Genomic DNA, 72,089 nt, shown 5'->3' with positions numbered 1-72,089 from the left:
ATATCAAACTATTTACCGAAATAGCAACAAGAAAACACTAATAGACACGGATAAACTTCTATTAGTGTCTATCGGTGATAGACTTCTATCAATTTTTATGACTGGTAGATGCCGATATCCATCTCTATTAAAAAAAAAAATTATTTGAAAGTAGTTTAGAAAGTGCCGGTGAGAAATACCTGAGTGACGAGAGCATATAATGGGAGTGTAATATAGCTGCACAAAATCTGGACTCCAACCCTGTCAAAATTGCCATTTTTTGTTTTGGCAAAAACACATGTATATAATGTCAATTAGCCTAGGGAAAAAATAAGCATTCCAATAATAATAATAATAATAATAATAGTTTTTTTTTGTTTAGAAAAAAAAAAAAAAAAGATAAGGCTAAGATTTTAATAAGTTTGTATCAAAATGAAAAGTTTAATTACACAAAGAAAATGGGTGCATAAATAGATTTTTTTACAAGGTTTAAATAGTTATCAAAACAAAGAATAGTTACCAAGATTTTTTTTAAGAAAATGTTGAATTTTAATTTTAAAAATATCTAAAAAAAATGTTTAGAAATTTTAAATTATTTTGAAAAGAAATGCTAATATAAAGTTATTATGATTTTTTTTATTTAAAAAATAACTATTGAAGTTGCTCTATTTCATTAATCTTTATATATATACTAAATAGTATTTATAAATTACTTACCCAAGGGCAACTCTGACAATAATAAGATCAAAATTGTCGTGAAAGCATGATCTCAACCCAAATTCATACTGTAGCACAACAAAACTATGAATACAATTAGAATATATATATATATATACACACATTAAAAAAAATCTATTTTCTGAAAAATAAACTCTAATATTTGGAATTAAAAAAAGAAAAAAACAACAGTGGAGTTTGTTCTTCTTACCCATATCCAAAAGAAATATGTAATCTCAAATGCATTCTGTCAATTAAAAATTGATCAGTCACTTTTTTTTTTTTTACCGAATATGAAAATAATATAATAGCATACCAAAAAGAAAAACAATATATATCTTTTCATAATTTAAGTGAATTACATATTATATCATAAAGGAAATAGTATACCAAGTTTATAATAGCATTAACATGATGAAAAATAAGAAATAAGCTACAGTATTTTAGCTTAACAAAACTACAAAATGTTATGCGTATAAATTCTCTGGTCTTAATTATTAATGACGACATCTGAATGTGTTAGTAATCATGAATTGTATGACTCGAATCCTCATACTCCCAATTGTTATACTAAAAGAAATACGTTAGCCCTACTATATACAACTTCAAAACGTGTCATATAAACAACTAAACAAAAGACGATGTACCAACATCAAATTTCTATTGAAAATTTTTATTAAGAAAAGTAATGGTAATGACTAAAATACCTTTTTTATAAAAAAATGTGACAAGAACAAAAGAAAATAGAAGTATGACTTTTAAATCTAGGTTTAAATCATATTTTGATCATTCGACATTTAAGGTTGTTTAGATTCTTAAAATGATAAACCGACTTCATGTATGTATAATATCAACATATTAGTGATTGGACGAGGGTTATATCTATTTACTACTAAGTTAGCCCATAATGATGGAGTATAAATAATGGAGGGATGAGAAGGGGAAAAATATATTAATATAATATACCTGGAAGAGGACATAATGGATGAGATAAAGAACCAAAACCGGCCAACTGAACCAGAAGTGTCTATCAGAGACTTGGACGAGGGGAATCCCTTGAACCACTGCATGCCTTTCCTTGATTTCAAGAGCCATTTGCGTTATAATTCCTTGCAGCTTTGTTCCAACGGCTAAGATCACCTTTCAAAAACAAATTTTATATCATTAGAATATGAACCAAAAAATAAAAAACGAGAGTGATGTTAAACCAATAAAAAGATGATGAATATTATGATCAGTTGTTACCACTAGTGGGAATATGGACAACCAAAACATAACCTGCCACCCTGAAAAATAAATGATGTCAATATCAATATCAATATATATCATTTGAAAAACATAATATATTTTTAAATGTTTGATAAAAATAAAAATAAACCATGTTCCACAAGGAAAAGAACTTAAAGGTATACTAACCACTAACATTGAGAAGCAGAAAAAGCACCATTGATGCCCATAGTAGAGGACTGCATGCCAATACACAAAATGATACAAATACAAAGGCATTATTGTTAGACTTAGCTTTTGAATTTCTAACTCTACACAAATTCAAACTCTTAAATTCCTATTTAGGTCCTGTTTGATAATCATTTTATCTTTTTATTTTTGTTTTTTAAAATTAAACCTATGAACACTACTTTCACATCCAAATTTCTTCTTTTGTTATCTATTTTTTATCAATGGTTTAAACAACCAAGTCAAATTTTGAGAACTAAAAAAAGTAGCTTTCAAAAAGTTGTCTTTATTTTTGGAATTTAGCTAAGAATTCAATAATTGTACTTAAGAAAGATGCAAATCATTGTAAGAAATGTGGATGAAATAAGCTTAATTTTCAAAAACAAAAACTAAAAATCGAATGGTTATCAAATGGCGCCTTAATTTTTTGTTTTTTGTTTTTTAAAATTAAACCTACGAAAAACACACATTCCACCTCTAAATTTCTTGCTTTCTTATCCATATTTTCAAAAACCAAGCTAAACTTTAAAAATTAAGAAAAGTAATTTTTAAAAACTTTTCTTTGTGTTTTAAAATTTGGTTATTAATTTGTCAACTTAAAAAAGTTACAAATCATTATAAAAAATGTGAGAAAATATACTTAATTTCAAAAATTAAAAACAAAAAATACAAAACGGGACGTAAATTTTTTTACCTGATTCCCACAACCACCTTAAAGTCATCTTCTAATGACCTTTTGATGTACTTCTGAAAGTCAAATTTACTCCCAGGGGCTAAATGAACCTATAATGTGTAGTAATGGTTAAAAAAATGTGATGAAATTGATGAAATTGTAAAATTAATTCACATTGTATGTATTTGATTTTAAAAACTTTAAAAAGTTTCAATTATGTTGTGAATGTAAAAGTTTCAACTGTAAAAGTGGTAATTATCAAGTACTCACAGTGACAAAACCATGTCTGAGGGACAAGTAATCTGCCCGACTAACGGACCTGAAGAATTGCCTCCAGAAGCATACCTGAAAAATAAATCTGAGTATCATATTAAAATGGAAAGAATAAAACTCATAAAATTAACCAATCTAAATATAAAACTTTCTCTCGATTTTTCGATTAACAAATTTGAACATAACTCAATTGGTAAAAACTTTGACCTAAAAATATCAAAAAACTCCCTTAAATACCGTAGTTTTTTTAGTATTATTCTATGCATATTATATTCCAATCTCTTTCCGAAATTCCTCTATAGACTCCTAGTTGAAGGATCATAAATTAAAGGATATTTGCATTGAGTAGGATTTTTAGGAATAATAATTAAATATACAATAATATTTTTAAATAATTATAAATACAACAAAATCTATTCGTGATAGACTCTATCACTAATAAACTCATGGTCTATCACTTATAGATTCACTAGTAGATGCCTACTATCTATCACTAATATATTTCGAAAGTAAAATTCAAATTTTTATATATCCGTAATTTTTTTATTGGGTTATATTTACAAATATTTTGAACCCGATTGCTATATTTGTAATTATTTCTAAAATAATAATTAAAAAAAAGTGATAAGTTCTTACAAAGTAAAAGGAGAGGGGTGTTTTGGTCCAGAAACTGCTGTGATCTCTTACAAACGATGTCTCGTGAGTAAGTCTGAACCTTGTAGGATCTGAAGAGAGAAAAGAAAATGACAAAATTGTAGTGCATAGTTGGGATTAATTACAAGAAAACCATGAATTAACCCTCATCTTCTTACTATACCGTTCATGGCATCATGTTCTTGTTCTGTCTGTCTTTCCCATACCTTCCATCCACGAATCTTAAGAGAGAAGAAAAAAATATTACAAAAACTACAATTTAAAAGTAATTACAACTAATTACTATATAAGTTAAGTTAGTTAATTACTATAGTTAATCAAATTTGTATCTATTTAGTCCTCACTAAAATTTTAAATAAACTTTCTAGAAATCTAAAAACATAAATTTGAAAATAAAGTTGTTTCCAAATATGTGTTTGAAAGTAGATTCATAAATTGAATTCTAATTTAAATAATGTTTTAAATGTGTTTGATACTCTATTTTATAAACCATCAAATTAGTTATATTTACCTATTAAATATTAGGTTGACTATTAAATATTAATGTTTTATATTAAAAAAAACTATATAATTATTATTTGTTTGACTTGGTGAATCTTAAACATAAAACAAAATTTGGATTGCCAAACAAACCAACCCTAAACTTTCATTGTTTAAAAAATTTATATTTGTTGGACTTGATAAATTTGAAAACATAAAACAAAATCTGAATAGTCAAACAAACTTACCCTATCTTTCATTATTTAAAAAACTTATTAACACTAATTTAAAGTAGATAGTAGAGTAATTAAATAAATACAAGACTTAAAGCTCATATATCCATCTGCTGAAAACATTTTAAAGTACAAGAACCCAAAATTACATACGTACGTACTTACTTTCAATCTTCCAAGAGTCATCGTTATGCCGCTAAATACAACATGGAGGACAGCTAGAAAGAAGATGAAGATATGTATTTGATGCAAACCATTTAGAGATATAAGTTGTGTATACCCCTACAATGAACCAAAATACAAAATTTGTGAGAAATTTTGTAACCATTGATTACTTAAAGTTAGTTCACTTTAGAGTCACATTGTGTCAATTTATAGTTTTGAATTTTGATTCTCTAATGTCATAATTAAAACAAATGAATGTACACTTTGATGTTAACAGAAAGAGTATGTGATGTTATTTTCCGATCTAAACATGAACTTAAACATAGCTTAACTTACTAAGATATATATTCTCGACCAAAAGGTTATAGGTTCAAATCCATTACCCATAGAAGCATAACTTACTGGTTTGCAACCTTCTACGGGACCACTGCCAGCCAAACGTCGATGCTCGTACCAAAGAAGCCTACGATGGTGATCCAAAGTCTCTTCATCTGCATCTTTGGGCTCGATGCCGTGGGAGTGGGAGCTTTTAGGTGAAGCCCCTCTATAAGGGCATGGTAACATAGTATTTGCATACTTTGAGGGTATGCAAACTTTAGCAATATAATTTTGTCCGAATGTTAAGAGCAAAGAAATGAATCCTAAAACCATAAGCTCTGTCAAAAAAAGAAGAAGAAGAAGATGAAGAAGAATAGTAAATGGAGGTTTGTGTTTGGTCATAATGTGAACTTTAATACTCAAACAAAGAAGGAAAAAAATTATTAAGTAATACGAGAATTCAAAGTTCCAAAAAAGTTATTGAATATAATAAGGCTACTACAATGTGTTTGTCTCATTTACCTCTTAAGTGATAGATCGATTGGATTAAAATTTTACATATTCGACTTTTTTAATAATCATTAATTATTACTTTTATTCAACAAAATTGTATATAATAAGAATAAAGTGATAATTATCATATGTTATATTGATTGTATGTATATGTATGTAAAATTAAGAAAAAATAAGGTAATTTTACCGCCTTTAACTTTCTCAAGCGCTTCAAACAGTGCTTTCTTTTTCCTTTTTTGAAATAGCTGTTACATATTAGAAGAAACAATCACTTAAAAAATATATTTAGATATACCTAATATAACTAACACAAAAGGTATAGAAAAATAGCAAGACTAAATGTGCAAAATGTTACTTTTTTTTTTTTTTTAAAAAAAAGAATATAAATTATCAATTTTACTCCTAATGTGATTGAAATTCTCAATAATATCATTCTATAAATTTCGTTCAATAATATTCATATTTTTTAAGAACATTATAAAAAGTTGATTTATTATTAAATCATTAGTTTATTAACATATTTAGACATGCGAACATATTATTTATACTTGGTATATATGATCCAATTTGTATTACTAACAGAACTTGATCATCTTATCAACTATTCCAAATGCGATACATTATTATAAAGGAAAAAAGCTATACCTCTCCAACCATGTGAAGAACCTTTTCCAATATGATGGAAATAAGAATGATGACTGCACAAACAGCGGCAACGGCCCATGTCGGAGTTTGATCTAACTCCCTACTCTGTGCACCGCCACCGCCACCGCCACCCATTTCTTAGAGCTCAAGCAAGGTTTGAAGTGCAACCTTGTGAACAATCAATCTAAAACATTAATCACTAATCAAAATAGTGGGTCAGATCAAAGATAATGACCATAAGAAAACTAAAGAAGTTTGTGAAAATGAATGTTATACCAAAATCTATATTGATTCTGCGAGTATCAATAATTATGGTACGATAACGTTTCTTGTTTCTTGCTTCCTTTTTCGTTTCTTGTTTTTTGCTTCCTATTTTGTTTCTTGTTTCTTGCTTCCTATTTTGTTTCTTGTTTCTTGCTTTCCTATTTCTTGTTTTCAATGTTTTAGAAATAGAAGCGTTCGGTAATTGTTACCAAACGCAATTCTATTTTATATATTAGAGTATAAAAAATGAAAAACAAGAAATAGGAAGCAAAAAATGAGAAATGAGAAACAAAAGAAAAACGTTACCAAATAGGCTCTTTACGACTCATGTTCTAAAAGCAAGATCTCAAGAAACACCTTAAACTCTTATGACAATAACCTTCCAGCTAGGGAAATCAAAGCCCTCACTGTTTTCTTTCTTTGGTTCTAAAATTGTGTAAAAAATAATACCATTCCTATTTATAGAACAAAGTCATATTCCTAAAGTGTTTATATCTATATTTAGGTATGTGTTTTTAAAAATAGTTATAGTTCAAAGTCCTCTTCCATTTTCAATCCACTAATTAATATGGTCAATAACTGATTATCTATTTTAGTCCCACATTCTAAACAAATCCAGGTAAAAACTAAAAAAATATTTCCCACCATTTTATCAAACAAATTTGAGTTTGCATTGAAGTTTATAGAATAACTAAGTTGATAACGATTTAGGTCCAATAATATTTCACTCGACAATAGAAAATAACTTCATGAGTATATAAAATAGCTTGGTATATTAATAATGCATCATGATGAACATATGACTTTTATTAAACACTCCCTTTAATTCGAATAATCCTTCTAAGATTCTAGAATTGAATTTGTGGTAATAAAACCCTTTGGTTCGGTGTCACTTTGGCATCTTATATGAATTTATTTACTACTCTTTATGATCAATAATTTCTTATCTAGTTCTCGTAGAGTGATTTTACATTGAAATTAATTTCTTCAATTCTTACTTCGGAATTTTCCGACTTACAAATAAGATATGGCATGCCAATGAGAAAACCACCTCTTTTACTCCCTTTCTATTGCAAAACTTGATTAAGGAAGATTCTATACAAAATAATAGGGAAAAGATCAACCAATCTCGTATTCATAATAGGTGCAAGAAAAAAAAATTAAGCGTCTTTATAGATTGGTTTGAATATTGTTTTATGTTTAACATCAATCACATGAAATTTTATAGAGAAAAAGAAAGAGAAATCGCACCATTATGTAGTGGTTTGGCCATTGGCCTACTCCACTTTTCAAGTTTATTCTGTTTTGATTCCACTACAAGAAATTTGAATGAGAATATAACTTGAAATTCTTCAATAAATGATTGAAGCTCGTCACCCTGTATTTTGTATGTATATAGAAACTACCATGATAGCTTTCTAACAAATTGAACTCTTGTGACCTTTGCTCAAAACTATTATTTTTTTTTTTTTTTGGGCAAAATCTAAGTTTACTATGCTTTTCTTCTTTCTTAATAGGTCAAACTAAATTATTCAGTCTTTGGGACCGTAAATTAATTCGTGGTCTTAAACTAAGTCAGTTACAGCCGTAGAATTTGAATGGTTTAAGATACTACTTTCTTAACAATTGATCAATTAACCTCCTCTTAATACAGAAGAGGGTAAAAAGTTGGAAAAGGGAATGAATATTTTTTCATTTACTTTTATCTACTTCTCCTAGTGGAGTGAAACTTTTATGAATTACAAAATAAAGGATATGAGTGCAAATAAACAAAACAAAGATAAGGCAACTGAAATGTGTATTAAATGGGTTTTTATCCGCCAATGTACACATACACACTTAAAACTCATTGATTATGATTACTATACATTCAACATGTGCAAAATGCTTCAATAATGTTTTTGGTGTTCAAAATTTATTTGAAGTATTCTTAAGCTTTCTAATAGATTATTTTAACTATGTCCCCGTTTCATCGTCTCTGATTTGAAAGAAATAACCATGCTTTCAAAAACAACAAATAACTACATGCAAATTTGGGGAAATATTTGAAATCTGACTGGTTATTGGTCTCATCGATCTAAGCTCTTCTTCAATTACAATTCAACTACTATGTCTCTTAATTTAGCAGTTCTTATGTAATATATCTGCTTTGATTCTTTGTCTTGCTTTCTATCGAGGGCTTGACTTTAGCCCTTCCTTTATCTATATTGATCTGTTGAGCTAGCCACTTTGTACTGATGTTTATATGGAATGAAATCTTTAGGATTTGGGTATGATAAGGATGCTAAAAATTTTGTCAACCTAATTGAGATATTTTGGTGCACCTACTGACCTCACATTTTGTTATATGAATTAGAAATATATGAAACTATAAAATTACTAAACTTCATATGCAAGAAAATATCTTAGCCCAACAAATTCACGATGTCTCCTTAAGATAAATTTACTCATTCTGGTGCCTAAGTTTAAAGAGTAATTGTCTCCCAAGATAGAACATGTTATCTTTCCTATGGAAATAACACCATGTCCTCAAGATCAACGAGCTTTACTTTGTAGGTTCTATCAAAACTTCAACAAATTTTGAAATGGAGAGAATTGTTAGGTATTCTTTCATGAATGGATGCATCTTTCATAATTAACCAAATTGAAGAATAGACACAACTATTTAGGAAATATTTGCTGTGAATAATTTATTTTTAGATTTTTTTTTGTTGAAATTCTGGACTTATGAGATTAAAGTAGATTTAAGATTTATATAAATATATATATACAAAATTACTAATTGACAATAACTAATTTATGATATAGTACTTGATATTCAAATCAAATCTAAGTTAAATAATAATTATAATTAAGATTAAGATTGTGGCATATCCAAGAAAATACAAGAATTAGAAAAAGAGTAAATCGACTCACGGTAAACATATAATCTTCAGGTGAGAAAGCATGAAATAATATTTATCAACTTATTTAATATTTAATTTGAAAGAAGAGAGAAAAAACATACAATTAGCTAACAGATCGATATAAATTAAAGAAAATAAAATTTGGCACACCAATTTGTATGTAAGTTCCCCAGGCAATTTACCATGTAGGGAGACGTCAAAGCTTATCATGACTTGAAGACCGTGATAGTATAAATCTTTATTATTTCTCTCTCCTTTGAAATCTTTAGTATTCGTAGGATTTATACAGTATAGTAAAATTTGAGAGAAAAATGAAAAATAGATCTTAATTACTTTATCTTGACATAATGTTGATCTCCCTTCTTAATTCCATGAGTGTGGGAGAGAAATAAAAGAGATAGTTATAGGGTGAAAATAAAAAATAAGGAATGGTGAAGAAGATAGGAAAAACTAGAGATGTCCAAGAGCCAGGGTGGGAATGGGGATTCGGGTGGGGATTCTCCCCAGGAATTTCGTAGTGATCGGATTCTCCACGGGGAGAATTTTCCTGCCGTCATTTTTTTCTAAGAATTTTTTTTATTTCAATTAAATATATATTTTTAACAATTTCTTAAACATATCCAATACAACTTTCATTTAAATAAAATATTATCAATTTTGGTAATAAAAACAATAATACACGTTTAATTTAAAAAGATATAATTAAAATACTAAATTCTCATAATTTTTATAAATTAAAATTCAACAATTAGAACATCCTATCTTAAATATTAGAGCATCTAAGGAATTAAAGTAATAAACTCTTAAACTTAAATAATTAAAACCTTCATAATTATCCTAACGAAATCTATAATATATAGATATATATAGAAGTCGAGGCGGGACGGTGACATGGGGTAGGGTCGGGGAATATATTCCTCGTCCTCGGTCCCAAATTGCAAACGGAAAAAAAATTCCCCATTCTCTCCACCATTCCCCATATATTCGAGGATTCACGGGACGGGTCCCCGCGGGACTCCGACCCATAGATTTTTTGGACATCTCTAGAAAAAACGTAAGAGGAAGAAGATTGTGGGAGGAGAACGTGAGAGAGTGAAGAGAATAAGGAGTATGAGAGAAATTGGGAATGAGAGAAATAGAGAAGGGGGAAATAATCCATGAGATATGAGAGAGTAGGAAGAGAAAATGTAGAAAAATTAGGAGAGTTTTGGTAAAATCAATATTGGTTATGATAGAAAAAAATGGAGAGGAAGAGAAAATGTAGAAAAATTAGGAGAGTTTTGGTAAAATCAATATTGGTTATGATAGAAAAAAATGGAGACAACTAGTAAAAGAGAGGAAGTGATATAAAACTCTAGTACCTGAATTTCATTCCAATTAGGCAGGCTTAAAGTACATCATAAATAACAAACTAACCATCCAAAACAAATAGCACAAGACTAGCACAAAGAATAGCAACCCTAAAGACTAGCAACAAGAAACTAAGTATAATCAATTCTATTTTTAACACCCTTCCTTAAACTAAAACTATGCAATTTAGTATTTAATTTAAAGTAGCAGAGGAAACCATCCCAAGTAAGCTTAGAAGCTTCACAAATATTGCTAATTTGAGAGGCTTGGTTAAAATATCTGCCATTTGATCTTCAACCTTAGATTGATAATTCCATCATTTGTAAGATCCCTCAAGTAATGGTATCTTACATCGATGTGTTTGCTTCGTCCATGCAAGACAGGATTCCTTGAGAGCTTGATTGTTGATGTGTTATCACAATGAATGATAGATGCTTCTTCTTGCCTATAATGCAATTCTCAAGAATGTTCCTCAACCAAATGGCTTGACATGCACATGATGTTGCTACTACAAGTTCAGCTTCATTGGTAGATAATGTGAAAATTGGTTGTTTCTTGGAAAACCATGAGATAGCTTTTGAACCAAGCATGAAAACATACCCTGAAGTACTCTTTCCATCATTTAAATCTCTTGCATAATCACTATTGCTAAAACCAACAAGGTTTAGTTTTTCTCTTTTTTGATAAAGTATGCCAAGACCAGGAGTCCCTTTTAAGTAACATAAGATTCTTTTGGCAGCAAGGAGATGAAGCTCAGTTGGAGATTCCATAAACTTGCTAATTAAACTTACAACATACATAATATCAGGCCTTGTAGCTATTAAGTACATCAAGCTTCCAACCATTTGCTTATAGAGAGTACTGTTGACCTTATTTCCTTCATGGTCCTTTGTGAGCTTCAAATTGGGTTCAACTGGAGTTGTGGCTAAGTTGCAATTCTCCATTTGAAATCTGTCCAAGATCTCCGGTGCATATTTCTTCTGATTGATGAAAATTCTCGCTACTGATTGTATTACCTCAATGCTGAGAAAATAATGCATCAGCCCTAGATCTGTCGTTTCAAACTCTGCCATCATGGACTGTTTGAATTCTTTAAACATAATCGAGTCATTTCATGTGTAAATCAAATCATCTACATACAAACATACTATCAAAATCTTGTTTGGATGTTGGAATTTAATAAAGAGAGTATGTTCATATGGACATTTTTCAAATCCAACTTTAATAAAGTTAACCTCAATTCGACTGTACCAAGCCCTAGGAGCTTGCTTCAATCTATACAAAGCCTTCTTCAAGCAATATACCTTTCTTGCATTACTCTGTTGAACATATCCAGTGGGTTGATCTATGTAAACTTCTTCATTCAAGTTGCCATGCAAAAAGGCTGATATCACGTCCATTTGAAGAATTTTCCAATTGCTTTGTGTTGCCAATGCTAACACATTTGAATCGTATCATGTCTTGCAACCGGAGCGAAAACTTCATTGTAGTCAATGCCAATTTGTTGCTTATACCTCTTTGCAACAAGACGAGCCTTATATTTGTCTACTTGGCCATCTTTATTCAGCTTCGTCTTGTAAACCCATTTAACACTAATGGATTTTTTCCCTCTAAGAAGTTCTAATAGCTCCCAAGTGTTGTTTTTCTCAATCGACTTAATCTCTTCATCCATGGCCTTCTTCCATTTTATATCTTTGACATCTTCTTCAAAAATTAATGGATCACATTCTGATAATAAAGCATAATGGACAAATTCCTCATCAGAAAGATCACCACTAACCTCATAATCTTCCATCCACGTTGGTCTCCTTCTAACTCATTGTGATCTTGAAGAACTTGCACATCCTGTTTGAGACTCAGTAGCCTCAAGCTCAACTGATTGTTGTACTAGATTTTCAAGTTGAGGTGTCAAAGATTCATCACTGTCTTCAAAATTCACATGTACTATTTATTGCTCTAGAGTATCTTTTGTCCAATTCCAAGTGTTTAGTTCATCAAATATAATATCTCGGCTAATTACAATTTTACCTGTGATTGGATTGAACAGTTTGTAAGCCTTTGATTGTTCACTAATGCCAAGAAAGACACATTTTTTACCTTTGTCATCTAGCTTCCTTCTCTTCTCGTCAGGAATGTGTGCATATGCAATACAGCCGAATACTTTAAAGTGATCAACTGATGGTTTACGCCCATCCTAAGCTTTTTGAGGAGTCATGTTTTTCACCGAAAAAGTCAGACTTCGATTCAAAACATGAACACCCCAATTTACTACTTCTGGCCAGAATTTCTTTGGAACTCTCCCATTTGTAATCATACTTCGAACCATGTTGAGGATAGTACGATTTTTTCTTTCGGCAACACCATTTTTTTGAGGTGTGTAGGTTGCTGTCAACTAGTGCCGAATTCCATGCTGAGCACAAAAATTTACAAATTCTTGTGACATGTATTCTCATCCACGATCCGTTCGAAGAGTTTGATTTTTCTCCCAATTTCATTTTCAACTACCACTTTAAAGCTCTTGAAAATTGAGAATGTTTCAGACTTTTCCTGCAAGAAATAAACCCAAGTTTTTCTGGAAAAATCGTCAATGAAAGAAATGAAATATTTTTTCTTCCCATTTGATATTGGGTTTAATGGGCCACATATGTCAGAGAATCAACTCTAGGGGATTTACGTGCTCTCCATGCTTTGCCTTTTGGAAAGCTCTCACGATGTTGTTTGCCAACAACACAATCTTCACATACTTTTGTAGGAGGAAAATTTTGGGGAAGGCCAACCACCATTTGTTTTTTAGAAAGAACTTGCAAACCTTTAAAATTCAAGTGGGCATATCGCAAATGCCAAAGTCATGTGGGGTCTTGATCTACATTAGTCTTGAAACATAGCTCCAAACCTTCTAGTTTGAGTGGGAACAACTTGATCGAGGCTATTTCAACACAAGCTATCAATCCTCTTCTTGGATCATATATCTCACAGGCACCTTCTTTGATAGTTGTGACATAACCCTTCTCTTGTAGCTGTCCAACACTCAGTAAATTGCTTCTCAAATCAGGAATATAAAATACATTTGATATGGTTTCAATATTGTCTTTTTTGGTCTTAATTTGAATATTTCCTTTACCCACAACATTTACTTTAGAATTATCACAAAATGTCACAGTAGAATGATAACTTTCATCCAAATGAGAAAAGAGAGACTTGTTACTACACATATGATTGTTGCAACCAGTGTCTATATACCATATGTTAGTTCCAAGCTCCTCATTGTGGTGGCACGTCATCAATAGAGTTTCTTGCTCCTTTTCCTCTATAAAATTGGATTGCTCTCCTTTTTCATGGTTGAAGTTTGTTGTGCATTCAGACTTGTAATGACCAAACTTATGGCAACGATAACATTGAATGTTAGATTTATCAAGTCTCGAGTTGTTGTTGGATGTTTGCTTGTATGGATCATGTCCACCACCTCGTCCTCTTCCTTGCCACCTTCCACGACCTCGACCAGTCTTCTATTTGATCCTTTCCCTGCAAAGTTTTCACCATGAGTTAAAGTTTTCAGAGCTTGTTCTTCGGTTGGACCTGTATTTGACGTCATTCTCTGTTCATGCACAAGTAAAGAACTTTGTAATTCATTAATTGATAATGTATCAATATCTTTTGATTACTCAATTGAACAAACCACATATGCAAATTTAGAATCCATCGACCGAAGAATCTTCTCAATCACAGCTACATCTTCAATCTTCTCTCCATGGATACACATCTTGTTTGCTATAGCCAAGGCGTGAGAAATACCTATCCATGGACTCACCTTGCTTCATTTTAAGAATCTCGAACTCTTTGTGAAGAGCTTGGAGCTACTGTCTTTTCACCCTCGTTGTGTCTTGATACTTTTTCTTCATGGAGTCCCAAATTTGCTTGCATGTATCTTTTTGCAAAATGCTCTCCAAGGTGGCACGATCAATGGCTTGGAATAAATAATTCTTTACCTTGAGATCCTCCAATGTTCGTTCCTCTAGCTTCTTTTGGTTAGCTTTTGACAAGACAACTCCAGCAGCTAGTTTGTTCACTTCTGCTTCAACAATGGTCCAGTACTCTTTGGATCGTAAGAAATTTCCCATCAACATGCTCCAATGATCATAATGACTGTCAAAGCAGGGAATTGTTAGTTGCACATAGTTGTCTGAGGCCATTATCTATGCTTGCTAGCTAATGTAGAAGATAAAGGAATGAGAATTGGCTTAATAGCTAAGAAAAAAAAAATGTCACAACTGGGCTCTGATATCACTGCTAGAAAAAATGGAGAGAACTAGTAAAAGAGAAGAAGTGATATAAAGTACACCATAAATAATAAACTAATCACCCAAAACAAATAGCATAAGACTAGCACAAAAAATAGCAACCCTAAAGACTAGCAACAAGAAACTAAATATAATCGATCTATTTTTAACAGGTTAATTAAAAACTTCGTTTCTTTTAAAAACCAACTTCAAACTTTATTTTCTTTTGTTTTCTTTCTATTTTATGAAGTCTTGGAAATAATAGAAAATGATAAAAGTGGATGAATAAATTAAACTAAAATAAAAAAATAAGTCATACAAAATATGGTATCTACCTGATTTTTTTCACTTTTCAATGAAGCATTTTTCTTCCATAACAATTCTCTCTATTTCAAATTTTTTTGAAGTTTCGTTAGACCCCACAAATTATAATTCGTTGATCTTGTAGATGTTGTGCTACTTTCATAGGAGAAGTAATTTGTTCTATCTTGCGAGATAATTACTCTCCAAACTTAGGTACTAAAGTAAGTAAGTTTGTTAACCTGAATTCATTGGACTCAGATATTTTCCTGTAAAATTTAGTAATTATATGATTTTATGTGTTTTTTATTCATATAACAAAATTCAATTTTGCTGCTCGCTTTTTTTCCCTCTGTACTTAGTTATTATGTTTTTTTATTCCTCAAAAAACCCCATTTAAATCTAATAAATTTGTAGTTTATTTCATTTCAATTTTAAATTTGTCTTTGAATGTATGTCTATGCAAGCTACATAAGGTTAACTCAAAGAAGTATTAGATAATAAGTATTAGATGGTGGAGTTATCATAAAAACCAAAAGCGGTTGTTTTTTAGACTAAATATATATAATTTAGTGTTGAGTTTTAAATTAGTCTCTAAAATGTTTCTATTTAATCCTTTTATGTTTTAGCCAAAATTCAAAATATATATAATTTTCTATTAGTCAAAATTAAGATTTGTTTACAATAAGCTACACTTGGTAGATTTTTTTAATGAGTTACTAGAAATTCAAAATAACAATTAAGCGAATTTGAAAAAGAAAAAGTAATCGAGATATTAGGAAGTGTATTCTTAGAATTTAGTAAAATTTTGAACTTTTCCTCTCAAAGGAACTTGTTTCTTTTTTGAATTTTGGTTAACTCACTACTACTATATATATATATATATGTGTGATGGGGAAGAATTTTCCAAAATAAAAAAATAGGAAAAATATTTATACAAAACAGCAAAATTTTAATCTTCTTCAATAGAGATTGATAGAAGTTGATAGAAGTCAAGTATCTATTAGTGATAGAAAGTCTATTACTGATAGAATATCTATCCGTGTACTTTCACTATTTTTGTAAATAGTTTGATATTTTTTATATTTGTAAAATTTTGTATATATATATATATATATATGTATAGTAAATAAAGACTAAACAATGAGAAAAAAACATTAAAAAAAAACCCTTTGATAACTAGATAATCTCGATAAATCGGGACTTTCTTCAACAGAATATAAGAGACCTAGTACATATTCTTTCCATTTTTAGAAGACATGTTATTAAGTATGTATTCATTTTATAAACTACATAGCATTTTTAAATATTTATTTATTTTGGCAAACAATTTTCTTCATGATTCCATCATTTTTGCATTTACTTTGAATATCACCCACAACATTTTGGTTTTAGCTTCAAAATGTTGTTTCCCCATTTCTAAAATCCACACTAGTTTTTTTAGTTAATTTCATTTTCATAAGGGTGGATGTTAGCCTTACCATCATAGCTAGTTTGATGCCATGTAGATAGAAACGAAAACTTACCATTGGTCGATCTTAATCATGCTCCTAACCTAACCATATGATATTTTTAAGTTTTGAAAATTAAGTCTATAAACATATCATTTTCACTTCTAGATTTTTTGTTTTGTTATCGGCTTTCTATCAATATTTTTCAAATTTTTTTAAAATTTAGCTAAAAATTCAACTCTTTTATTTAAAAAAAAAATGAAAATAGACTTAATAGACTTAGTTTTAGGAAAATTTTCTTAGATAGTAAAAATGTCAAACCATAACTATTTACAAAAAAAAATAACAAAATACTGATAGACACTTGATAGACTTTTATCAGCATCTATTAATGAAAGATTTCTATCTGTTTTTATCCGTGATTCTGTATAAATAATTTATCTTATTTTTCTATTTTTGAAAATTTTCCATTTAACTTTAAACCATCAAAAATCAAAATTTCAGTAAGAAAACGGTGACTAAATGATGGAGACGGTCAAATTGATGAATCAAACTTACCGAATTGAACCTAAATATTTAAGAAAATGTACTATAAAAGACTATGAAACAATAATAAGCATTTATTTTGTTGTCGTTTCTTTTTTCAATCTATCGAATAAAATAGATGTTTTAAAAATAGATGGATAGACGTTTTTTTCTCAAAAACGGAAGAATTAAAAAAATAAAAGCTTTGCAGAATCAAAATAAACGGAAATAGAATTTAAAGAAAAAGAAAAAAAGAAAGAAAAAGAAAAAAAGAAAAAAAAGAAAGTAAAACGCTTTTGTTTTTTTCTTTCTTCTTTGAATTTATTTCCCAGTGGGGTCCCACGAAGCAGGTTAACGATCAGATCGAATCCAACGGATAGAAATCCAGTAGCAGAGTAAAGTGGCCGTAGAGGATCATAACCGAGAAGAACAATAGAATTTAGGAGAGATGAAGGTGGTGATGATGATGATGGAGGGCCTCGTCTTCTTTAGGCTTTCTTTAGGAAGATCAAATGCTTTCCTTCTTCCTCGCCTTTACTAAATTTTTACAGAGCTCTCACCAAACCCAAAATTCCTCCATTGTTACACCTTCATTTCTTTGCATTTCTCACTTTCTCTTTCCTTCGCTTCCTGGATTCCTCTTCTCCTAATGTAAGTTTCCCCTTTTCTTTTTTTGTTTCTTTCTTTCTTTTTCTTTTCTTTTTAATCTTGCCTGTGGTGTAAAACTTTGTTATTCTTTATGAAATTCTCGTTTTGCTACTATTGTGTTGGCGTTGTTGTTGTTTTCCAGGGCTTTGAATCTTGATTCTCTTTTTTTCTTTTTTTTTTTTCAGATGGATTTAATGTGTTGTAGTCACTGAATGTTGTGGATCTGGAGTGTGCCTTTTTTTTTTCCTTCGGGATTAGAATCTTTGAAATGATTGACTAGTTGTTGGTAATTATGTCCAGATTTTGTTGTGTTGATTTTTATGTCTTTGTAGATCGTAGTTGCTGCTGTTTTGAATTTCATCGCATTAATTATCCAAACTCTGTGTTGTGAGGTTGAGTGAATAATCGTAACAAGGGAATTCGTGATTCTGTTTTTGGATGATGTCTGTGAATGCGGGTGCAAGTTCTTAAACCAGCAATACATGACTGTTTGAAAGTTAGGGAGTTGGTAATCAATTTTTTCGCCTTTCTTCTCTTATTTAGCAAGTGTGGTTTATTGTACAGGTGCTTCAAGTGCGTAAACAAATAGTATTGTACTGTTGGTGCGCGGCTATGTGGTTTTTCTTGTGAGACTGACTGGTCAGTCCTTAGAGTTCACATCTTAGATAGAAAAATGAAGTGTGCTGAAGGATGAGTTTTGAACTATGGTTCATATGGTCATGGGAAGAGTGACTTTTACTGCAAAGATTTGGACAAGGAATGTTATTCGATACACAAGCTGAATTGGAATACCTTCATCAAGATTTTGAGGTTTTGAGCATGTCAAAACGGCTCATGAGAAGCATGAGCCAGAAATTGAGGAGGAAGAATAACAAAGGTGTTGCTGAGGAAGAGGATATTTCAAGGGGAATATCTTTGAGATGTCTTACATTGTATGGTAGAGGTGGAGGTTGTAAAGTTGGTGCTGACACTGGTGAGGAAATTGGTGATCCAGGTAGTAGAAGAAGATCCAGTGCCAGTGAGGAAGGTAAGGGATACAAAACATTATTTGGTACTGAAGAAAATGGTGTGGATTGCTTCTCATATGGTGTAAAGGAAAGATTTCGTAAGAAACAAAGCCCAAAGCATTCTGAACTTCGGGACTCTACAAGGAACAATGACGTTCATATTTTTCTTCCTGATGACATTCTGGAAATGTGCTTGATGAGGCTTCCCATTACGAGTCTTATGAATGCTCGCCTTGTATGCAAAAAGTGGAGATATTTGACTAGCACTCGTCGGTTTTTACAAATGAGACGGGAATGTCTATATCAGACTCCATGGATATTTTTATTTGGTGCAGTTAAAGAGGGCTATTGCTCTGGCGAGATACATGCACTGGATGTATCTCTAAAGCAATGGCATAGAATAGATGCTGATATTCTCAAGGGAAGATTTATGTTCTCTATAGCCAGTATCCAGGATGATATATATATCGTTGGTGGATGTTCTAGCTTGACCAACTTTGGGAAAGTAGATAAGAGCTCCTTCAGAACACATAAAGGGGTCTTAGTGTTTAGTCCTTTAACTAAATCTTGGCGCAAAGTTGCGTCAATGAAGTATGCCAGATCAATGCCTATATTAGGAACTTCTGAGGTCAACTCAGAGTTTTCAGTAGTTCAGAGCCATCATAATCGGCAAGAGAGACGTTATTTGAGATCACGTGCTGGTGGTTCATTGGATGTTTATGAGGATCCTCACAGGCTCTCGCTAAGACGTCAAGTCAGAAATCCTGTGGAAGACAATGATGTTTCAATGTTGTCTAATAGGAAGTCATATAAGTTTATTCGACAAAAGAGTGATCAGTCCCGTGGAAAAGGACATCGTAGGTTTGTGATTATTGCTATAGGGGGTCTAGGATCTTGGGATGAGCCGATAGATTCAGGAGAGATTTATGATTCCTCATCAAATAAATGGACAGAAATTCAGAGGCTCCCTGTGGATTTCGGTATTATATGTTCTGGGGTTGTCTGCAATGGGATCTTCTATGTTTATTCTGAAACAGACAGACTTGCAGGTTATGACATCGAAAGAGGCTTTTGGATTGGAATACAAACATCTCCATTCCCACCTCGTGTTCATGAGTACTACCCCAAACTCGTATCCTCTAATGGTCGGCTGTTCATGCTTTCCGTCTCATGGTGTGAAGGGGATGGACAAATAGGGCAGAGAAACAAGGCTGTGAGGAAACTGTGGGAGTTAGATCTCACGTACCTTGCCTGGACGGAGGTGTCAGTGCATCCTGATGCTCCAATGGACTGGAATGCTGCATTTGTTGCTGATAGAAACCTTATATTTGGAATTGAAATGTTCAAAATCTTCGGCCAGGTACTGGACTTTTTGACAGTGTGCGACATCTCCAATGCAGTGTCAGACTGGAATCACATTTCGAGAACTCGTGTAACTCACGAAATGGATGCTTCTTCCTGCTTGACCAAATCAATGGCAGTCCTCCATCTCTAAAGTCCTTTCTCTAGATCTGCCTCGTTGCCTTGCGCTTGAAGAAATCTGAAATAATACTCTCATCTTGAAAATATGTGGTGCAATCCAAAGGTAAAATTTCACATGTTGAATCAAAATTCTTTTGGACATGATCAATTCATCTTAGTTTCAACAGACATTCAGGGTTATATATTGCAACCCTACTTTGTAATTTTCTGTCAAATCATCTTTCTCGTAATTGATTTTATATCTCAAGTAAATTTGGTTTTGTTTCATGATAATTCGACGAACACAAATTCTAGCATAATAAACTTACTGTGCTGATTGATTGTAGTTCCCAATTGTCCATAATGTACTATTGGGAATTTGTGTTCTTTCTGTTCTAGCATAGCAGTCGTTTTTTAAAGAGGACAGTTTTTCTAGGAAATATTTTTCTTTCAAATGAAATATATGCTTACACCATATATGGGTTTGAATTTGGTTTTTGGCTAAACTAATTGAATTGATCGATCTTGTCCTGTGGATTATTATTGAGACTATACTGAACCAACTACTGAAGGATAGGATTGAACCATTTCGATTCATTTAGTTGCAAGGATGTTACTTTTTCTTTCTGTTTATTGTGAGGGTTTTAACTTTCAACTTTTAAGAAAATCTGAGTTATGTTTGTATGTGTGGTTTATTAGGAGTTTGGTAACCATTTAATTTTCAGTTTAGTTTTTGAAAATTAAGTCTATAAACACCTCTTTCACTTCTAACTATCTTGTATTTTTTATCTACTCTTTACCTAAGTTTTCAAAAACGAAGTCAAAATTTGAAAACTATTTTTTTTTAGAAAGCATATTTTTGTTTTTTGAATTTGAGTAAGAATACCATTCTTATACTTAAGATACAAAATATGGTAAAAAATTGAGATGAAATATGCTTATCTTAAAAAAAAAGAAAAAAAAAAGAGATGATAATCAAATGGGACCTAGATTATTTATTAATCATAAAATTGCTATTATATAAAATCCACAGAGTTTTCACTGTTGTGCTATGTTTACTAGTGAAACTATCAATTAAATGCTGAACCAGTTGCGCATAATCAAATTGAACCTACTCAATTTTTTTGTTGGAATTTGTAATATTTATTTTAAATTTATAAAGTTCATTTGTAAATATTAGTTGTAAATAGGGAAATTTTTACAAAGAGAAAAAGTGTCAAACTATTTATAGAAATAGTAAAAAAAAAATATCCATGGATTCTATCCGTCTCTATCAAATAGTAAAATTTTATTATTTTGTGTTGTTTTTTTTATTTTCCTACTTTTGAAAATCTCCCTTGTCAATATTTGATTATTATTTTACTTATTATTTTTCATTCTCTTGTCTATAAAAGATCAAGGTGCACATAATTGATACTTGTTTGTTTTGTCTTATGTACAATGTTAAAATATTGATATAAGATGAAATTCTCAATAATGAATGATAACGTAGCTTGATGGTTGATGCTTGCACGAGGATCAATTACTCAAAATTAGGGTTAAAAGAAAATGATTAGGAGTTTCAACTCTGTAACAGGTGACAATCGGTAATCTCCCAAAATTTTCAAGTAATTTACATTAAATTATCTTGAAATATTTAAACATTATTAGGATAAATTGGGGCTAAAAATTTAATTTGGGAGGCAAGATAATTAATTTAAAAGATTTTTTTTTTTGTAAAGAATTGAAATTTTAATTCAATTTAAGGAAAAATATGATTAATTTATTTTGGGGAAAGTGTGTTTTTAAATTGATGAAATATTTGGAAGGATGTAATTTATCTCAACTATTGGATTGTATGTTCCTTTTAAATTTAGTTTGGAACCAAAATTAAGTTAATTGGAGAAGTTAATTAGGTTGAGATTAATTTGATAGGAGATTTGAAATTTTTGGATTATTTTGAATAAAGATTTGAAAACTAAAAAAAAAAAATAGGATTTTGAAAATTAAAAGGAATTTGAAATTTAAGGAGGAAATGAGACATTGTGATTGTGGTTCTAAATTTTATCCTCTTTAATTTTGAAGTTTGAATCCAAATTAGAAAAGATAATTAATTTAAATTGCGTTAATGAGAGAAATTTGGATTTAATTTAAATTAATTAGATGGTGAATTTTCTAATTAATTAAAATTTGGATTTTTTAATTAGAGAAAATGTCTTATTCAAAAAGGAAACTTAATCTATCTACTGCTTCAAGTTATGAAATCCTAAATAATTTAGGATTAGGAGTACAACCATCCACTTCATTCCAAACCATTCACTTTATTCCAAAGGGAGGTCAATTAGAGAGAAAAATCCATGTTACTTTCGTATTTTATTTAGTCGTTCGTCGTTGTGCGTCCGTCCATCACTGCCGCTCGCCAGATTTTTATTTGATTAGGAGCATCGACTCAAGTTTTTTAAAGTCACTAGTGTACTATTCAACAAGTCCCGAAGCTTTGGAGCGCATAATTGATTTGAATCTTTGAGCGAAGTTTGGAATAAATTTGGAGTAAACAAAGCGTTTGAGACATTAATTCAAGTTTTCGTTGGAGGTTGGTTTCTTGGATTAAATTTTGGAAGCTCAATTTTAGGTAAGTAATCTTAATACTGGAATCGCCTATGAGCCAGTCAATAAATTTAAGATTAATTTTGAGGATTCTAAGACTGCTTGCATCGAGATGCATACGGATAAATAAGCTGACCTTGGTTATGTTTTGAAGCATGTTATGAGTGCCAGCATGAACTAAGTTAATTTGTTATTATGATTTGCTAGATGAATATTACGCATGATGATATGCATTTGCATGACTGTGGGACTTAGTTTGTGATGCATGTTATTTATGATAGTGATAGTTATCCCTACCTATAGTTAGATACCCACTAGAGGTTTGTGTTTCCTTCAGGATTCACCAGAGGTGGTGATCTCCTTTGAGATTTCACCAGAGGTTTGTGTTTCCTTCGGGATTCATCAAAGGTGGTGATCTCCTTCGGGATTTCACCAGAGATTTTGTGTTTCCTTCGGGATTCACCAGAGATTTGTGTTTCCTTCGGGATTCACTAGAGGTTCGTGTTCCCTTTAGGATTCATCAGAGGTAGTGATCTTCTTCGGAACTTCACCAGAGGTTTGTGTTTCCTTCGAGATTCACAAGAGGTTTGTGGGTACACCTAATATACGGAAGAGTGAGTTCAATTAACCACTAGTTAGCCATCCCATGGAAAGTAGAGGTTTATGCACGTCCCACTAGAGTGGCATCTAGAAGACATAGATGCTTAGCTTGACCTCGGTAGTGGGGTTACTTACTGAGTATTTTATACTCATATTTTTTTTTATGTTATTTTTTTCAAGTAAGTGCAAGGACGTACCAGTGAATGACAAATAGAATCCGTGACCATGCCATTGGGACTAGAGAAATACTTCTACTAATGTTTTCATGTTTTAGTGTTTCAAATTCCAGTCTTTATGTTTGAACTTAAAGTTCCATTGTTGAAATTTTTATTTATTAAACTTCATAAAATTTATTTTGAACTTATATTTCAAGAGGATCCTGATCAAAGATTTTCAATTATTTAGATTTTACAAAAGCTAATTATTTAATAAAATTCGTTTGATTTAGTTAAAATTTGTGAGAGTCATTTTGAGATTTATGCATGCATATAGTAACAACCTAGTTTAAGTCCTAGAACGTCAAGTCGTAACAGTTGGTATCAGAGACCATATTTTGGGTTTTGTAGACTGACATACTATGTAAGTCCAGATTGTCCCTAAGGCCCATGAACGGATTCCTTGTCATTGTCAGGTATGTCTTATCAATTAAAAATTTTATGATAGTTGTGCATTAAAATATTTGTTTAGCTTAATGCACCCGTCATGTTCTAATGCTAGGTCAGTGACTCGATAAAAGTTATTATATGCTAATTGTTCAGGTACGATGCTACAAAAGGAAAAAAAAAATATGGGGTCACTTGGCACTAGTTTATCTCATAAAAATTCTATTAGAAATGAACAAATATATACCTCGGTTTAGAGATCTTAAAGGTTGATGAAACTATGTAGAGTTATGATAGTTTAGGAATAAAGGTATGTATATGTTTAAGCTAAGGAATAAAATTGTCTAGATAAGAATTCATTAAGGACTAGTGTTATGTTTTGTGTTAGGTAGTACAATTGGTGGTAGTATAAATGAATTCTTTCGTAGGCCACGTACTCAAGTATAAGGTTAAAAGTTGTTTTATGGATAAGAAGGAGAAGAAAAAAAGATTATAGATTTATTAAAGATTCTGAGATATTAAAATCAAACATTTCGAGAGGAATTTTGGAAATGATTAATAAGTCATAATCACTTTGGTAATACTAGAAAATTGATGGACTAGGTAAAGTATGTGTAACGATATGAAGAATTCTTTTAGAATATCTAGCTAAGTTGATGTAATTAAAGGGAGCCAAAATAGTTGGACATGAGCTTGAATTTAAAATGGATAAAGCAAAGTGTTATTTGTTTGGGTTGAAGGATTATTTTAGAGTATCTAGATTAAATCCATAGCCAACCTTATTGTAAAGAGAAGATCCAAGTTGTGCAAATTTGAACAAACAAAAGTCTTTTGGAGTTTAAAAGCATGAAAATTGAAAGGAGAATTCTACAAGATGAAAATTCTTAGTGAGAGAGATAAGACTAACGAAGGAGTTAAAAAGATATACTTTAGTAAAGAAATTATGTTCCACTTGGAAAGTGGAAAAAAAAAAAAGGTGTCTTGAATTTAGTGGTTTTATCAAAGATAAGTGTGAAGGAGAGAAAAGTATCCAAGAAAGGTTACTCTTTTGGAAAGAGAAAGGAATTTAATGTGTCCAAAACTCCTAGTTAAGTATTGTTTGGAGGCATGATATGAGGGGTTACAAGGAATTTGTTTTGGTGTAAGAGAAGAATATCTCATTATCATGTGGAACTTTGGAACAATAATCTGTTACCGAAATAAACGATTGATAAGGGATAAGCTAAAATGGAGTTACTAGTAACAGTAGATGTTCAAGAATTATTGACATGATATGTTGAGGCTTCATTAGTCAAGAGATAAATCATTGAGGACATTAGTAAGATTTAAGGGATTTTGATGCAAGTTGGAAACATGAACTAGCAAAACCATCAATTTGATTGAAAAAGGGAAAATAATCCAACTTAAGATAGACAAAAGTGGTATATGCACAAAAGTAAGTAAGTTGGATCTTCCAAGATCACCATTGGCATGAGGGATAGACTTGATAATAAAGTTGAGTTGATAACAAGTTACTATAGGTGGGTTTGGAGCATTACAAGATAGTATGTTTTCTCTTGCATGGGCAATGAGTTAACTAGCTCTAGGAAGTATGAGTAATTTAAGCTAGGACATAAATCAAGAAGATTTTATCATAAAAACTAACTTCAAAAATCAATTACGATTATTATGAGGTTATGGAAATGTGTTATCAATTGGCAGATGCTTTAGCATCCAGGGACTTCAAGACCTCATTTTCGGAGGGAATTCTAGAATCGTTCGCAGCAGGGTCTAAGTAATGATATGTGATTGTTTTAAGGCTAAAGAATAACATGAGGATTGGCTCAAGCAAGTTTTATAGTCCATGACAGTATAGAGCCTCAAGATGAGTTTCTCATGAATATGAGACTTAATTAGACAGAGTTATTCTCAGACATGTCAACCTTAAAAAAGACATCATAGTCGGCGCTTCTAAAATAGAAGCAGTTTTCAGTTGACCAGATTTGTTCTGTTATTTATCTTCAAATGACACATTATATAGTATGACCAGTTTCTCCAACCCATGTAAGAAGATGGTAGGCTCAGATATATATTTTTAGTGGATAAGACTTTCTTAAGCTCACGACAGTTTTCAAGTTCTCAGCATGAACGTGTAAAAGTGTTGTTGATTTTCAGCATTTTAAGTTTCATAGTTATATATGGAAGGGGTTGTCACACCTCTTTTGGTACTAGTTTCTATTATGTCAAACGGCAACCCACGTTTTGAAGGAAATCACAAACACAGATCTCCATGAGCAGCGAAAGTGGATCGTACCAAATTTCATTCAAATTGAACACAAGCAATTACAATCTTAAACAGAAACTAACAAGTCATGCATAAATAGAAATTACAACATACTATAAGAGATTCAAGGAATAGAGTATTCATACCTTTTAAGAACCATTCTTCAAGTATACCTCGATCAATCCAATGCATCCAAAAATAGCACGCGAATGCAACGAACAAACTATTACCAACAGCACGAACAACTTGATGCTCCTTAAACCCAATCAAGTCCAACTCGATTCACGAACAGAGTAAGAAAACCACCATAAGTATTACCTTGGTATTCTCAATGTGAGAATCTAGGAGTTGTGGGATCTGTATGATCTTGGATTGAGGAAGAGCAGAGGTATACGATCGAGTAAACGATCGAGTAAGCGGGAGATATGAACATAGCCTATCACATAGACGATGTACTCGATCGTTTAGTAAATGAAAACCTATCGCATATACTTTGCTATTCGATCGTGTAACAATGATCAACTGAGTAACTATCGTATAGTCAACTCTAAGTGATCGTTTAGTCTCTCAACGACTATCGCTTAGTAAAAACAATTTTTACTTGATAGCTTTTTTTCATGAGTAATTTCTGAATGGAACAACTACTAAATTTGGAAAACAATTTTCCTTTTATCTTACGGTTACCATAAAACTTCCAATAACCTCCCACTCGATCGGTTATTAGAGAAAAATAATTAATTATCATATAATTAATATATTATAAATAAATATGATAACCAACTTATCATATTATATTTATAACCTATAGTTTTAATATTTCATCATATGAAACATATAAACCATAGTTCTTTTTCTATTTTATGGTACTTAATATAAATCATATTTATATTAATTTCTCCAATTAATGTATCTCATACATCACACCAATTATATCACATATAATTGAATTTCCTCTTGTTAATTTGAACATTTCAAACTAACCCAAAATTTGATTCTCAACTTGAACCCATTAAACTACCAAGAGGACCATATGGACCTGTAACTTGAAGCTCCAACGGTACGTGAATAACTGACTAAACTCTTTAGTCTTAGTCACGAGATCCACCATCCTAACTGCCAGGCACTCTACTAAAGACCGACAACTGCACTTTTCTCACTACAGATATATTTCTGGGTTCATATAACCAATCAACAGTGCGATAACCCTTCACAAATCGCTCATAAGTACAGCTGGGCCAGTTTACCGTTTTGCCCTTGTAGTTACATCTAACTCCTTAAGTACCACTAATTACTCTAATGAACAATAAGTCATAGTCCTATTATGACTGAGTCCTCTTTTCCAAAGAAAGGGTGTGGTCACTATGTTCAAGACCCGAAATTAGCCCTTAAGGGAGCAATCTATCTATTTACCCCTGTTTCAGGGAATGAGTGAATTTTGTCTTGTGTAACTGAGTTCCCAACTCCCCAATCAGAAAAATCCCAAAAAAGGTAGACTTGTTGAGTTGGCAATCTGGCCACTCTCACCCATACTAATCAAAGGACCGCCTTCATAGGCAGAAGTTCCCAAAACACTCAAGATTAAGGTCATGTCACCTATGGTCGTTTTAGTGAGATGTAAGTCTCAATTATCAATGACATTATATAAAGAGACGAATCATCTCGTGGTTCGGTCTTATATAAACTCTTTGTATAGAACACCCCTGCTCACATATCTCCACATGAATGGTCAGGATCAGACCAGTTGTAGCACATTACAACACTTGTAACTATCTACAAAGCGGACCGTATCCGTAGTGTCACCAGGATAAGGTATCCCTCTTTTATCCTTATACTACAAACCATTTAGGTTATTACTTCAGGCATGATCCACTTGTATGTCTCACATACATGTTTAAGTTACATAAAATAACCACGGATCTTAGTTTATTGGATATGAGTAAATGCAAATAAAATAACACTTATTTTATCAATAACAATGTGTTTACAGAGATGTTTACAAACTATGAGACTCCGGAAAAATAGGACACCAATCCCAATACGTTTTACATCCATTTTTGGAAGTGTAAATCCGGAACTCTATTTTTTCTACTTAAGTAAGTTAATTAACATATTAATCAAGAATAAGAATAATTTATTAATATATTTGTAGGGAAAAAGCTTGAAGAAGAAAAGAATGGAAAAAATATTCTAAGTGTTGAACAAAATAGCCCTCGGGTAGCAAGACAAATGAGGTAATTTGTAAGGAAAATTTTGGCTAAGTGTTGAAGTCAAAATAGCCATGTGCTGAAGGGCTTGCCTAGGTTGTGGCAGGCATGCTCCAGGGAGGTTATTTGGACGCATGATGGGCGTGAGGCCATGTTAGGTGTGGCTAAATGGTGGCCGCATGAGGTGGCATGCGTTGAGACAGTGGTATGCGTTGATCAACCCATGAGAGGTTAGATGGGTAAGGATGTGTGAAAGAGAGCATGAAGGCCTTAGGCGTTGTAGGGTTGCGTGTATGCGTTCATAAATGTGGATGCAAGATGCGCCAAGTAAAGCACTGCCAAGTTAAGTTATATGCCAAGGGTGGGCATGCATGTAATGGCCTGATGCGCGCCGTGGGTAGGTAAGCCTATGCAATGGCATTTAGGCGAGGCAATGGTGAGCTGGTAGCTATGCGATGGCACTGGCTTGGCTATGCGATGGCGCTGGCAAGAGAACTATGCGATAAGGTTAAGACATGCGTTGGTTGAGTCTATGTGATATTCAAAGCAAAGACCACGAGAAAGGAAATCAGGCATTGGCACTAGACTAAGCAATGGCTAGATGCATTGAGGCTATGCGTGGGCCAAGGATTATACGTTGATTATGCCAATCAAAGGTAAGTTGATGGTGAAGCCATGCGTTGATCAAGTAGTGATTAGCAGCTTAGTCACCCGTTATAATGGACCAGCTATCGAAATTAAGGGAATTAATCCCACTTAGTGGGAGGGTTGGCAGCTTAAAGTGCATTGAGGACATGCAGGTACAATATAAAAGGAGAGCTTTAGTTCAAAAGCTCAGTTTAAGCATTTTTCTCGTGCAAATGAGATGATTCTAGAGCCATTCGAAAGCTTGATGTGTGTAGTTAAAGCTTTAGGGTTTCCAGAAGAGAATTCCTAAGGATCCAGGTTGAAATCTTAAGAAGATTATAAGAAGGTCAAGCTCTCAGATGAATCTAAGCTAGTAATGAAGATTTGAAGTTTTCGGACAAATCACGAAAAATTAAGAGCTCAAATTTTAAGGTAAGAAAGTTAAGATGCTTTTAAATAAGTTTGTAGAAGGAAAATTCCTAAGATAAAGGCTGGAAAATAATTTATTTGAGCTCAAAGTTGAAACTGGGTTGTAGTTGAACAAGTAGGCAGCTGCAATCGTTGAGCAAGCAGGCTGCAGGCGCGCACGAGGAGCTGGTTGGGCGCAAGGCATGCGTTAAAGTTGTGCGCGAGGGGCGCATTATGTTGTGTAGGCGTGTGCTGAAGTTGTGAGCGCAAGCAAGCACAAGGGGCACTAAGCTGTATGGGTAGACACGCAAGCGCAAGGAGCGTTGGCCGTGCGTTGGCGCGTTGGACGAGCGCATAAGACATGCGATAGGCGCATGGGTTGCGATGTTGGCCGCATGACTAAGGCTTAGTTACTCGAATTTTTCCTAAGTGTTGGACGCATAAAAGGTATGTGTTGAGAGGGGAAGAGACATTTAAAGTTGAATGTTAAGTTCATTTAGGTGAGTTAGTCTCACAAGAAGATTTAAGGTACTAGCTAAACATGTTATTCATTTCCATAGGGTTAACGCCAATAGGAAGGGCTTATCATCCCTAGGAGGAATGTCCAAGGTTGTGAGTGACAAAGTTTATGTTTTTCAAATATTTTAGTAACACATGATTTACTTAAATGATTAGACTCATGCTTGCTTATGTTAAAAGAATGTTAAAATGATTTCCAAACAAACTATATTTCATGAAGCCATTAACGCATGCTAGTTTTAAAGAAGTTTATAAGCATAACTTAAGTATTTCAATACTTATTATTCAAGAAGTGTGCATTGGAAGTTGATGCTTTATAGTGAGCATGTTTAAGCATCTGATTTACGTTGCTGTGCTTTCAAAGTATGATTTACTACAAAGTATGAGTTTTATAATGATTATTAGAACCCGATACTGAAGGACAGTGAGAAGGTATCTAGGCCATAATACCTAAGGTATGATGGTACTTAGTGATAACCATGTGCACGTAGGTAAAGTCGACGTTGGTTGTGTTGAGAATACTCCACACCAACTAAGGTTTAACATTGAGGGATTGAGCAAAAGGGTTCTCTCTCAACTAAGGATTATGTTAAGCTAAGTTTTAAAGCTATGCTATGTTTGAAAGTTTTAAATATGAGTTTGCTTGGCAGTTCCAATTTTTAAGCACGATGTTTATAATTTATTAGTCACTCATTGTACTAGTAGCTCACTCGTTTAAATGTTTTCTTCACTCGTTTAAATGTTCTCTTTCTCCCAGGTAGTGGTCTCCCTAGAGGATAACTACACTACTGCTCTGCCACTTAAAAACTCGTTTGGAAGAGAAAGTTTTGGTGTTTGTTCTGTAAATATTTGTACACATGTGTCTTCACATTAGGGACTAGTAATGAGTGTGGGGCCCACTAAACCTTGTTTCTATACATATGTTATGAGTTTGCTAAATGTGGAGCCCTGAGGTTATTTTAAATGTTCTAAGTTCCGCTAGCTCTTGAATGTTAAAATGTTATTCCAGGGTTTCGTAAGTAGGTTAAATAGGTTAGTTAGGCGGTAATTCCATAAAGGGGTAGGTAACTGATGCCGTCACATTCTCTTCTAGATTAAGAGGATAATCTAGGAAGGGGTGTGACAAGAAGAGTCTCCTAGAAGGTGTTGGATACCTAGTCAGAATTTATTATAGCTTTTCACCCACAGGATGATGGTCAAACAGAGCATTTGAACCAAAATTGGAAAATATGTCATGTGCTTGTGGGTGGAGTTTTCGAGGAGTTGGGACTCTCATTTACATCTCATGAAGTTTTCTTACATTAATAGTCACCAGACTAGTATTGGCATGTTGCAATTTGAGGCCCTATATGGGAAGAGTTACAGGTCTCTTGTATGTTGGGATGAGGTTGATGAATGGAAGTTGCTAGGACCTGAGTTAGTGCGAAAGACAAATGAGGCAATACAGAAGATTCGAGCACGTATGCAAATAGCTTAGAGCAGACAGAAAAGTTACGCCGATGTTAGGTGTAAAGACCTAGAGTCTGAAACTGGTGACAAGGTGTTTTTGAAACTAGCACCTATGAAAGGCATTATGAGGTTTGGTAGAAAGGGAAACTAAGTCCATGATTTATTGAACCTTTCAAGGTACTAGAGCGTATTGGCCCTGTAGTTTATCGGTTGGCGTTGCCACCATCTCTCTCCACAATTCACAATGTTTTTCATATCTCGATGTTGAGGAAGTTTGTGATAGATCCATCTCATGTGGTGGATTTCAAACCATTACAGTTAAATGAGAACCTAAGTTATGAGGAGAATCCTATTCAAATTCTCACCAAGGAGGTGAAGACTTTAAGCAACAAGAATGTAGCACTAGTAAAAGTTTTATGGCAGAATCACTAGTTTAAAAAGGCAATATGAGAGCGAGAGGTTGAGGTGAGAGCCCAATACCTAGAACTTATCCAGGAATGAACTTTTGAGGACGAAAGTTTCTTAAAAAGGGAAGAATGTAACATTCCGTATTTTTCAAGTAATTTGCATTAAATTATCTTGAAATATTTGGACGTTATTTTGATAAATTGTGGCTAAATATTTAATTTGGGAGGTAAGATAATTAATTTAAAAGATATTTGTAAAAAATTAGAATTTTAATTCAATTTAAGGAAAATTTTGATTCATTTATTATGAGGAAAGTGTGTTTTTAAATTGATTAAATATTTGGAAGGATGTAATTTATCTCAACTATTGGATTGTATGTTCCCTTCAAATTTAGTTTGGAGCCAAAATTAAGTTAATTGGAGAAGTTAATTGGGTTGAGATTAATTTGATAAGAGATTTGGAATTTTTGAATTATTTTGGATAAAGATTTGAAAACTATAAAAAAAAAAAAAAAAAGAAAAAGAAAAAAGAAAAAAAAAATGGAAAATTAAAAGGAATTTGAAATTTAAGGAGGAAATGGGACATTGTGGTTCTAAATTTTTTCCTCTTTAATTTTGGAGTTTGGATCCAAATTAGAGAAGATAATTAATTTAAATTGAGTTGATAAGAGAAATTTCGATTTAATTTAAATTAGTTAGATGGTGGATTTTCTAATTAATTAAAATATGGATTTCCTAATTAGAAAAAATTTCTTATTCAAAAAGAAAATCTAATCTATCTACTACTTCAAGTTATAGAATCCCAAATAATTTAGGATTAGGAGTATTTTTTCTCTATAAATACAACCATCCACTTCATTCCAAACCATTCACTTTATTCCAAATGGAGGTCAATTAGAGAGAAAAATCCATGTTAAATTCATATTTTATTTAGCCGTTTGCCTTTGTGTGTCGGTCGATCACTGCCACTTGCTGGATTTTTATTTGATTAGGAGCATCGACTCAAGTTTTTTAAAGTCACTAGTATACTATTCAACAAGTCCCGGAACTTTGGATCGCATAATTGATTTGGATCTTTAAGCGAAGTTTGGAATAAATTTGAAGTAAACAAAGCATTTGAGACATTAATTCAAGTTTTCGTTGGAGGTTGGTTTTTTGGATTAAATTTTGGAATTTCAATTTGACGTAAGTAATTTTACTACTGGAATTGTCTATGAGCCAACCAATAAATTTAAGATTAATTTTGAGGATTCTAAGACTGCTTACATTGAGATGCATACGGATAAATAAGTTGACCTTGGTTATGTTTTGAAGCATGCTATGAATGCTAGCATGAACTAAGTTAATTTGTTGTTATGATTTGCTAGATGTACATTGAGCATGATGATGTGTATTTGCATGATTGTGGGACTTAGTTTATGATGCATGTTATTTATGATAGTGATAGTTATCCCTACCTGTAGTTAGATACCCACTAGAGGTTTGTGTTTCCTTTGGGATTCGCCAAAAGTGGTGATCTCCTTCGAGATTTCATCAGAGGTTTGTGTTTCCTTTGGGATTCGCCAGAGATGGTGATCTCCTTTGAGATTTCGCTAGAGGTTTGTGTTTCCTTTGGGATTCACCAGAGGTGGTGATCTCCTTTGGGATTTCACCAGAGGTTTTGTGTTTCCTTCGAGATTCACCGAAGGTTTGTGTTTCCTTTAGGATTCACCAGAGGTGGTAATCTCCTTCAGGATTTCACTAGAGGTTTTGTATTTCTTTCGAGATTCACCAGAGGTTTTTGTTTCCTTCGAGATTCGCAAGAGGTTTGAGTACACCTAATCTACGAAGGAGTGGGTTCAACTAATCACTAGTTAGCTATCCCATAGAAAGTAGAGGTTTATGCACGTCCCATTAGAGAATGGCATCTAGAGAACATAGATGCTTAGCCTGACCTCGGTAGTGGGATTACTTACTGAATACTTTATATGTTATGTTTTTCAAGTAAGTGCAAGGACATACCGACAAATGACAGGAGGAATCCGTGACCGTGCCATTGAGACTAGAGAGATGCTTCCACTCATGTTTTCATGTTTTAGTGTTTTAAATTCTAGTCTTGATGTTTGAACTTAAAGTTCCATTGTTGAAATTTTTATTTATAAAACTTCATGAAATTTATTTTGAACTTATATTTCAGGGAACCCTGATCAAAGATTTTCAGTTATTTAGACTTTACAAAAGTTAATTATTTAATAAAATTCATTTGATTTAATTAAAATTTGTGAGAGTCGTTTTGAGTTTTATGCATGCATGAATGAACGATGGAAAATACTACATGCAAATTAGGATTTTAGGATTTTAAAATTAGTGATGATACCACTTCCTTTTATAATAATTATACTTTAGCTCGTGCAAGTTGTGAAGGTACGTGAATAAAAATAAACCAAAAAAACTTAAAAGAATTGTTAAAAATTGATTGATCAATAATTTGTTGAGGGAAAGATTGACATGAATTTAATAATATCTACTCGTTATTTTATAAGTAAATTGTTGATGTACTTACTAAAGGACTTCGACGAGCTAGCTTTAGAAGAAATCATGAAACCAACTCCATAAAGAATATGTATAAATGTGTAAATACTAGATTGTCTTTTTCCTTATGTTGTAGCAGTCTCTCTGATATAGGAAGATCTAAGTTTCATGTATTCATACATACATACATGTCTAATAACATATAATATATCCTTAATCTCACGAAATTGAGAATTATTCACCATCTCCCTAACCTTTTTAAGTTAACTGGAAGAGGACTTGTAACAATGCTGAATTTTAGGAAAGTGGGTCAAGAAACTCAATCTATTAAAGTACAAATCCATTGACAAACAATCCTCCAGAAAATTAAAAACTTAGAAAAACACCACCTTTCACCAACATTGCATCCAAAACACCACCTTTCACCAACATTGCATCCCTAACTTGATATGCAGTTTATTTGATTGACGACAAAAGAACTTACAGGCTAGAACCACTCAACAAATCAAATTCCTGATAAGACTAAAGAGCTGGAGACTTTATACATCGATATCTACCTCCAATACTTAGGCTAGAATCTCACGAACCAAAATAAGAAATAATGATAAGGAAAAAAGAAAAGGAAAGAAAATTCCATTTGCAAAGGGCAACAAAAGCCACAAATAATTGGACGAGCATTATGTAGAAGAAATAAGGTTATCCCAAATTACTAGGATTAGGAAATATATTGGAGAAATTGGGTAACTTATCAACATGTCTTAAGGCACGCTCAGCAATTTGCCTAGTTCTGTAGTCACCATGCTGGAAGGCATCAACAAGCGCTGTACTCACCTTTGGATTATTTGAGAATTCGATGGCGATGTCCTCCATGCGCAACAGCCTCTCGACTGTCCAAACGGCCCTTCTCATCAGATTCTCTGTACGGTTTTCAAGCAACACATTAAATATAGGCTGAACTCCATCTGCATCGTCCAAAATTTTAACCCCCTTTTCAACATCAACCCCATCATCCAATAAAGTAGATAGTGCCGCAAGCGCTGCCTCGACAACCTTCTCATTTGTGTGATCTAAAAGGGCTACCAATTTGTCCACTGCCTTACCTTCCAAAAGACAAAAACTTTCCCTCAAAGAACACGTACCCCGGTGGAGAGGACACAGCCCTGTCAGCACTGGTTCTGCACAGAGACATGGAAAAATTGAGGCACAAAATCCAGGTTCCGGAAGCGTAGGTATCTGAGTCAAATTTTTGGATTCTTGAGATAAGTTTTCCAATGCCATGGCTGAAGCCATCTGCACATTCTCGAGTCCATTAGACTGAAGCAGTTCAATGAATAAAGCAGCAAGATTGTGACTGCGACAAAATTCAAGAGCACCAGGCTCAACAGCACCCACTAAAAATGTAATCCTCGCAAGAATTCGAACAAGGCCTTCAAGGAATGGTGTTAAAAATCGGCCACCCCTAGTCTCCCCTTGGCGGAGTTGAACAATTCTAAGGTAGACCAACTCAAAAGCTCCTTCATCAAGCATCTGCCTGGAGAGGCCAAAATCCATTTCAGGAAGATCAGCTAGAAGCCCTACCGCAGCTGCTTGTTCTTCTGTGATTCCAGTATTTTCTGCTATAATTCTAAATAAACTGCTCAGCTGGCCAACTGAACCACGTAGCGCATCTGCTAGCTCCTGGCTTAAGTGTGGGGAGATGTTCTGGAGGAGCTTTATAGCAGAAACACGCAAGTCCAGCTGTGGGGCTTCAATGAATTGAACCAAACTGATAACTGCACCTGAGCTTCTAATGGCATCAACAATACTTGAAATAGTTGAAGGAGAACTTGTAAGTCCAACAAGAACCTGGAGAAGCTTGCATTCGATAGCTGGACCGGTATTGCTAATGAGTTGTAGCAGGTTATGGACAGTATCTTCAGAGACAAGTGTAGTCTGATTATTAGGTTCCACTGGAATGGAATTGAAATCACAACCTGAGCTCACAACATTGGCAAGAATGGTTGCAGATACTTCTTTTAGTTTCATGGGAAGTGGATTTGAACCAACTGCGAAAAGATCCTTAACGAGAGGTGGAAGTATCCCTTCCTGAACCAAAACTCTTGCACTAGCCTCAAAAGACGATATCTGGTTCAAGGCTTTTAATGCAGCTTCTTTTGACTGCTTATCACCACTTCTCATGATATTAATTAGAGACGACCCCACAGTCTGAGCCACAAAGAGTTTTACATCATTATTTAGAACTAGCTCACCCAAATGTGCAGCCATGGAATGTTTAGTTTCTGGCGGGCCTGTAACAATGCCATTGAAGGATGTGAAGTTATTAAAAAAAAAATCATCGAAACAGTGAGGATAACTCCACTCCGAACCTATCCAGAAGTTCAAAAACAATATCTACCATAAAGAAACACAGTCATCATTTTAATGTTGAAGAACTTCCTTTACTGAGGTAGTAATGTTGGCAATTTACTCGGTAGGGAGAGAATCAATTTAGAGACTGACAAGAATGATTGAACACAGACACATCATGAAATAACTCAATCGTAAGCCTTATACACAGTTTTTTTTAATAAAAAAAATTTAAAAAGCTTAAACACATGTATTTCTATTGCAACAGATGTCATGAAACAAAAGAAAATTTAACCTTTCAAATTACTAATTAAGCTTCTCCTAGAATCCTATGCAACAACATTCAACAGATGCATGAAACAAAAGCAATATCCAAGAAAATAAATAACAAAGCTCAAATATCATTTCCCGTTACTACAATTCAGTTTGTTTTGCATTCTGTTTTCAACTATCCATCGTTGTGTTTTTTTATCATATCTTTCTTACTTTCTTTTCTTTTTTTTTTTGTCCTTCCTATTTTTTTTTTAAACTACATTTGCACATGCAGGTTTTCACGTAGATGTTGAAAATGGAAAAATCTGCAGATGCAGGTCTCTTCCTTTTCTTCCTTTTACTATTTTTACCATCAATGATATGGAAAAATCTGTTCAGAAATCTTTTTGGGTATGGGAGCCGCAGTTTGTTTCCTTTTCCTTTCAGCTCTTAAGTTTCTGATTTTCAGTCATTTTCTTCCCACCAGTCAAAGTTTAATCCAATGCTACTTTTATATCTAAGGGCTGACGATGCTTCTTCACACAATAAAATGAGAGAAAATACCCTGTTTTTATGGTATCACAACTATACCCCCAGCCTTTTTTTCTTCCGTGTTTCCACCAAAGATTCCATGCTCGTGACCATGGCTCTATCACAACCCTTATACCATTACCCATTGTGTCTTTTTCCTTTGAGCTTTATTTAATCATGTCTGAAATCAATCGTGATGAAACCTCAAACATCAGCCAAAAACTTTCCCATATAACCCACTATCTCTAATATTCTATCCATGCAAATCAGAGCCCATAGGTCAATTAGAATGAATAAGCAATTCAATTGACTCGGTCCATAAGTATCAGTTAGAGGACGAAGTAAATATGGCGTTTTGATTGGTACAATGAACTCGAAAAAAGGAGTATCAAAAGAAATATCACCAAGGAGTTTGATTTGAAAGAACTAGAGACTCACGTATTTCCTAGGAATTGAAGTGAGCAAGGAACATAAATATCTCAATAAAAATATGTCCTTGGTTCAGAGAAAATGGCCTTTGTATTATGGCCATTCCGCCAAGACAAAGAAAAACAAGCCATTGGTGAAGGATGCTTTGGTTCGTTGTCAGCTTGATCTAGCTCGTCGATTCTCTATTGGCTTTTCTTCCTCTCAAGTGTCACTATTTTTTTGGTTGACCGAAGGATGCTTTGGTTCGGTGATGTTTCACTTTGGGGATTTGCATTGGTTTGATGTTCCTTGGATTGTTGTTTTGTTGGGCCTCTCCATATAAGTGGGTTTCTTGCATTGACAATCCATTTTACATCTTTCTATCTTCACCATCTTTCTGACTTCGGTTCACTCCTAAGTATTAATATACCCCAGAAGAGCTAATTGCATCAAGTGTTTTCCAGCCAATGTGAGAGGAGCTCCAAATGGATCTAGTCATATGAAAATCAATACCCAACAATTTTCTTAAAGAACAATATCAAGGTTGTGTTTTGCAATAATTGGTTAGCCAAAGCACATTTTTTCCAAGAAAACAATCCACGTACAATCCAAATGATGAACTTCATTGATTAGTAAAAGCTCCCTCGAAAATAGCCAAAGTATCAATCCGGTTAGGATTGATCTAAACCAACTCATTATGTATACAATTCACCATGCCAACTATTAAACAACTTATTAGAAACACAAGACAGCCAATCAGAAATGTCACCAAATCGCCCGCCCTTCGGGGATGCCCTCAGCGTCGAGGAACATGTACTAGGGTGTATGTGCGACTCGTTTAGACCATGGACCGGGACAAAAGAAAGTACAAAATTTTTCCCGTATCAGTGATAAGTACCAGTGAATAGGATAGAATGAATGGAAGAACTCCGTCCACTACCTAAAAATAAATAAAAAAGATTTATCATAATTGATCAGCGATTAAAGGTTTGTGAAATTCTCATAGCAACCTGTTTTTCTTCCCATTAGAGTACAATCTCTTAGGTTTTGGTGGTGGCGTTATGGAAGGAATAGCCATAGTACTGAGGCCATGGTCAGTAAGTACATCAGCCATGTCACGAAGATTTCAAAGGGATACATATTGAGCTAGGCAAGGTGGATGGGCTTGGCGGGGGGAAAGGTAAATGGGTTAGTTTAGAATGATCATAGTGGCTGGTTGGGGGGCAATTGGGTTGTGAGATGGTGAGTGCAGGTCATATGGGAGAGGAGGGAAAATTACTCATGGTTGTTGATGGACTTCAACAGGTTCATCACTGAAAACGGATAGGTGCAAGGGTTGTGGGGTGGTATAATCAATGGTTTTTAGTGAATGTACAAAAATTGGACCAGATAAATATGCTTTCGTATCAGAGCCATTAAAAGGCAAGAACAATTCTTTGGCTGAAGTTAATTTTTTGGGTGCCAATTTGGAGTGTGGCAGGACCCTCATGGAAAGTCATCATGGAAAAAGATGGTTGGGAAAAGCTTGCCAGCCACACATCTTGAATCCGAAGGGAAAGGGAAAGGGAAAGGAACCCCAATTAAGCATCTCCATTTTCAACATGATGGGGAATAATCAAAAGGTAATATGGGTTATTCTGTTTGTCAAAACCTTCTTAAAAGCATCAATTCATTTCTCAGAGACATAGTTTGTCCAATCTCGAACAAACGGGGTTAGTTCTCAAATTAGACAAAGTAAATAAGCTTTTTTACTAAGCGGAATATACACAAAATCAAGATTAAGAATTAAAGTATTAAACTTCTTCATACTCTCTGTGCTTCTCCCTCCCCCAATTTCTCTTCCAGCCATCTAGCAACACAGATTTCACCACAAAGACACCACGATACTTGACATATCCAAAAAACATCTCTGATTTCTTGCCAAAATTAACCCTCTCCCTCAAGTGGAAGAGGGGTCATAGACGCTAGAGAACCACACCTTAAACAACGGATGAGAACTAAAGCAGATAAAGATCGAGAAAACTCCGATCACTGACTCAAAAAATTCAACTCTGTTTTCCTTTCACATCACTAAAATGCTTCCAAAAGAGCCTTCAACGTCAAAGGACACCCAACCGATTTGATAATCTTTCTCCACAAAGTATCCTTGATAAGGGCTCTAATACCTCTTACATTTCCAAGATGCAATCTTCATAAAGAATTGTTCAGACCCTATTCTCTACTACTACCCGTTATTTCTGCCTCTAGTTCAGCCTCCAAGTCTGCTTGAGCTTTTTCCTTCCACGTCAACAAAAGGCCTGTTAACTCTCTTTGCTTTTTCTACTAGCTGCACTATCTTTGCCCACATTATTTTCCTTCTAAACAATGGGTCTAATGCATAATTTCCGGTGAATTCTTGCATGAAAGGATAGTTAAGGTACTTTGCATTAGAATCTCCTTCCTCCCCGTCAACTATCGTTGCTATGTTAGCCTCTCTAAACTTCAGCATGGACAGAGGTTGCTCCTTGTTGCCCTCAAATTCCACTAATTCCATATTTGATGTCATGTGCTGGGGACAACTGTCTCCCGGCCATAATCAATACCACTGAATAAAGATTGTGATAAATCAACTCTATCGTCCTCTCTCTTTCTTTTTCTTTTTTTCCTTTTTTTTAAATGGAATCAACTACTTTCATTGAGAAAAAAAATGAAAGAATACAAGCATACAAAAAGAAAAACCCACCAAAACACCCCTTCTAAAGCAAGGGGTTCCACTTAAGTAGGATGTTACGAAGAGAATAATCACAAAAAAGCTTTAAAACCATAGCCCAAAGCGACACATGAAATCTCACTAAGGACCAAAACTCACCGGAGTCCCTACCCCTACCTTTGAACACTCTATTGTTCCTCTCTCCCCAAATATCCCACAACACCACACACACACCAGGAAACTACAAAAAACTTTATCATCATCTCTTTTGTCTTTTCCGTCAGTTAGCAAATCATCATCTGTCTTGCAAGGGATACTAGACATGGAGGATTCAAAAGTCGTGTCCACTCCTTTTCCTTTCCTCTTTTGTATTATGGTTGTTTTTGGGCGAGGAAGTGTTTGATGAAGAGCATATCACTCCTTTTTTAGGATGTTCACTTGATTTTGTTTAGCGAAGGAGACACTCTTTCTGGCTTTGGCTTTGGCTTTTCCTCCGTTTCAAGAACTTTCCTTTAACAATTTCCGCATAATTGTCCCTTGGCCTTTCACCTCTTTCTTATCTTTCACTTAATGCCTAATTGAAGACCATTGGATGGGCCCATTTAAAACACCTTTCCAGCGTCCTTTTCTGACATCCTTTATCAGTCTGAATCTTGGTTTGAAATATTTTAAAAATCTCGACCCCTACCACTTGCTTTTTTGTTGCCTGAGATCCTATGTTTTTTATCCCTCTCCATCTCCTTGGACAAAATTGTGGGACAAAACAAACCATTTTGAACATGCCACTTATCAACCGAGTTTGGGCCAGGACACATTGAGCCACTGTAGAAAGTCTCTGTCGCTTTCAACAAAATGCAACCATGGATTCTGGCCACCTTTCGAATCAACAGGTTTGGATCTTGGTAGGAGCTAACTTGCCCAATAAAGACCATTTCTTTTTTTAGATGAAAACAATAACTTTCATTGAAAAAAAAAATGAAAGAATACATGAGTATCCAAAAAAAGCACCTTCTAATAAAGAAAGGAACTCCAACTATGCATAATACTGTATGTAGAGTAGTTACAAAAGGTTTTCGAAATTGAAGCCTGATCAATAAAGACCATTTCATCACCAACTTTCACCTTTGTCGGAATATAAAGAAAATAGTTCCCCTTTGTTTTGATTCCAACTTCCAAACAACCAATGAGCGTGAAAATAATCTTCTAAGTAATCAATGTAACCACCGAAGCAATCTCTTATATTCTTGAAAAGATCCACACTATAATTTTTTTTTTTTTGGATAAGACAATTTTTTCTTATAAAAAACAATTTCATTGATTGAATGAAATATCCAAGGATATCCACTGATACAAATGGGCCCATATTATAGGGAATACAAAAAGATGTTTCCAATTTGTAGTGAGGAAAGAAAAAGTGAAAACAATAGCTCTTTAAAGCTGGTATATCCTTACACCAAAAAAATACATTAACGATGGTAAAATCAATGATGTCTCCTATAGTTTTGCTTTTTTCCTTGAAGATTCTTGCATTCTGGCATCCCAAATCTTCCACAAAATAGCACTAATAATGCAAATCCACAAACGCTCTTTTAATGTTCTTGAATGGTAGATCGATTAACATCAAACAGAGCCAACTCTATGTCGTTAGGGAGACCCACAAACCAATTGAAAGTTGTAAAAAACTTCGACCAAATGCCTTTTGTAAAGGGAAAATCAAAGAATAAGTGTTGGACAGTTCCATTGTTGCTTTGGCAAAGGCAAAACCAGGAAGGAGATAAAAAGAGCCAAGGGTAACGTTTCTGCAATCTGTTCATGGTAATAAGACGAGTTTGTCACTTCGCGAAGAAGGAATTTTACCCTATTTGGGCAAGAGCAATTCCAACCAATGGGTTCTTTTTGTTGTATGTTGTGTTGGAAGGCAGAGGAAGATCTAGATTACCTTCTTTGGGGCTGTTAGTTTGCGAGGTATGCTTGAAGTTGTTTCCTGCAAGAGTTTGATGTTCAGATAACCGGGCAGAGGGATATTAGTGCGACGATTAGGGAGTTCCTCCTCCATTTGCCTTTTCAGAGAGAGACCATTTTTTGTGGTTTGTTGGGGTGTGTGCTATGTTGTGGGATATTTGGGGGGAAAGGAACAATAGAGTGTTCAGAGGCAAGAATAGAGACCCTAATGAGGTTTGGTCCTTCGAAAGGTTTCATGTTTCTCTTTAGGCTTAGGTATCGAGGCTTTTTTGTAATTATTCTATAGGTAACACCTTACTTAGTTGGAATCCTTTCTTTAGAAGGGATGTTTTGTGGGCTTCTTTTTTTTTTTATGCCTTTGTGTTATTTTATTTTTTCTCAACGAAAGTAGTTGTTTCTATTAAAAAATATAATAAAAGATTAAAAGATTAAAAAAAAAATGTATTATACTATACATATCGGAAAGAAGGGAAAACAATTAAATTGGGGTTCGGAATCGCAGATAACATGTACCACACAATTCAAGATACTGAATCATGTGACTAATTTAGAACCAGAACTTCCAATTCAGTAATTAAAAATAAAAAAGAAAAAGAAAAGAAAGAAAGAGTATCGTTTCAAGTTGCAGCATTACTAGCGCCGAAGTAAAAGCATTCTTTCCAAAATTATTAAAAAGAAAAAAAAAAAAAGAAAAAAAGAAAAGAAAAGAAAATCGAAAACGAAACTTCAAAACTTAGCGAGACTGGCACCAAAGAAGAAGTGTTGTTTTGTAACTTTGTTTCCATTCCAAAGAAGAAGAAAGAGGGAAAATGAAGAGATTCAAACTCCCATTCGGCCATATTGAAGAAGAGACATAAACTAACCTTCTAGATCCATGTGATTAATTAATATTGTTGAAATAAGGAGTTTTTGCCCTAAGGACGTTTTAGTTCTTTTACGTGTTCCTACTATTTTAGGTTTCTGTCAGATCTATTTATTATACATGAGTCTTGATTGTTTTGTAAGCATGACAAAAATTAATAAAATTCTCCTATCGTGGTTTTTTCTCCTTGACCTAGGGTTTTCCACGTAAACCTGATGTTTATCTTCCTTTCCCTTATTCTTCAATATGGTATTAGAGCAGGGGATGAAACCCTAGGCTCGATAGAATAATTCAGTCATCAACCCTAGCAGGTGATGGACCAATGGCAGAGGAACGAACACCGCTGCGATCCAGGCTGCCGTTGATCGTCACCTCAAGTCGATTCTCAACCCTCAGCAGCCGATTGGAAGCCCAGCCGCGCCGCACATGTTCCAGCAACTTGGCGCACAGTCTGCCAGCCTCACGACCCAACAAACCTAGACCCAGCCGACTTAGACCACCAACACACAAGTCCAACAACCGCCGATCGTGCTGTCGCTCAGCGTCGAGCCGTTCGGGCGTCACTCAAGGCAAGCCGACCTGTCCACCAGCACGGCTCCAACCCAGTCGATGTCCAGCTTTGGTGCCGCTCCTAGGCAGGCCAACTCGTCCACCAACGTGGCTCCGACCCAGCTAGCGTTGAGCTTCAACCCTGCCCCTGCCCTGCTCAATGCTCTCCAAGTCGCGGCTCATCTAGGGCTCCAACCACGACACGTGCAGCCTCCGATCGAATAGCCTCACGCCCAAGCCGCTGAGCCTATGGGTCAGCTTCATCCTTCAGGTCCGAATGGGCAGCAACCTTCTCCAACTCATGGGTCGATCAACTATGGAGGTTTAGGACCAATGGGTGTCTCTTCGATTGGAATTCAACAACAGATTGCAGAACTTGGGTCGCTTTTTGGGACCACATCCAACCATCAGACAACCCTAATCCAAATTTATCTTCAAGTTTGCCTATATACGTAGAAACTCCAGTAACAGCCTTTCCTAATTTACCTACTGCAAACATCTAGGTCTGTGGGGAATTCTGCAGGAATAATCACAGTAGAGAAACTAAATGGCCAGATTTATTTTCCTTGGTCTCAAAAGAATGGTTATCAAAGGGCGACATAATTTCGGATATCTGACTGGCGAAATACCAAGACCGAACCCTGGGGACCCTCAAGAACGGGTTTGGAAGGGTGAAGACTCCCTACTCCGCTCAATGTTGATTAATAGCATGGAACCTCAGATCGGAAAGCCCTTGCTGTATTCTACCACTACTCAAGACATTTGGGATGCGGTCCAGAAGCTGTATTAAAAAAGACAGAATGCCTCGCATCTATATACATTGCGAAAACAAGTCTATGAATGCAAACAAGGGACCATGGACGTGACCTCATACTTTAATAAGCTGTCTTTATTATGGCAAGAGATGGATTTATGCTGAGAAATTGTCTGAAATTGCTCGTGTGGCGGGGTCCAGTATTCAAAGATTGAGGAGACTGATCGCGTCTATGACTTCCTTGCTGGATTGAATTCAAAATTTGATACAGTTCTCAGTAGAATACTGGGACAAAGGTCGATATTGTCCCTTATGGTGGTTTGCTCTGAAGTTCGATTGGAGGAAGATATGACAAGTGCTATGAACGGTTCTGTGGTTACAGCTGTGGACTCTGCTGCATTTGGGGTAAAATCATCCGGATCAGAGAATGACAAGCAGAGTGGCAAATCGCCTCCGATATGTGAGCATTGTAAGAAACCATGGCACACAAAGGATCAATGCTGGAAACTACATAGTCGACCCACGAATGGCAAACATCGATCTTCAAATGAGAAATCAAAGTTTGGCCGAGCCCTCGTGAGTGAAACTGCTGATGATGCCTCCTAGTCTCAAGTGACCAACCCGAGTGACCCAAGTACTATTGGAATCAGTACAGTTGCTCAATCAGGTACCAATCAATCTCTTAGTCTTCTTATTGAGGGAAAAGATACTTGGATATTGGATTCAGGAGCGACCGATCATCTGACTGGATCATCTGATCGATTCCTCCCGTACTCTCCGTGTGCTAGAAATAAGAGAATTCGAATCGTAGATAGGTCCTTTACTGGAAAAGGTCATTTGTCTCCTTTTCTAGGGTTGGTTTTACAAAATGTTCTGCACGAGCCTAAAGTTTCTTATAGTTTGTTGTCTATAAGTAAAATAACCAGAGATTTGAACTACAGAGTTATCTTCTCACCTGATGATGTTTCATTTCAGAATTGAGCTTAGGGACGACGATTGGCACTATCCGGCATGATAGGGGCCTCTATTTCATTTCTGAAGATACTACCTCTAGTAGCTCGTTTAAGACTAGTTTGTTATTGTCATTTACAATTTCTGAAAAAGACTTTGTTATGGCATTTTTGCCTTGGTCATCTGAACTTTCAATATATGAAATATTTGTTTCCACATTTATTTTCTAATCTGGATATTTCCTCTTTGTCTTGTGATGTCTGTATATGTGCCAAACAACCCAGGGTGACCTTTCCCTCACAACCTTATAAACCTTCCCAACCTTTCCACTTGGTTCATAGTGATGTTTGGGGCCCATCGAACATTACTACCTTATCCGGCAAGCGATGGTTTGTCACCTTCATTGACAACCACACCCGTCTTACATGGGTGTTTCTTCTCTTCTTGCTGATAAGTCAAAAGTATCATCTGTTTTCCAACAGTTCTATACTACGGTTGAAACCCAGTTCAATACTAAGATTGCTATCCTTCGGAGTGATAATGGGCGGGAGTTTGTTAATAACACTCTTCGTGAGTTCTTGAATTCAAAAGGAATTATCCATCAAAACTCATGTGCCTATACTCCTCGGCAAAACGAAGTAGCTGAATAAAAAATCGCCACCTTATAAAAGTTGCTCGATCTCTCATGCTTCTTACATCCTTTCCCTCGTACCTTTGGGGAGACGCTATTCTCACTGCAGTTCACCTCATCAATCGTATGTCATCACGTGTTCTTAAGTTCCAAACACCTCTCGAGTGCTTTAAAGAATTTTTCATGTCTACACGTCTCTTTCCAGATATCCCTCTTCGTGTGTTCGAGTGTACTACCTTTGTTAATAGCCACAGCCCTCACCAAACAAAGTTTGCTCCTCGTGCTCAGAAATGTGTCTTTGTGGGGTATCCTCTTCACCATTGGGGCTATAAGTGTTTCCATCCATCCTCATGGAAGTATTTTATCACTATGGATGTTACGTTCCTTGAGGATCAGCCCTTTTTTCCCGTTAGTCCTCTTCAGGGGGAGAACTCTAGCGAAGAGGCTAACTCATCTACCTACTCTATTCCTATAAACTTCGAGCCTACTCCTGACACAAACCCTGTCCCTCCTGTGTCTGACCTAGTCTTTCCTACAAAACAAGTACCCTAGATAACATCTACAAGAAGAATCTTAGAAAGGAAATAGTGGCTCCTGTTGCTACATCGGGGATTGCCCAAAAATCAGAACCGGTACCTGCTCAGGTTCAAGCGTCCCCTGTTTCTAATGATACTTCTGGAAGTAAAACTAAGTGTATTGAAGGTGATATAACGGAAAGGGGTGAAATTAATGGGATGACTCTAGACGAGGACAAACCTACAAGTTGTAATGAGTCACCAAGAGAGACTCGGGAGAGTGAGGTCTTGCCACAAATAAGCAAGCGTGATCACCATCCCTGTGTTGATGAGGAGTCTGGAAAAATAGGAGATTATGATGCCTTCCTTGATATACCAATTGCCCTACGAAAAGGGACTAGATTGTGTACCAAACCAATTGCCCTACGAAAAGGGACTAGATTGTGTACCAAACATTCCATGCATAGTTTTTCTGACTTACAGTAACTTGTCGCCTGGGTTTAAAGTCTTCACCACCAATTTGGATACTGTGACAATACCAACCAGTGTGCATGCGACCATGGAAGTTCCCGAGTGGAGAGCTACTGTCATGGAAGAAATGAAAGCTCTCGAAATAAATAAGACATGGGATCTTGTTACTCTTCCCAAGGGTCACAAAACAGTTAGATGCAAATGGGTGTTCACTGTCAAGTATAAGTCTGACGGGACTCTTGATAGATACAAGGCCAGACTGGTTGCTAAAGGGTTCACTTAAACATATGGGATTGATTACTCAGAAACTTTCTCTCCAATAGCAAAACTGAACACAATTCGGGTCCTTCTCTCCGTTGCAGTTAACAGAGACTGGCCCCTCCATCAACTTGATGTAAAGAATGCTTTCCTGAATGGTGAGTTAGAAGAAGAGGTCAATATGAGCTCTCTTCCTGGGTTTGAAGCAAAATTTGGCAATCGGATCTACAAACTCAGGAAGTCCTTATACGGCTTAAAACAGTCTCCGAGAGCGTGGTTCAATAGATTCACTACCTTCGTTAAGTCCCAAGGTTTTGTACAGGGATATTTTGATCATACTCTATACACGAAGAGACCCGAATCTGGGAAGATTGTTGTTCTGATTGTATACGTTGATGATATAGTTTTGTCAGGAGACGATATAGCAGAAATTGACAGATTAAAGCAGAGAATGGAAGATGAATTCGAGATCAAAGACCTTGGTAGTCTGAGATATTTTCTTGGTATGGAGGTAGCAAGATCGAAGGACGAAATATCTGTCTCAACGAAAATACACTCTGGACCTGTTGAGGGAATCAGGGATGACGAGGTGTAAACCTGTTGATACTCCTGTTGAAGTCAATACTAAACTGGAAGATTCTGTTGAAGGGGTTCCAGTGAATAAAGAAAGGTACCAGCGTCTCGCAGGTAAAGTCTCGTAGGGAAATTGATTTACCTGTCTCACACTAGACCAGACATATCCTATGCTGTCAGCATGGTCAGTCAGTTCATGCAAGCTCCATACGAGAAACATATGAAGGCTATTATTCCGATTCTGAGGTATTTGAAGTCTACTCCTGGAAAGGGCTTAATGTTTAGAAAACATGACAATAGATGCATTGAAGCTTATACTGACTTAGATTGGACAGGACCCATTACAGATAGAAAATCAACTTCAGAATATTGTACCTTTGTGTGGGGCAATCTCGTTACCTGGCGAAGTAAGAAACAAGGTGTGGTTGCTCGAAGTAGCGCTAAGGCAGAATACAAGGCTATGAGTCTGGGAATATGTGGAGATATGATTGAAGAAAATTTTGTTTGATCTTCACCAGGACAGTCATGGTCCAATGAAACTTTATTGTGATAATAAGACAACTATCAGTATTACCAACAATCTAGTGCAACATGATAGAACCAAACATGTGGAGATTGATACACACTTTATTAAAGAGAAACTAGACAGTGGCAGCATTTGTATTCCCTACCTTCCTTCGAGTCAATAGGTTGCTGACGTTCTCACAAAAGGGTTACTAAGACAGAGCTTCGACACTTGTGTTATTTATGCCCCAACTTGAGGGGGAGTGTTGAAATAAGGAGTTTTTGCCCCAAGGGCGTTTTAGTCTTTTTATGTGATCCTAATATTTTTAGGTTTCTGTCATATCTATTTATATCTGAGTCTTGGGTGTTTTGTAAGCGTGACAAAAATTAATAAAATTCTCCTATCGTGGTTTTTTCTCCCTGACCTAGGTTTTTCCACGTAAACCTAGTGTTTATCTTCCTTTCCCTTATTTTTCAATAAATATAATTCATAATTCAAAACATCAATAAACATGCGACCACTTTTATCCTCCATTCTTCCTCCATTCACGTTTCAGACTTTTCATTTTCTTTTTAATTGCCAAATCTTGATTTTCTTACCTTTATCTCTCCATCTTCAGTGCACCAAGACTTTTAATTTTCCTTTCCCTTTCTTTTTTTTTTTTCCCTACTTTTATCTTCTCCACATGTAGTCATAAGCCTTTTCATTTTTTTAAAAAAATGAAGGCTTTTCATTTGAAGTTAGTTGGATGTTTAAAGAAATTCTATTGTTTTTAATGTATTTCTATACTTATTTTGAAGTTAGTTGGATCTTTTCTTTTCTTTGCTATTTTGAACTTTGAAGATAGTTTATGTTTTCATATATATTTTGGATTCATTTAATGTATGATTAGCTATTTCTCTATTATAAGCTTTTGTACTTATATTTATATTTATATTTAAATGTTATCTATCAAATCAAAACTTACCATACATGATACACTAAAATTCAATTTATATACATGTTTGTTTCACAATTTAGCAACCTTGATGGCAACCATACTTAGCTTTGATCAAAATACTCCAAAGGGCATCATTTTCTAGGTGAAAAGGCCAAATCCATTTTGCAAGGAGGGCCTTATTGTCGGTATGTTAATTAGCTGTATAATCACTTATTATTTTATTTTATGATTCTTTCCTTTTATATAGGAGTCTTTCTCCTATATAAGAAGGCTATGTATCTTACATTACAATTATTGAAATACAAATTTTTGTTCCATTCAATTTAAGACTTATTTTGTTGTTTAATATCTGTGATTCCCAACCCGAAGGCCTCTTGAGGTTATCCCATTTCCATAAGGTGAGACAACTTACTCTCCCTGTATCCGGACCTCAAAAAATTCATGAAGCTTTATTCAATGTCCTTGACAACTTTAGTTGGCACATGGTATAGTGATAAAAAATTAGATAGGTAAATTGAATAGCGTGGCATTCAAGAGAGTCAATCTACCACCTTTGGAGAGATGATTGTGTTGACATGAGTGAAGATGTTTATCAATCTTTTCCAAGATGAGCTGCCAGAAAGTTATAAATTATGGCTTACCATAAAAAGGGAGCCCCAGGTATGTAGTTGGCCATTTATCCATCTTACAATCATATTTAATTGCAATATTCTCAACCCAAACCTCTTCACAGCTAATACCCAAGAATTTAGATTAATGCCTATTAATATTGAGACCGGAGGAATCCTCAAAAAGACTAACCAGGTTGATGAGATTATCAATCTTCCTCTCGATGTGGTTGAGGAAAGAATTGTATCCATAGCAGAAAGGAGGTGATTTTTGTTGATGGATGTCCTTGGTATAGTATCACCACATATGAATCGATTTCTAGATGTTAATGAAAAGATTCTACAAAGACAATCTAAATGATGAAGAGGAAGGGAGATAAAAGATCACTTTGTCTAAGTCCTCTCGAAGCTTTGATTTTCCCTCTAGGCATGCCGTTTATAATGATGGAGAAATTGGACGGGGGGGGGGGGGAAATTCAACCTCGAATTCAATGTCTCCACTTAGGGGTCGTTTGTTTGGAGGGTTTTCTGCATGGTAATTGACATTGGCATACAAAACTCATGTTTGTTTTACAGGTTTCAACATTTTGCCTGAGAATAAACTATTCACAAGCATCCTCATTACCCACAGACAAGGGTTTTTTACTCCCTTCCAAAACTGTAGGTTTTTCCCTTCTCCATTTGTTTTTAATTTTTTATATAATTTCATTTTGAATATAATTAATTACTTAGTTAATTAATATTAATTTAATAAAATTAATATAAATATTTTTTAATAAATCAATGATAATCTATTAAAATATTTACCTAACTTATTTTCACAATAAAAAGTTATTAAATGAATGCAATTATTTTTTTTACATAAACAATTAATTAATTAGCTAACAATATCTTAAATATATTTGTTTAGTAAACTAGGTTTAGTTAAATTTTATTAGTGCAGAAATTTATTTTCAATAACTATAATTGATTTTTTTTTAAAAATCAAACAATTATTTATTGAGATTAATTTTAATTTGATCTTTCGTTATAGACATATAAAAAAAATTTAGTATTTTTTATTAATATTCTTTATTAACATATCATATTTTTATCTCATTTTTTACTTTTTATATAATATAGTGTTTATTAAAATATATTTTCTTATATTATTTAATTAAAACTAAAATGACTAATGTTGAACTTAATTAATTATAAAAAGATTAAGTATTAGATTATAATTAATTTGACGCTCATTTAATATATTAATTGATTAATTTTAATTAATTAAGAATAAGTGATAATTTTAATTATAAATTACTTAATTTTTAAATATTATAATTATAATTATTATTGATCCTTAATTAATTAACTTTTAGAAATATATTGAATGATATTTACTTTTTAATTAATTAATGTATTACATTTATATAAGATTATCATACTTAATTTCATGAATTAAATACAAACATAAATTTTGTTCATAAAATTTTGATAGCATTACCCATGCACAACGAAACACAGTCATCTTTGATTCCCAGATATCTTATTCCCAATCACCTTTTATTCTCAGACATCTACAAAACCTTAAACCAAATGACAACTTAGTGTTAAAAGCCTTTTAACTTTCAATAGTTCATCAAGAAACTCTCAATCAACTTCGTTAAAAGCTTTCTCAATGTCAAGTTTAATGGCAATCCCCTCTATATGTTACCTTTATTGTTCGTCTAAAGAACTTATGTGATCGAGGGGTATGAAGAAGGTTCGCAATCAGATCTATAATCCATATTGCCTGCCACTTCTTCCATGAAAATATCTATTGTTGAAATATGGTGCTTTAGCCCTAATGGCATTTTTGTCTTTTTACTTTATGCCTACTTAATTAGGGTTTCTCCTCAATCTATTTATATCTAGGGTTGGGTCTCTTGTATGTATGACATTAAAATAATAAAAACTTCTCTATTGTGGTTTTTTCTCCCTATGTTAGGGTTTTCCATGTAAGCTTTGTTTATTCTCTTCTCCTTTCTCTTTACTTTTGAATATGGTATCAGAGCAAGATGATGAAACCCTAGCCCCAATAGAAGAAATTAAGTCATCAACCTTGGTAGGTGATGGAATGACGCAGAAGCAACCAATATAGTCATGATCTAGGCTGTCGTGGATCGATATCTCCAGATGGTCCTAAACCCGACGCAACAACAACAGCTGATGGGAGCCCAGCTGTCAAGCGGTTTCAACCCAGCAATCGCGCCGCTGGTCGTCCAGGGAGCCGCGCCATCGAGTAGTTTTAGTCCGATAGCCGGATTGCAGATCACCCAGACGCCGAGCGAATTTGTTCCAACCGTCACACCACGGATCTCCCAACCGCAGAAACCATCGGGCGATTCTATTCCAGCCGAATCGAGTCAGTCGATCGGATCCCTTCTCGCGTCCAGTAGCCAGCCAATCGCACCCAATAGCACCAATTCGTTCTCGCGTTACAAAGTTGCGGCTTCATCCAGCAGCAGCGTCGAGCGTTGTGGATAGTACCCAGAGCCGCCGATCAACCTATCCTTTAATGCCTCTCCGGTTGCACCTGTTCAGGAGCAATATCTCCCGCATGCCCCTGTTCAGCCTCGGTATCAAATGGGTAACTCCATGGGAGAAAATTCCATCCTAATCTCCTATGGGCAAAAACATCCAACATCGGAATCCCACGGGGAACTCCAATAGCAATTGGCAAGTCTCCAACAATAGATGGCAGCTTTTGGGGCGAATCTGAATGGCCATGAGTTTTCGAGTCTTCCAGTCTTCCAATCTATTCAACAGTTTTTCCTACTTTACCTACTGCAAATATTTTATCTGGGACCATAGGAAACTCTACAGGGATGATCACAGAAGAGAAGCTGAATGGCCAGAATTACTTCTCCTAATCCCAAACCGTTAAAATGGTCCTTGAAGGACGCCATAAATTCGGGTACTTGACCGGAGAAATACCGCAACCAAGCCCTAGGGATCCCCAAGAGCGTGTCTGGAAGGGAGAGGATTCGTTACTTCGGTTGATGTTAATCAGCAGCATGGAACCTCAAATTGGAAAACCCCTGCTCTATTCAGCCACTGCACGAGATATTTGGGATGCGGTCCAGAGGTTATATTCTAAAAGATAGAACGCATCACGTCTGTATACTCTACATAAACAGGTCCATGAGTGCAAACAAGGGAGCATAGATATAACGTCATACTTCTACAAGATGTCCTTATTATGGCAGGAGATGGATTTATGTCGAGAGATCATCTAGATTTGCTTACATGACGGAATTCAGTATTCGAAGATGGAAGAAATTGATCGTGTTTATGACTTCCTTATGGGATTGCACCCAAATTTTGACACAGTTCGAAGTCGAATTCTAAGGCAAAAGCTGATACCGTCTCTCATGGAGGTCTGCTCTGAGGTCCGGTTGGAGGAAGATAGATCGAGTGCTATGAATAGCTCTGCTGTTACCACTATGGAGTCGGCTGCTTTTGGGGTGAAATCCTCTGGATCGGACTACGACAAGCAGAATGGCAAAACACTTCTGGTATGTGAACATTACAAAAAGTCATGGCACACAAAGGACCAGTGCTGGACACTACATGGTCGGCCTCCCAATGGCAAACGTCGCCCTCCGAATGACAAGTCGAAGTCTGGCCGGGCTCTTGTGAGTGAATCTGTTGAGGAGATCGCACAACCTCAGGTGACCTACCTGGGTGACTCAAGTACCGTAGGGATCAAAACAGTCGTTCAATCAAGTAACCCTCAATCCTTTAGTTTCTTTGTTGAAGGGAATGAATTATGGATTCTAGATTCAGGAGCGATCGATCACTTGATTGACTCATCCGATCGATTCCTCTCATATTGTCCGAGTGCTGGAAATGAGAGGATTCAAATTGCAAATGGGTCCTTCGCTCCTGTTGCAGGAAAAGGTCGTTTGTCCCCGTTTCAAGGATTAGTTTTACAAAATGTGCTACATGTGCCGAAGATTTCTTACAATCTATTGTCTATCAGTAAAATAACCAAAGATTTGAACTGTAGAGTTATCTTCTCACTAGATGCTGCTTTGTTTCAAGACTTAAACTCGGGGACGACAATTGGCACTGCTCGATATGACATGGGCCTCTATTTCCTTTATAATGATGCTTCCTCTAGGAATTTGTTTAGGACTAGTCTTTTATCGTCATTTACTATTTCTGAAAATGATTATTTATTGTGGCATTTTAACCTTTGACATCCAAGAATCGAAACCAACACCAATTCAAGTTTAAGATCCTATTGTTTTAGATAGTGTTCTTGAAGGAAAGATTGGTGTGTAGAAGATGGTGAGACGAGCTCAGAGAAGGTTGAAACTACAGATGATAATGAGTTGCTGGAGGATCCTCAGGAGAATGAGAACCTGCCACAAAAGATTGAGTAGAGTCAATGTCCTGATACTAGAAAGAGGCTAGAAAAATCTAGCGATTATGATACCACTCTTGATATGCCAATCGCTCTACGGAAAGGAACCAAGTCATGCACCTAGTATCCAATGCATAGCTTTCTGACCTATAGTAATTTGTCTCCTGGTTTTAAATCCTTCACTACCCAACTGGATGCTCTAGCAATACCTACCAGTGTGCGCACAACCATGGAAGTTCCCAAGTGGAAAGCGGCAGTTATGGAAGAATTGAGAGCCCTCGAAGCAAATAAAACTTAGGATCTGGTGGCCCTCCCTAAAGATCACAAAACAGTTGGGTGCAAATGAGTGTTCACAATGAAGTATAAATCTGATGGAACGCTCGAAAGATACAAGGCCAAGTTAGGGTTCACTCAGACGTATGGGATTGACTATTCAGAAACTTTTTCTCCATTAGCTAAGTTCAACACGATCCGAGTTCTTCTGTCTGTTGCTGTGAATCAGGACTGGCCTCTACATCAACTGAATGTAAAAAATGTCTTCCTAAATGGTAAGTTAGAAGAAGAGGTCTACACGAGTCCTCCTCCGGGTTTCAAAGCAAAGTTTGGGAACCATGTCTACAAACTCAGAAAGTCCTTATATGGGTTAAAACAGTCTCTGAGAGCGTGGTTCAATAGATTCACGATGTTTGTTAAATCCCAAGGGTTTGTTCAAGGGCATTCTGATCATATCCTGTTCACCAAATGATCATTGTCAGGGAAGATTACTGTTCTGGTTGTTTACGTCGACGACATCATTTTGTCAGGTGATGATACGATAGAGATTGTTAAGTTGAAACAGAGGATGGCAAGCGAATTTGAGATTAAAGATCTTGGCAGTTTGAGATATTTTCTTGGGATGGAAGTGGCGAGATCGAAAGCAGGGATATCCGTGTCTCAATGAAAATATATGCTGAACTTGTTAAAGGAAACAGGAATGACTGGATGTAAACCCGTTGACACTCCTATTGAAGTCAATAGCAAACTAAGAAATACTACGGAGGGAGTTCCTGTAAATAAAGAGAGGTATCAACGTCTTGTGGGAAAATTGATTTACCTATCTCATACCAGACCTGATATATCATATGCTGTGAGTATGGTGAGTCAATTCATGTAGAGTTCGTATGAGGAACATATGGAAGTGGTAACTCGAATTCTAAGATATTTGAAATCCACCCCATGAAAGGGCTTAGTTTTCAGAAAACATGACAAACGGAGCATCGAAGCGTATACTAACTCAGATTGGGCAAGATCAGTGACCGATAGAAAGTCGACCTCGGGATATTGTACCTTTGTATGGGGAAATTTGGTTACCTGGTGGAGTAAGAAAAATAGGGTGTAGTTGCTAGGAGTAATGCTGAGGCGGAGTATAGGGCTATGAGTCTGGGAGTGTGTGAAGAAATATGTTTACAGAAAGTTTTGTTTGATCTTCACTAGGACAATCCTGGTCCCATGAAACTGCATTGTGATAATAAGGCTGTCATCAGTATTGCCAACAATCTTGTGCAACACGATAGAACCAAACATGTTGAGATTAACAAACACTTTATTAAAGAGAAGTTAGACCACGTCGTTATTTGTATTCCCTACGTTCCTTCAGGCCAACAGGTTGCAGATGTTCTCACCAAAGGATTACCGAGACAGACCTTTGAAGCATGTGTTAGCAAGTTAGGTCTCACTGATATCTACGACCCAACTTGAGGGGGAGTGTTGAAATTATGGTGCTTTAGCCCTAAGGACATTTTTGTCTTTTTATTTTATGCCTACTTAATTAGGGTTTCTCCTCAATCTATTTATATCTGAGGTTGGGGTCTCTTGTATGTATGACATTAAAAAAATAAAAACTTCTCTATCGTGATTTTTTCTCTCTGTGTTAGGGTTTTCCACGTAAGCTTTGTCTATTCTCTTCTCCTTTCTCTTTACTTTTCAATATATATATATATATATTTATAAGGAACAAATTTCTTTGATGTATGAAATTTACAAAAGGAGGGCACTTAGCCCTAACCAAAGGAGTTACAAAAGATTTCTCCAATTGGTCAAGAGAGATGTAAGATCATATGATTGGAAAACGATGTACATTTGCACCAAGTCATAGTGAGGTAGATGGTATGTTCAAAAAAGTGTCAAAAGACCTCCCTTTTTCATTGGTTCAACCGCTTCTTCAACAAAAATAAAGAAATATCTTTTCCAATGCATCTCTGTTATTTCTCCACCCTTCCTTTATACCGTTTGTCAAACTCCACTGCAAATACATTTTTTTTTCTATTTTGGAAGAAAGCGTTTAGGCTGCCATCAAAGACTAACTGTGGGTAAAACAAAGGCATTCTAGTTGACAAATATGTTATCAGAAAAGATGATAGTGGGTCAGGCAGCCATGAGGGCAAGATGGGAGAGAGCGCATTTTTTCCATTGCATTTTAGGGTACATTTTCTTTCATATCTTTTCCTAGTAAACAAAATTACACGAGGATTATATAAACTGAATGAAAAGAGGATCGTTGTCCAATATAGTGTCAATTCACCTAGATAATACTCTCACAACTAAATAGAATCTGGATTACTTCAGCATAAATTGTGAAAAGGCACCTACGGCAATTCCCACACCCCAACCCCCCCCCCTCAATTCGCTTGGCTGGCTTCAGATGCTTTTAATTGATCGCTCGTTTAAATCAGAGAGACGTTGTACGGTAGAATATTGTTAGAGTTGTCTTTCGGCAGATTTGGCATGAAAGGAACTCCATAATCTTTCAAGGCCAAATAGATCCTCTACTGAAGTTTTAGAGACGGCTATTTTGGTGTAAACATTCACAACCTTTCAAGAATTACAAATTAAATTTCATTGTTACAAATTGGAGAAATGTTATGTATTCCCTATAAAATGGGATCCCGTTTTGTATCTCTACGAATCATTTCATTCCATCAGTGGAATTGTGTCTTATCAAAAAAAATAAAAAATAGAAAATAAGCATACCTCCTCATATCAGCCGCCTTTGATGATCAACACTAACCAACAGATTCTGTAGACTTCTCTGATTTGTGCCTATAACCATATAAGAAACTTCCTTCTCAATAAATATTGACTACATTTCTATACTACAAACACCCTAGCTATCAATTCCGTTTAATAAATTGATATTTGTTGGGCTTGCTATTAAAGAATTTATAGGAGTAGACCACTGGTCGCTGAATTTACATCAGAATACCACCTAGCCCATTACCACATACCCGATTTTTTGTTTTCAGCCCTTTCATGAAAATCCCCACCAACTCAACATCAAAGAGCTTCGAGAAAGAAGCAGTGTGATTTTCTTGTGATTTTCAACGGTTCCAATACTGCCTCAAGTTGTTCTCTTGGTTTGTCATAGTCCAAATTTGTTAATCTCAAACTACATGAATATAGGTTTTCCAACCAACAAACCAAATGTCCCTCTATATTTACTATTACTTTAATTCCATAGATCTGTAGATTCAAGTGGATCCCCCAAAACCATTTTATCAGTAAGGCTAGATTTCTTTTTCTCGAATTGCCTCCTCCCTCTAGTGATTATGAAACTGCTTTCCATGAATCAGGTAACTTGATTTCCCTTGCCTGCTGCCATTCGAAGAAATTCCCTTATCTTCTTTCCTAGCATCCTTCCTTGCCATTAGGAACACTTGACATACATTAAGTTAGCAAGCTTTCCAAGACTAAGGTACACAAAGTTAAAGCACTCCTAGACAGGCACAAATTTTTTCAAATGTCCTTGTAAACTTTTCTTCAATTGGTCTCCAGAACTCCACTTTTCCGGGTATATGGTTGTTGTCTATCTCCTCTAAACAAGTCTCGTGCATGTCTACATATCTTTAAAATCAAACTACAAAAACTTCATATCAGGGAAAAAAAAGAGAGAGAGAGAAAGAAAGAAAATTAGACCTTACAAATCACGTGTCTGTCTACGTTGGTTACATATCTAACAAGTAACACCGATATATTGCTCAAACTATAGTGCATGTTTCATTAGGAGAGTACTATAAATTCTTTCCACATTGGACTTGATTACCAGTAAAAGAGGCAAGGGTGAAGTACAGCATTCAGTAAAATATTTCCTGTAGGTAGGGTCTAGGAACTAGGAAGCACCTACAAATCCCCAAGGCAAGTGTGAGAATGTCCAGCAGATAACCAGCACTAGATACGGGGCTTTTTTTTTTATAAGAAAGAACCACTTTCATTGAGAAAAAAATGAAAGAACACAGGGGCAACAAAAACCAACCCAGAAAAAAGGAGGAGAACCCACTATAAGAAGGGACTCCAACTATGCAAAACACCTCCTATAGAATAGTTACAAACACCTCCTATAGAATAGTTATAAGAAGGGACTCCAATAATGAAAAATTACTCCTATAGCAGTAGATATGGGTTTGACATGCACATTCTAACGGGTCTTCCAAATTTAACTTAGAACAAGTATACCACAGGATAGGGTTCGCAGTAGATATGGGTTTGACATGCACATTCTAATGGGTCTTCCAAATTTAACTTAGAACAAGTATACCACAGGATAGGGTTCGGTGTGTATTTATGCAACTATGTTTCATTAGAAATTTGTTTAAGTATTGTACAGAAAACATGGGAAAAAAATACTTTTTTAAGTGAATTGAACCTTCACCTGCATGCAAGCAACGATAAGAAATGTTTGCTTCCTCACCTTTTTTCAAAAGAAGCAAATACCAAATGGGAACTACTAAGAACTAATAATAACTCTACAACTGAAGATCATGTATGTACCTTCAAGAATCTGTGTCAGAAGAGGCTTCAGTCTACCATATTCAGCCATTTGTCGAATGTTATTCTCACACTTCTCCAGGTTTTCTAATGTTCTATCAGCATTTTCAACTGTGGAGATGTTCTCAGATTTGCTGCTCGACATTCCAACTAATATAAGAATAGCCCCATTAACTGAACCAATCTCTTCACACAAGGCTTCAGACTTGGAAAGCTCATACAGCAAAGCTACAGCTTCCTCCTTCTCCTTTGAATGCTCATGACGCAAGAACTTTACTACTGTGTGAAGAGTGTCACCTTCAGCTAATATATCCTGCCAAATGAAACAAGCGGTTCACAAAAACTCCGAAAGCATAACTGAGTTCAACATGCCAATGAAATCATGCTAACCCACGAATGACAACCTTACACTCATTGTCTTCTTGTACCACAATTCGAAGGGTTTCCAAAGCTCTAAACTGGACTTTTCGGCTGGTGCTCTTCAACAAGCTAACAATCATAGGGATTAACCCAGCATTTCGTGCGATGTGCCTTGACAAACCCTTTTGGCAGACATGCTGAACATACTTTAAAGATCCCAAAGTTTCTTTTTCTGGACTTCCCAAGTTAAGTGACTTACGAGCCATATCTAGCTGAACAGCTTCATTCCTAGCAGTCCACTCTTCAATAGTATTCCGCAGAGCAATACTGGGATTCAGATCCGTGTTTCTTAATTCTTTTAGTGTCATTGGACAGATTGGCCTCCTTCTACTTTCCTTGCATTCCTTGAACCACATTTCAATGGCCGCGCGTTCAAAGGTTTGCCCACTTTCTATAGTAACAGGATCCCGCATTACTTGCTTCGTTAAAGGGCACAAAAACGAGTCATAAATAGGTTCAATATGCAGTCTCGCATAATAACTGCTGTCATCTGATATACTTCCGGAGTCATCATAACTTCCATCCCAACTCTCTTTACTCTCTGCCATCCGATCTATAAATCAAGCCCTGAGAAACAGAGCCAGCACAAGATTGACTACACAGTAGAACGAGAAACCCAAATGGACTAAAGAAAATACCAATCCCAACAAACGCAATAACATCTAAAAAACATTTCAGGATTGAACAAAACAAAACAAAACAAAAGCAATAGCAACAACCATCAAATCAAACCTGCAATGGCTGCGACCCAATCGTGATCACGCGTGGCAGGGGAAGGTAAAAGCAAGCACATTAAAAAATTTTGAAAAGGCTGGCGATTCCTTTCAGTGGGGAAGAATCAGGGTAAGACTAATTTCCTGGAAGAACAATCCAGGAAGGCTCGTTGACCAAAGTGGACTCCATTAGAGGGTAATTGGCTGTTACCCATGAAAGAGGGAAGAATGATAGGAGTGAAATTGTCGTTGGTGGAGGTGGAATTGGGAGTTTTGTGAGGTCGCAGTGAGATGCGATGGTGGTATACGAGGAACAAGGAAGGGATGTGATTTGGGGGAAGCAACAGGAGCTTCCAAACAACCAAAAGAAGAGAGAGCGAGAGAGAGAGAGAGAGAGAGAGAGAGAGAGGATTTGACCGTAAGAGAGAGAGAAGCCGCAAGCCGCAGCAGAGAAACTTGACGAGAGATGGAAGAGAGACCCCACCATTCTCAGACCCGAGCGGCTGTGTTGCGACGAGTTCCAGCTCTACCCTCTGACCATCTGTTCCCACTCAACTCTTTTTGTTTCTTTTCCTCTTTTTTTTCTTTTTTGAAAGGGTTTCTCTTTTGTGTTTTTGTTCTTATCTTTTCATATTAGAAAGATCATTGTTCCTTTTTTTTAGTCGACTTGAATCTTTTACTAAAGGATATGTTATGTGATTCATGTGTACCTCGATAATTAAAAAGGTGTGTTTTATGTTTCACTTTTATGGAAAATATTTTTAAACTTTATCCTTAAACAATACTATTACACTTAATAATACTTCTAAATTTTTTAAAAGAAATCAAAATACCTTTATTTTTAGGCCTCGTTTACCTATCTATATCAAATTATTTTTCATTGTGTTTAACAACGTGTAATTGAATGATTACTAAAATACCTTTTTATATTTCTAATTAATTTTAGGATGCCTTGTTCACTTTGTTTGTACTTATTTTTATTTTATATATAACGAAATTTTTAATAATATAAAATCTATAGAATCAGTAATATATTCTTTGTTTTAAAAAAATAACAAAAGTCTCAGGACACAATCTTAAACCAAAGTGAGACATACCCAACTTGTCTAGTTTTGTTCAAAAAAAGTTGGAACCAGAGCAAGAAAAAGTATGAACAAGAGTGAGAGCAAGATCAAGCATGAACGAAAGTAAGATCGAATGCAAGAAAGGAATTGATCTATGAAATCACATATCAATTGGAACTCGAATTCAAGATGGGAAGTACGACATGATCAAGAGCGTGATTAGGCATGAGCAAGAACAAGATCAAACATGAGCGAGAGCAAGATCAATTGGAACTCTAATTCAAGATTTGAAGCCTAAACTTCATGGATTTTTATGGGATTGTTGATGGTGTTCATATCATGAACAAGTATAAAGTTTGATATGGGTTTTTTTTTGCTATTCATGTTGCAGAGGAGAAAGAGTAACGTGTTACTAGTTTTTTTCCAAAAGAGATCGAATAGAGAGTGAATTTATTTGAAATAATTAGGGAAAAGCGAGAGAGGTGGAAGGGAAGGTGAAAGTGTGGGAGGAGGAAAGCAAGAGAGGAAGTGAGAGAGTGGTAGAGGGAGGCGAGAGGGAGAGATAAAAATGATTTTAAAAAAAGATGAACGAGAAAGAAATGGTTAATGGTGTAAAGTGAAGAAAAAAAATATGCTTTGGGTCCATGTAATATGTAATGCAATCAAAATACAACCTATATTGGGATCAATTGGATTATAAGATTGGGTGTATTAAAAAAATGGTGGATCATTTTGATTCTCATCATAGATTTAAGTAAACAACCTCAAACATAATAGGGTGGGACCCACCTCTATAAGCAATCTTGAGTAGGAAACAGATATATTTCAATAAAGAGTGTAGAAGCAATTGAATTGCTCGGTCCAATTAGCTTGCCTCAGTCTCGGAGGCCTAGGTCGAGGCCAACTTGCCTCTCACTTCGATAATGTCAAAGATGAGAGAGTGAACCAATTGGCCTGTTTGATCTAACTGGAAAAAGAATATATTTTTTAGGTGAATTGAACCTTTTCTCTTTGGAGCATGTTCTCAGTAGATCCCTAAAGGATACCGTTACTTTCTGTGGTTAATTTCACTTGAATTGATGGTTTAAGAAACATCACCACCACAAAAAGAAGGGAAAAATAAATAAATTAATTAAGCGGACATTAAAATGAGTATTGGGTCAATCTTGGAATGGGTGAAGTAGTATAATGAACAATTAAGGTGATTTATATTTGTTTCTAGCTATCTATTGATTAGTTTTCCTTCACGTTATGTACCAAGTGCAAATAGAAATACTTATAATAAGGACTCGTTTGATAATGTTTTCATTTCTTGTTCCAAAAATTTGAAAAAATCCCTAAAAATGGGGTCAAAATTGATTATGTTTCTATATATTTTAAAGTTGTTCCTAAATTGTGTCATAGTTGAGACTTGGCTAATTGGTGAGGAAGAATGTCTAAATCATTTCTCAATTCTTATGGTCTTAGGATCAACTTTCACGTAAGATTTTTTTTATTTTATTTTTCTTTCTTTCTTTTATATTTCCCTTTTTTTCTAATTTTTTTATATTATTTCTTTCTTTTATTTATATTTATTTTATGAATGGGAAACAGGAAACAAGAAATGGGAACGTTGTCAAATGGGCCCTAAAAATCCCTCTAAAGTCAGTTTGATTTAATGTTTTATACATATTAGAGAATAAAAAAATGTTTGAGAATCAAAGATGACTATGTTTGATTATATATGAGAAATGCTATCATAATTTTATAAACAAAAATTATGTTTATATTTAATTAATGAAATTAAGTATTACAATCTTATTGATTTTAATAGATTAAATAATTACAAAATAATTATCGTTCCATGTATTGATAAAAATTAATTAATTAAAAAATAATGATAAATTTAATTATAAATATTTGAAAATTGAGTAATCTATAATTAAAATTAATCCATTAATATATTAAATGAACATCATATTAATTATAATCTAATTATTAATCATTTTTATAATTAAGTAAATTCATTATTAGTAATTTTAATTTTAATTAAATAATTTTACATTGATAGCCTTAATTGTAAGCACATATTACACTATTGTCTTCTACCTTCAATTTATTTTAGAAATAGCCCAATAGACTAGAAATTTTCACTAATGTTGGTGTCTATTTACCATTAAGGCCTCATCCATGATTGTTTATAAAATTAAAAAATTTTAAAAAAATCTAGGTTTTGTGTATCTCTCCCTCATGCAGCTTCGTGCCCTTTGATGTTCCTTTTTTAAAAAAGAAAAAAAATGTTAGAATCTCTATTATTTTATTCTTCTTTCTTTTAATTGACCCCTTTCTTCCTCCTTCATCTCTTTTTCTTCTTCTCGGCAGCACGAGTTGCAGACGACATTGTAGAGAGACTCACAACAACTATTAGTATTAGCCAATTGTGTGATCAGGGACTGAATGTGAATTTTACAAAAGATGGGTGTGTTTTCACGGATAATGCTAACTCACTTATCATGACACGCAAGAGATTTTCTGACAACTATTATTTATGGACTCCTATAGACACTATGCAACAATATTTTGTCTTTAAGCAAGATGAAACTTCCTTATGGCATAAATGATTGAGTCGTGTCAGTATTAAAGCTATACAAAAGGTCGTGACTAAACAATGTAGTGATCAGCCTTCCAAAGGTTAGTAGTCATGGAAGAATTATATGTGAAGAATGTCAAGTTGGTAAACAGATAAGAGTGTCCCACAAAAAGGTGTCGGTAACAATTACAGATCTTGTTCTTAAACTAATTCATGTGGACCTTATGGGTCATATGCAAGTGTAAAGCCTCGCTGGGAAGAAATTTGTCATGGTATATGTTGACAATTTTTTAAGATACACTTGGGTTAAATTCATAAGGGAGAAGTCATAAGCTTTCCACGTTCTCAAGGCTCTCTGTCTGCAACTGTAAAGAGAGAAAGGGCTAAACATTGTTCGTATATGTAATGACCACAATAGGGAGTTTGAAAATAGTCAATTTATTGAATCTTGCACCACTGAAAGGGTTCAACATGACTTCTCTACTCTCATCGCCCCTTAGTAGAAATGGTGTCCTTGAACGGAAAAATCACACTCTGCAAGAGATAACTCAGTCTATGCTTCATGCTTATGATTTACCTTATTAATTCTAGGTTAAAGCCTTGAACACTATGTGTCATATTCATAATAAAAGTGTTCTTCGTCCTGCACTGACTGAACAAATTATTAAATTTGAAAAAAAAAAAAAAAAAGCCCAACATCAAACACTTCCATATTTTTTATAGTTTGTGTTACATATTAGCTGATCGTGACCCAAAGAAAAAATGGGATTTAAAGAGTGATGAAAGAACTTTTCTAGGGTATTATGCCAATTGTCGAGCATATAGGGTCTATAACAAGCGTATAAAATATGTCATGGAATCATCAATGTTACTATAGTGATGTAAATGGTAGGAATCTGTTACCCAACCAGAGGAAGATGAAAATGAGACAAGCACTATAGATGTGTGTAAGTCAAAACTAAAAGTCAACAAAATTATGAAGAATCATCCTTTTAGCAACATCATTGGGGATCTTGAGGCAGGTATATCCACTAGAAAGAAAGATAAAGTGGATTACTGTAGATGATCGATAAGATTTGTTATACATCACTTGAGGAACCAAAAGATTTCAATGATGCTTAAAAGATGAATGTTGGGTAAATGTGATGCAAGAAGAATTAAATCAATTCGAAAGAAATTAGGTATAGACTCTGGTTCTTCAACCTGAGTATGGTAATGTCATTGGTACAAAATGGATCTTTAAGAATAAGTCTGATGCGAATGGTGCGATTACAAGAAATAAAGCTAGATTGGTGGCTGGAGTATACTCTCAAATAGAGGGTATTGACTTTGATGAGACATTTGCACTAGTGGCTCGACTAGAAGCTATTAGACTTCTTCTTGAAGGAACTAAAAAATGGGAATTCCATGAGCGGATTTAGATCGCTCCGATTTTCAGAGTGACCGGAATATAAATGATATACATTCTAAATAATAGTTATGCATAATAAAATTCTAGTTATGCATAATAAAATTCAACAACAGCATGCTCAATATACAATAAAACATAGGGAAGAGGTTCATTAATAGAGGAAGACGATCTTCGAATGTATGAACCCATGATAGTGGAAGAACTCCACCGATCTACCAGCACCCCAGCAAGGCTCTCGTCTGATACTGCACGATCCGGACGTACACGATCAAGAAGTCAGGGACAACACCACCAATAGGGAGACCCAGGTATCCTCGGCATCAAAAACCCAGAGAGTGGGCTCTGGTGAGTTTGGTAGAAGACGGAGGAGAAGAAATCGTGTAGACGACAAGCGCGCACGAGAAGAACTTCGCTATCGTATAGCAGGGACGCTTATCGTATAGTAAAACTACACGATCGTTTAGGAAAAATTGGACGATCGTTTAGGAAACTAATGTACGATTGTTTAAAAGACGCGTGAGTTAGACGATCGTTTAGATGACTGAGAAGCTATTGTATAGGCTCTCGACGATCAGTTTTTCACGTTTTTTTTTGGCGCGGGGATTCTTTTTGCACGACTTAATTCCATCACAAATTGAAAACAATTTTCAACTTGTATCCCGCCAGTTACCATAACCTTCGGTGCCCACGTTCCCATTTCCTAAACGTGAAAATTGGTTAATTAAAAATAATTAATCAATTAATTTATTTAATAAATATAATCATATTATATTTATATCCTATAGTTTGATATCATATATCTACTATAGTATTTTTCCTATATTTGATATAAATCATATTTATATCTAATTTCATCCAAAATAATGTATCTCATATATTTAGCCAATTATATCATATATAATTAGCCATTTCAATTATATCATATATAATTGTACTTCTTCTTGTCAGTTTGAACATTTCAAATTAACCTAAACACTGGCTCTCGACTTTATCTAAGCTACCCAAGTGACCTAATGGATCTGTGGCTCGAAGCTTCAACGGTACGTGAATAGCTGACTAAACTCTTTAGCCACAAGACTCACCATCCGTTAACTGTCAGTGATTCCACTAAAGACCAACAGCTGAACTCTTCTTACCATAGATATATTTCTGTGTCCATTGGATATAACCAATCATGAGTACGATGACCCTTCACAAATGCTCGTAAGTACAGCTGGGCCCCTGTAGTTACATCTCACTCCTTAAGTACCACTGATTCCTCTAATGAACAATACAACATAGTCCAACTATGTGTGAACACCTCTCGGCCCAAGAGAAGGTTTGTGAGGCCACATCGTTCAAGACTTGGAATCAGCCCTTAAGGGAGCCATCTATCTACTTACCTCTACGTCGGAAAAGGAGTGAATTCCTTCTTATGTAGTTGAGTTCCCAACTCCCAAATCAGACGTATCCCCAAAATGGTAGGTTCGAATCGACGACTTGGCCACTCGCACCCATACAAATCAAAGGACCGCCCTCAATGGTAGGAGTTCCCAATTCACTCAGGATTGAGGTCATGTTACCTATTGTCATCCTAGTGAAGTGAAGTATCTGTCATGAACGGTGTTATATAACGAGACATTAACACTTCGTTGTCAGGTCTTATACAAACTCTTTGTATAGGACACCCCCGTTCGCATGTCCCCAACACGAATAATCAGGATCAGATCATCTATGGCAAGCCACAACACTTGTGACCATTCCACAAAGCGGGCCGCGTCCGTAGCATTACCAGGATAAGGTTTCCCTCCTATATCCATATACTACAGACCATTCTCGTTAATAGTTGCCACATCTCTACCAATTCTCATAGTCATACTTCCATTGCTCAATCTGTTTAGTTAGGAGTAGGAGTTGTGCATAGTCCTTTAACTTCATTATTCTTTTATCCATTGCCACAAACACATTACTTCGCAACATTTAGTTACAAGTCCCTGAGTTCGACCTCGGATCACCCCGAGAAACTTGCATTATCGTTATACTTGGCGAGAAAGCAAGAAAACTTGTGGCAGGAATGCATGGTCATCGCATATATTCTTAAACGCATCTTGCATATTTCTTAGTCAACGCATGACCATCGACGCATGGAGATCAACGCATATCATAAGATGCACACATATTTACGCTCCATTTTCTATCCATCACCTCACGCCTCTAGCCTTCGATCATATATTTGCAAGACGCAAATCGCCTCTGCCTCCGACCTCACGCTTCCAGCTACACATCTTCGGTCTCACGCTTTCGGCCTCACGTCGATCTGCGGTCCTTCACGCCTCTGCCTTAGATCTGCCATCCTTCACGCCTCCACCTCCGATCCAATGCCCTTTACGCTATATCTTCGTCGTTCATTTCTTTTAGTACGGAGTTTTTGCTTTTCTTTTTTATTGATGATGTTGAATAAAAAATTTGCACTGTTAAGTCAATATTAAGATGAATTGTTTGTGTCTGTGAATGTGTGTTAATCAAATCACTCTTTGTGTTAATCAAATCATTTCTAATCACTGTCAATTTGCACTGTTAAGTCAATATTAGGATGAATCATGAGTAGTTAATCCTTAAATTATTCATTACTTAATTATTGCCTTACCATTATGTAACTAATTGAATTTTTTGTTCAACCTCACAGTGTCTCGAGAATAGTTAGATTCTTCAAAGCCGTTACAATGGACATGAAATCAGACACGGCCGAATCACCATTTTCTAACTTTATCGTGAGTAAAATAATTTAATTTTTATTGTGTACATATATTGTTTATGTGTGATTGATGATTGATCTTTATACATGAGTTGTTCTGAGTTAATTGAGAAGTTAGTGTTTTTTTTTTTTAATTGTATAGGTAGGTGTAATTAGTTGTTTACTAGTTTCATTTATTTTATAGATGGATAGCAGTAGTGGTAATGTAAGTGAAACCGGTAATAATGAAATGTCGCCTCCTTCTCCTCCTCCCCCTTCTAATGTTAGCCAAACTCCTAAAAATATACCACCCCTACCTCCTAAGTCCAATCGAAAGAGACCTAATAAACCAACTTCGTCTGTGTGGGATCATTTCACAAAAATGGAAGCGAGTGCTAATGATGGATTTGGGTGCAAGTGTAACTATTGTAGTAAAGATTACGCATGTGATAGTAATACTTGTGGAACTAGTACTTTATAGAAGCACTTAAGAAATTAATGTAAAAGTACTCATATAAAGAAGAAGAAAAAAGACCAACCATCCTAACTCCTGTACCTTCAAATGATGGAAATGGAGTCAATGCTAGTAATTTTGTGACGACATTGTTTAGCCAACAAGCGTATAAACTAGCATGCGCTAAGATGATAATTATGAATGAGTTGTCGTTCAAATTTGTTGAGTGATAACTTGTAGAAATACAAGTTATGTATGCCACCTTATCTAGATATTGCGGCCAAAATTTAGTAAATATGCACCTATTGTATGAAAATTAGCCTAGAATTACAATAATTATAAATGTTTGCAATTACACCCACTAATATCATAAAGATGGAAGACAAGCCGAATTTTACTCTGTTTTGCAGGAGACCAAGTCATCGCTTGCGCTCAAGGCTCACGAGAAACTGATCAACGCATCTCTGTCACATTACGCCCATCAATTAACAATGAAGAGACGATTACCGCAATGACAGCGCAATGCGACAGTCGATCTAGAGCTGTGTGCAACCGTATGCGGTAATAAAAACAATACCGCATGCGAATCCATGATCGAAAGATGTAGCTGAGCAACGCAAAAGTGGAGGATTGAGACATGTGTACAACTAACGGTTGTGCAGAATTGACGGTCTGATTGCATAACAGAAGGAATAATATCCCTCCATCTTCGGAATAACCATAACCATCAGTGGGGACCACACGGCTGGAGTCAAAGACCTGCATCTATAAATACCCCAAAGATTTTAGAGAAAACTCATGTTAGAGGATACGGGGTAAGTTCTGCAAAATTATTGAAAGAAAAGGCTGAGTTGAGTGATTAAGTGAATAAATCCAGGAAGAAGACGAGATAAGGCCGAGAGGTGAATCTCAGATCTAATCTACCAAACACCTCGTTGAAAGCTCTGTGCAAAGATCCCTGCTACTGGTGGAGCAAGTCTGAGAGGGAAGCTCTTCCTACCATCAAATCCATCCAATCCGGCAAGTAGATCTCCATCGAATCAGTGCCAAGACATTGGCACTTGTTTGTATCTGTTCTATCTCTTTCATCATTGTATTTTATTGTTTCTTTACCTCTGTATTCACACCATGTATCAAACGCTTAATAGAGATATTAAATGTTTCGATAGCTTTCATTTACCATTTTCTGTCTATTTCCATTCACCCGTCAATCACTTTCTTCATGATATCTTCTTAATTCCCTGATAAGCAATATGAATTAACCAAGTACTTAATCTGTGTTAAATATATAAAATGTGTTTAGCTAAGGCATGCTAGACGGCATCTTCACGTGTGAGAGTAGAAGTGAAGATGCCATTCCGACCTATCGAGAGAATGTCAGAAGAATGCGTTAACTAAAGCAAGTAGTACTTCCAGACATGGAAGCAACCTTGTGTTCATTACGTTAATCTCTGTTTCACTACACACATGTGGGAGCGTGGCCGATCACTGAAAGGTGTACGCCAAGAAAAGAGCGGAACAACATTTGTAGCTTCAACGCAATTGAGAACTTGCGTTGTTATATTCTTTGTCTTTGTCTTTCTGTTCTGTTCATAAGACTTGTCGCCGCATTCCACGTCTTTGCACAACTTTCACAGCCAGCTTTGACCCCAGCATCTTGTAACACAAAACCTGTATCTTGTATCATCTAGCTTAGGTTTATTGTATTTCATTTTATTATCGCATCTTTACTGCTTTATTTTATTTTTATCGCAATTTATATACCTGTACAAACACATTTTTAAAGATTGAAAACCTGGTCGCATATATCATGAACATACCACAATAACCTAAATCAGTCCCCGTGTTCGACCTCGGATCACACCGAGAAACTTGCGGTGGAATTACACTTAGTTCCATCGTAAGGAAACTTGTGACAACGCATGGCATACTACGTGAACACTCATCCTTAATGCATATCTAACAGTAGTATCGCATCATTTCGAGCATAGAACATCATCAATCATATCTATCAAATTTTGTGTCACATTGAGATGGAGGGTTTTAGACACTTTTGTAGTGTTTTGTGTCCTAAGTTTAATGTTCCATCAAGAGTAACAATTTCTAGAGATGTATATTAGCTTTATCTTGAGGAGAAAAAAAAAAGTTGAAATCATTTGTAGTTAAAAGCTCTCAAAGAGTTTGTCTTACTACCGAGACATGGACTTCGCTACAAAATGTGAACTACTTGGTCATCACTACACATTTTATTGATTATGAATGGGTTTTGCATAAGAAGATTTTGAGTTTTTGTCAAATTGTTAATCATAAGGAGGAGACTATTGGAAAGATGATTGAGGGTTGTTTGTTGGAATGGGGGATTGAATTTTTTTTTCCATCACTGTTGATAATGCAAGATCTAATGATGTGGCTATTTCTTATGTTAAGAGAAGACCCAAAAGTTGGAAATCTGTTGTTTTAGACGGAGAACTATTACACATGAGATGTTGTGCCCTAATGTGAATAATGGACTGAAAATATGCATGATTCTATTGCCAGTGTCTGTAATGCTGTGAGATATGTTCGATCATCACCTAGGAGAATGAAAAAGTTAAAGCTTGTGTGAAATAAGAAAAGAATCAGTGTAAGGCTCTTGTTTGTTTAGATGTGGCAACTAGGTGGAATTTTACTTATTTAATGCTTGAACATGCAACTAAAATTGATGAAGCTTTTAGAACTTTAAAGGAGGAGAAAGATGACTCAGATTTTGTTGATTAGTTCGAGGAAAATAACTGTGGAAATAAAAGATTGGGGCCCCGAAGTATATCTAATTGGTTGACTATAGGTGTGTTTATTAAGTTTTTAGGTTTTATGAAACCACCACAAAGATAAGTGGATCTTCATATGTGACTTCTAACGTTGGTTATAAGGAAATTAATAAAATTCAATTTGCTTTAAACAAATGGAGCAATAATACCAACTCTGTTCTAAGTATGATGGCTATGAATATGAAGACAAAGTTTGATAAGTATTGGAGTTCGCTTGAAAAAATGAATAAAATGATGTTTATGGCTATGGTGATTGATCCTCGGTACAAGTTAAAGTACTTGAATTATTGTCTTCCCGATGTTAATGAGAGTGATGTTGTTAAGGATATGGTTGAGAGTATGAAATTATATATTATATCGTCTATATGACTTTTACAAATCACATAACACTTCATCTCGAGGTAGTCATAGTACCAATGATTCTCAACAATCAAAGACTGTCACTATAAATGAAGATGATCATGGTGTGGACG

General features: G+C 35.1%; 3 protein-coding genes and 1 pseudogene across 5 annotated transcripts in view; 1 reads left to right on the top strand and 3 right to left on the bottom strand.

Annotated features, from left to right (window-relative positions):
• LOC120076155 (MLO-like protein 9) overlaps window positions 1–6,240 on the bottom strand; it is a 7,010-nt gene extending 770 nt beyond the window's left edge. Inside the window, exons 1-14 of the mRNA XM_039029925.2 lie at window positions 6,106–6,240; window positions 5,648–5,705; window positions 5,032–5,285; window positions 4,630–4,746; window positions 3,915–3,972; window positions 3,734–3,822; window positions 3,095–3,169; window positions 2,846–2,934; window positions 2,113–2,162; window positions 1,942–1,982; window positions 1,663–1,836; window positions 908–943; window positions 697–764; window positions 180–240 (exon numbers count right to left, since the gene is read on the bottom strand). Coding sequence (XP_038885853.1) covers window positions 180–240; window positions 697–764; window positions 908–943; window positions 1,663–1,836; window positions 1,942–1,982; window positions 2,113–2,162; window positions 2,846–2,934; window positions 3,095–3,169; window positions 3,734–3,822; window positions 3,915–3,972; window positions 4,630–4,746; window positions 5,032–5,285; window positions 5,648–5,705; window positions 6,106–6,240 — 1,305 coding nt within the window. The remainder of the gene's footprint in view (window positions 1–179; window positions 241–696; window positions 765–907; window positions 944–1,662; window positions 1,837–1,941; window positions 1,983–2,112; window positions 2,163–2,845; window positions 2,935–3,094; window positions 3,170–3,733; window positions 3,823–3,914; window positions 3,973–4,629; window positions 4,747–5,031; window positions 5,286–5,647; window positions 5,706–6,105) is intronic.
• A 4,732-nt stretch (window positions 6,241–10,972) lies between these two features.
• LOC120076156 (secreted RxLR effector protein 161 pseudogene) lies at window positions 10,973–11,698 on the bottom strand (annotated as a pseudogene).
• A 5,896-nt stretch (window positions 11,699–17,594) lies between these two features.
• Window positions 17,595–20,640, top strand: LOC120075879 (F-box/kelch-repeat protein At5g42350-like). 2 transcript variants are annotated; one of them, XM_039029613.2, is made up of 3 exons: window positions 17,614–17,829; window positions 18,012–18,112; window positions 18,391–20,640. In XM_039029613.2, the coding sequence occupies exon 3, from the start codon at window positions 18,586–18,588 to the stop codon at window positions 20,326–20,328; it is 1,743 nt and encodes a 580-aa protein (XP_038885541.2). In that variant the 5' UTR covers window positions 17,614–17,829; window positions 18,012–18,112; window positions 18,391–18,585; the 3' UTR covers window positions 20,329–20,640. The 2 variants fall into 2 exon arrangements, with proteins under 2 accessions (XP_038885540.2, XP_038885541.2); XM_039029612.2 differs by lacking the exon at window positions 18,012–18,112 and having other exon boundaries at window positions 17,595–17,829.
• A 14,125-nt stretch (window positions 20,641–34,765) lies between these two features.
• On the bottom strand, window positions 34,766–61,291 carry LOC120075341 (U-box domain-containing protein 44-like). Of its 2 annotated transcripts, XR_016529246.1 has the most exons (5): window positions 60,618–61,291; window positions 59,870–60,452; window positions 59,469–59,778; window positions 34,890–36,758; window positions 34,766–34,859 (listed from the first exon to the last, which is right to left on the bottom strand). XR_016529246.1 is itself a non-coding variant. In XM_039028641.2 (4 exons), exons 2-4 carry the CDS (start codon window positions 60,431–60,433, stop codon window positions 35,167–35,169), a joined length of 2,466 nt encoding a protein of 821 aa, XP_038884569.2. In that variant the 5' UTR covers window positions 60,434–60,452; window positions 60,618–61,291; the 3' UTR covers window positions 34,766–35,166. The 2 variants fall into 2 exon arrangements, 1 of the variants encoding a protein (XP_038884569.2); XM_039028641.2 differs by having other exon boundaries at window positions 34,766–36,758.
• Between the last annotated feature and the right edge of the window lie 10,798 nt (window positions 61,292–72,089).

Source organism: Benincasa hispida, chromosome 4 (genome assembly GCF_027475165.1).
Source record: "Benincasa hispida cultivar pf3 chromosome 4, pf3_genome.v1.1, whole genome shotgun sequence".
Classification (NCBI taxonomy): domain Eukaryota; kingdom Viridiplantae; phylum Streptophyta; class Magnoliopsida; order Cucurbitales; family Cucurbitaceae; genus Benincasa; species Benincasa hispida.
Note: the sequence above shows the minus strand (reverse complement) of the source record. Positions and strands in the feature narration are given on the sequence as shown.

Bases quoted from the DNA above. Each gene is read 5' to 3' on its own strand.
- LOC120075341 (XM_039028641.2), bottom strand. From the start codon at position 60,433: ATGGCAGAGAGTAAAGAGAGTTGGGATGGAAGTTATGATGACTCCGGA. The intron at 59,779-59,869 runs GTTGTCATTCGT...TTCATTTGGCAG, and splicing joins AAGAAGACAATGAGTGTAAG to GATATATTAGCTGAAGGTGA. The intron at 36,759-59,468 runs GTACATACATGA...GCATTGTTACAG, and splicing joins TCTGACACAGATTCTTGAAG to GCCCGCCAGAAACTAAACAT.
- LOC120075879 (XM_039029612.2), top strand. From the start codon at position 18,586: ATGTTATTCGATACACAAGCTGAATTGGAATACCTTCATCAAGATTTT.